The 60,948-nt window shown below is 35.2% G+C and overlaps 3 protein-coding genes across 5 annotated transcripts; 2 read left to right on the top strand and 1 right to left on the bottom strand.

Moving 5' to 3' along the window:
• Positions 1 to 6,006: 6,006 nt before the first annotated feature.
• Positions 6,007 to 12,288, bottom strand: LOC116120537. Its single transcript, XM_031406491.1, has 4 exons — positions 11,271 to 12,288; positions 7,480 to 7,586; positions 7,135 to 7,401; positions 6,007 to 6,492 (listed from the first exon to the last, which is right to left on the bottom strand). Exons 1-4 carry the CDS (start codon positions 12,286 to 12,288, stop codon positions 6,007 to 6,009), a joined length of 1,878 nt encoding a protein of 625 aa, XP_031262351.1.
• Positions 12,289 to 29,162: 16,874 nt separating this feature from the next.
• On the top strand, positions 29,163 to 37,062 carry LOC116120504 (molybdopterin synthase sulfur carrier subunit-like). Of its 3 annotated transcripts, none has more exons than XR_004126562.1 (3): positions 29,163 to 29,279; positions 35,810 to 35,838; positions 36,539 to 37,062. XR_004126562.1 is itself a non-coding variant. In XM_031406449.1 (3 exons), the coding sequence occupies exons 1-3, from the start codon at positions 29,238 to 29,240 to the stop codon at positions 36,787 to 36,789; spliced, it is 315 nt and encodes a 104-aa protein (XP_031262309.1). In that variant the 5' UTR covers positions 29,163 to 29,237; the 3' UTR covers positions 36,790 to 37,062. The 3 variants fall into 3 exon arrangements, 1 of the variants encoding a protein (XP_031262309.1); XM_031406449.1 differs by having other exon boundaries at positions 29,163 to 29,272; XR_004126563.1 differs by lacking the exon at positions 35,810 to 35,838.
• Positions 37,063 to 45,245: 8,183 nt separating this feature from the next.
• LOC116120536 (disease resistance-like protein DSC1) lies at positions 45,246 to 50,255 on the top strand. Its single transcript, XM_031406490.1, has 8 exons — positions 45,246 to 45,259; positions 45,841 to 46,386; positions 47,077 to 47,178; positions 47,813 to 48,215; positions 48,327 to 48,668; positions 48,763 to 49,245; positions 49,276 to 49,854; positions 49,926 to 50,255. The coding sequence occupies exons 1-8, from the start codon at positions 45,246 to 45,248 to the stop codon at positions 50,253 to 50,255; spliced, it is 2,799 nt and encodes a 932-aa protein (XP_031262350.1).
• The last annotated feature ends 10,693 nt before the right edge of the window (positions 50,256 to 60,948 follow it).

Here is a 60,948-nt window from a genome sequence, read left to right as displayed (position 1 = left end):
ACATTGATTTGTCGATATGGGCATCTAATTGATGCTTATATATGTTTAAACTCTATTAAAAATAATTTACATTGAGTAAGTTTTATTTTCTCATTTTTAAAATATTGTTTTCAACAAACAATCCGTTTTCATTTTCTAAATATATATAGTCACTTTTAAAATATTTTCATAAAACACAACATGAATTTAAAAAGGAAGAGACCCCAACCCCAATAGCACTCTGTTTTTTAATTCTTGAAATCTCACATGTTCCTCCTTCTTGCTAAACCGAGTAATGAAGTAGGAAGATTAATCTTCACCATTAGTGCATATGAATCAAGATTTTTGAGGGTCAAAATTTTTCTAATGTCTCCTTATAATTGCTCTTCATACCCAACAATAGTAGACGTTTATTGTTTCAAAATTCCTTAGACTATAATTAAAATATCTAAGATGCTTCAATTTATCCATTGAATTCAATAACTTAAATTGCAATATTTACAAACAATTAAATGCACATCTTAAAATATGTTCCCATTACAAAATTGTAAATAGTATTTACTTCTTCAAGCCATTAACAAATTAAATTAGGCAAAAAGGNCAAACAATTAGTTTTCATTTTCTAAGCACACATAGCATAAATTATCACTTTTAAAATATTTTCATAAAACACAACTCGACTTTAAAAACGAAGAGAACCCAACCCAACAATTCACAAACACTATGTTTTTGTTATTATTGAAATCTCACCTATTCCTCATTCCTGCTAAAACGAGTAATAAAGTAGGAAGAATCAAGAATTTTCAATAATAAATTTAAGGGTCAAAATTTTCTAATGTCTCCTAATAATTCTCTTTATGCCCAACAATAGTAGACGTTTATTGTTTCAAAACTCCTTAGACTAGAATGCTCTATGGAGAATAATAATTAAAATATGTTAGATGCTTCAATTTATCAATTGAATTCAATAACTTAAATTGCAATATTTACAAAAATTAAATGCACATCTTAAAATATGTTGATCCAATGACAAAATTGTATATATTATTTACTTCTTCAAGCCATTAACAATTTAAATTAGGCAAGAAGGTTTCATTGCTTCTATGATGCAACAAAGGAAGCCTCAAGTGGTGGAAGGTATTGAGATGATCTCAATTAAACAGTTAACGAACTACTCCTGAGTTCCCTTGGAGCTCATCCCCCGTGTACATTATGATCACCTGCATTTTTTATTCTCTATTATATCAATAACAATTAGAAATTTTATGTAGAGATATTAAAATAATTTAGCGATATGATTTGAAAGTGTTTAATCGATTATTAAACATAGCGGCATGGGTTAGAATGTGTTTTTAATGCCTTGAAATGATGATCAATCAACACCTAAGCAATATCAAGCATCTAAAAAAACATAATGTAAAGCACACCAAAGATTTTTACGTGGTTCGGCTAAAAACAATTTTAGCCTACATCCATGGGACCAAGTCCAACTCAATCAAATCCACTAGCAACAAAAGTCAATACAAAGTTGAAATCAAATACATTAAAAAGTAAACACTCCATGTTTACAAAAATTTAATTCCACATTCAGATAGAACCATTGCCCAACTACGATCTGATTTCATGCAAGCAACCACTTGGATAGCTCGAGCTCCACTCAAACTTGGAATGTCGAAAGATACCTTCAAACTCACGAGCTTGAACTTCCTTCAAGCTTTAACAAGGAACCAAATTCCTTAACACTCAATAACAAGATATTAGGTCATCTAAGAAATGGGCAATCTACATAAAGGAACCTGACAAAAAAAGCTCTGTAAAATTTCAGAGAACAAAACAGTGGAATATTCAGGTTCAAAGGAGCAAGGAAGAAGATGACAATATATATTCTTGCTCAAACAAATCTCAACAATACACGTTTCATACAGTTTTTAACAACCTTTGTTGGACCACACTTGAAAAGAATGACACCTATAAAGTAAACTTATCATGCAAGTTTCATGAAGAATATAAGATAAAATATCTTCAAATATAACAAGAGTGAGACACCTGTACTGTGAAAAACTAATGATAAAATGTTTGTACATAAGAAGAAATGTACCCCTTTTTTTTTAATACGATCCTATGAACAAGACAATGTGTACACATACAACAATATGTTATAATATGTGCAAACAATAAAACAAACACAATTGTGCTTAATCAAGCGAAGTGCATACGTCAAATATAATATGCACATATACTTCATAAGTTGACAAACAACACTTACAATATCCATATTTTATTTTATTTTTTTGAAATTCAAACAAGGGTTCTTGATGACAAGAATGCACTAGTAGACAAAATTAAAGTCAAATTTCTTGTAGCATAGATATAAAGTTTTTTGCCCTTTAGTGTATTACTAACATTGGCAATACAGATTTGGGTTCAAAGAAAATTGAAATGTTACCTCTTTTCTTGTGATCGGATGACAAACTCTTTAGCTATTGGGATTAGTTATACTCAAGAATCTTGTGTTCGAGTCTACCTAGATCCATTGGATTTGTAGAGTATTCCATGGCCTTGAAAATTAGGCGGGTTCAATTGGCAATTGTGCTCAGAAATTGAAGTGTATAGGAGAAAATGATTGTTTAATACATAAAATTTAATGCCTATGTAAAGGTGGATTCATCTTCATAAGCACTAACTACTAGAAAAAAATCCTATTAAATTGGTTATAAAAGGCTCTTAAAGGAGAGTGGTTGTCAGGAGTATCAAACCTTTTCCATGAAAACATATCAGCTTGGAGTAGATTCCAAATGTCAGGTCCAAAAGTTTGAACAAACTAAAAGAGTAATTGAATAAATTAAAGAAATGCTCATTTATGTAATTACTCCTTTGGCTAATTAAAATACCACCTTCCATTTACAGTTGTTTTTATTCTGGAAGCATTGCTTCAATGCTTTGGGCCCTGCTGCAATTCCCAATTAAGATAAGTTAAAAAAAAAAAAAAAAAAAAAACATTTTACTTTTGTTAATTTAACCATAAATATTATATTTTGTTAAAACTACACCCAAAACACACCCGATAATAAAAGCAGAAAAGTAAAGAAGACACATGATTTATCCTGATTTATTTCAATAAATGAACTATGTCCAACATTTAAATAGAGTATTTTTATTGAGTATCAAAAAACTATAGCAAATACAATGTAAATGAAGGTAGTTTACTCTTGCTCCCTATTCTTTCACTCTAGGTTTTCAACTACTACAAAATACATATAATAGAAAACCTAACTTCATATGGGTTTACCTGATCTAAGTCGACCCAGGTCCAAATATTAAGCAAATTAATTATGAACTCAATTACTAATTGGGCTTATCGTGAAGGGGGCACTGTCGAATGAGTCTGTGTAAGCCGATAATTCATCAAAGCTAAGAGAAGTATAAACCATATTTAATATTTTTATACATTTTTTTTAAATTTTTTCATCTTAGTAAACACAAGAATTACAAGACTAAAAAGGAGGGAAAAAAACAAAAGAATCCGAAATATTACCCCAATAGGTGATATTTATTTGTAATAGAGCATAAATTTATTTACTGTGGAGGAAACTGAAACTATGTTTATCAGATCAAAGTGCTTTGTTGCTGTATGACTTGAAACTTCTAAATTTCTAATATACCCAAATGAGAAGAAGGTTGATGTTGCATTGCAAACAACACAACTTAAATCAAGATTTTTTTTTTTTTTCCTCTCAAAAGTGGTATCAAAACAGATTGACGTGACATTTTATGTTAGATGACGGCAGAAGTGGAAGAATAAAAAGAAACAAATCAAAGGGGACAGATAAGTACCATCCAATTAACTACAAATTTCAAAACGTTTGCCCCCCACCATTCCGTCCATGCTCTGCATTACAAAGGTAAGAATTCCAGAACCCGTAAGAAATCAGTAACGATATAGCGAAAGACAATTATTTACTCAAGTAATTAAGAAATAAGTCATACATAATCAGAAAAGAATTTTCAATTATAAATTTAAGGGTCAAAATTTTCTAATGCCTCCTAATAATTCTCTTTATGCCCAACAATAGTAGACGTTTAACGTTTCAAAATTCCTTAGACTAGAATGCTCTATGGACTATAATAATTAAAATATGTTAGATGCTTCAATTTATCAATTGAATTCAATAACTTAAATTGCAATATTTACAAAAATTAAGTGCACATCTTAAAATATGTTCCAATGAAAGAATTGTATATAGTATTTACTTCTTCAAGCCATTAACGATTTAAATTAGGCAAGAAGGTTTCATTGCTTCTATGATGCAACAAACGAAGCCTCAAGTGGTGGAAGGTATTGAGATGATCTCAATTAAACAGTTAATGAACTATTCCTGAGTTTCCTTGGAGCTCATCCCCCGTGTACATTTTGATCACCTGCATTTTTCATTCTCTATTATATCAATAACAATTAGAAATTTTACGTACACATATGTAGAGATATCAAAATAATTTAGCGATATGAAAAATTTTAAGTGTTGATATTTGAAACTGTTCCATTTGATCAGTAAGTCTTGGACATGACAAAATTTTCAAATCCACTAAAGAAGTGAGCTTTTGCATCATTTCAATTGATAGAGATTCTATATCGGGAATTTTAAATATATGCATAGACTTTAAATTGGAGAGAGTGGCAGAAACTCTATTCATCAACATCATTGTCTGCTGCAGTGGTTTTGAACTCGTCTCACTCAACTTTAGTTCTTCTAGAGATGGATACAGCGGCATAAACGTCAAATTGGGGCAAGTTTGGATATCTAATTTGGAAAGACAAGGAAATGAAGGCAACTTTGCTCCATTATCAGCATCTCTCCTCCACCATCCATTTAATCTAGGACAATGATAGATTGCAGTTCCTTAAGTGATGGGAAGAATGTTGAATAACTAGTACTTGCTTCCTCCGAAATGTATTCCACCACATCTAGATATGCAAGAGACAAACTCCTCAAATGAGGTAATTGATCCAACGGTGGGATACATTGGCATCTCTTACATTCTTTTATGCTAATTGAAGTTAGCTTTGTGAGAGAGGATAGCCAATTACATAGCTTCACACCTGTAAATAAACTTATATTAAATTTTTTAAGATTTGGGTGTGGCTTTAGAGCTTCTAACACATTTTCATCAGTCTTTTGAACCTCTCCATTATCACTTCTCCCCCAATCCAATATTAGAGACCAAAGATATGGTTTCCTTTCCAAGTTGGCCAACTTGCCATCTTCCTCGTACTTTAAATTTTTAGTTTTCCTCTTAATTTGTTTAACCCCTTTAATTCTTCTATCCCACTATGTTTGCTATTTCTTTGACTTGCTACAAATATTTGTTATAACCACACGCACAAAAACAACCAACCACAATCAACACGATAAAGAATCACAAACCACACACACACAAGAACACCAAGAATTTACCGTGGTTCACTTGGTCAATCTGAGCAAGCTACGTCCACGTTGAGCTCGGAAAATAATCAAGTTCGCAGCACTAAACGCTGTCAAGATTACAGTTCAAATTACACACAGTGAAGAAAAACCCTTCTAATCACTTCCACAATCTGTAACTCACCCTAGAGACTCTATCCTTCGAATCCCTAATGATTGCGTAAACAAATACACCCAGAATGACCTGAACCAGTCACTCAATCACAAAGTTGCAAGATTCAACCACCAAAATTGTAAACCCTAACAAACTCGATTTTGCTCTAAAGAAGAGAGAGTTTTTCACGAAAACACTGTAAACTTAAATCTGCCCAAAAGTTCTGCTTTTATATGGTTGACTGAAGAGTTAATTTCAGCCTTCGGATCTTCTCTCCATCAACGCTCAGGATCTGTTATTTGGGTCTACTCAAAACTGCGTCGTCTCACTTAAACCATAAAACGTCAAAGTTTCAAGCCATCACCCTAACAATCTCCACCTTGATGGGTTGAAGCCTCAGTACCAGTGCAGCTTGCCTAATATGAATCCTTCCTTGCTCTTTGTTACCATTGCCTACTTAATGAATAGTAGGTCCAAGCAATGCTTGAACTTTGCAAGGGTAACAATCTTCATGCCCATGTTAGCTGGGTTATGTTCTATAGGAACCTTGTTTAAAGCTATTTCCTCTCTGGTGACCAGGTCCTTCACAAAATGGTAGCGTACATCTATGTGTTTGGTCCATTCATGATACACCGAATTTTTGCTTAGGTGGATTGTGCTTTGACTATCTGAGAATATTGTTGGATTTTGGTCTGTCAGATTAGCTTCACTTAGGATCCCTTTAAGCCAGATTGCCTCTTTAAATACATCAACTACAGCCACGTATTCAGCTTCGGTTGATGACAGTGCAACAATGGGCTGCAGCTGTGACTTCCAATTGATGCAGTTTCCACCTAGGGTGAAGTAGTATGCTGTAGTTGACTTTCTAGTATCCCTGTCACTTGCAAAGTCTAAATCTACAAAACCAGCCAACTCAAGTGAAGTAGTCCTTTTACAATACTCCAATCCAACATTCAATGAACCATTAACATATTTAAGCACTCATTTCAGGGCTGTCCAGTGTTCCATACCAGGATTGGACATGTATCTACTTAGCAAAGATATCACAAATGATAAATCTGGCCTAGTACTAATCATAGCATACATCAAGGACCCAATTACACTTGCATAGGGTATGGACTCCATTTTAATCAACTCAGCATCAGTATTAGGGCATTGGACTTTACTCAATGTGAAATGACTAGCTAAAGGCATTGAAACAGTTTTAGTCCTTGCCATTCCAAACTTTTCCACTAACTTATGCAGGTATGAACACTAATGGATTCTCAATTCACATTTGCTCATATTCCTATCAATTTGCATGCCTAAGATCTTCTTCGCATCCCTTAGGTCTTTCATTTCAAATTCAGCATTGAGTTTATTCTTTAACTCACATATTAGAGGCTTTGATTTACTTATCAGTAACATGTCATCTACATACAACAATAAGTAAATAGGCATATTATTCGTAATAGCAAAGTAGAAACAGTTGTCGTACCTACTCCTATTGAACCCTATACTTATAGTAAAGGTGTCAAACCTCTTATACCATTGCCTAGGGGATTACTTTAGGCCATATAGGGATTTAAGTAGTAAACAGACCTTGTTGGGAGCCTTTTGATCTATGAATCCTACTGGTTGGCTCATGTAGATCTCTTCCTCAAGGTCTCCATGTAAGAAAGTAGTTGTGACATCAAACTGTTCAAGCTCTAAATCTTGGTGGGCTACTATGGACAACATTAATCTTTTAGTTTTGTACTTAACTACTAGGGAAAAGACTTCATTGAAGTCTATTCCCTCCCTTTGGGTAAGGCCCTTAGCTACTAACCCAGCCTTGTACCTAGGAGGTTCCTTGGCAGTGATAACTTCCTTTAATTTGAAAAACCATTTACATTGTATTACCTTTTGATCCTTTGGCTTTGGTACAAGTTTCTAGGTTTTGTTTACCTCTAAGGATTTCATTTTTGCTTCCATGGCAGCTTTCCAATTGTTCCTTTCCCTTGAATTCATGGCTTCCTCATAGGTTTCAGGCTCTGTTCTTTGCACTTCAGTACCTGCAAGAAGAGTAGTGTAGATTAGATCAGCATATGAATACCTTGTGGGTGCCCTTACCTGTCTTCTGGTTCTATCTGTTGCAAGCTGGTAGTCTTGCAAGTTTTTAGACTGAGTTTCAATGTCTTCTACTGTTTCTGTCTCATCCTCATGTTCTAGATCAGATTGTCTAGTTTCTCCTCCAAGTTTAGTAACAGCTTCAATTTCTTAGATGGTTTCAGTTTCTTGAGGTTCTTGGGATTGAGCAGGGAGCTCCACCTCAATTGGTGTAACCCTAGGATGAGTAAAGGCCTCTTTTGGGCTTGAAGTAGAATCTACATTAGTGTTAATGTCCTTACAAGGAAAAACTCCCTCATTGCATATCACATCTCTGCTCACAATAATTCTAACTTCTGAAGGTTCCCTATCCCAAGGTCTGTAGCCCTTAGTCCCTTCTTGATACCCTAAAAAGATGCATTTGGTTTATTTGGGTTCAAGTTTTCCTCCACTGGTGTGTGCATAGGCTGCATAGCTAAAGACTCTTAGGTGGCTAAGGTCAAGTCTTCTCCCAGTCTACATTTCTTCTGGACACTTTAGGTTTATGGCTGTAGATGGGCTCCTGTTTACCAAATATGCTGCAGCGGTAAGTGTTTCTCCCCAAAAGGAGGTGGGGAGTTTGGAGGTAACTAATAGGCACCTGACCTTATCAATGAGGGTTCTATTCATCTGTTCTGCCACTCCATTCTGTTGTGGGGTGTGTTTTACTGTCCTATGTCTCAAAACCCCTTGATCACTATAGAATTTGTCAAATTCTTGGTTGCAGAATTCCAACCCATTGACGGTTCTAAGAACCTTCACCTTTTTGTTCATTTGGTTCTCTATAAGAGTTTCCAGTCTCTAAACCTAGCTAGGGCTTGATTTTTGGATTTAAATAGATACACCCACACCTTACGACTGTAATCATCCACCAGAGACATGAAATAGCTATTATTCCCATGAGATTTCACTTTCCGAGGTCCCCATAGGTTAGAGTGGATATATTCTAGTTGGCTAGTGGCTAGTGGCTAGATATGTCCCCTTAGTGAAACTGTTCCTATGTTGTTTGCCTAAGATGCAATTCTCATAGAACTCTAGTGATGAAACATTGTCCTTACCAAACTGCCCTTTATGCTTCAGGATGTCCATACCTCTTTGACTCATGTGGCCTAATCTAAGGTGTCATTTCTCTGTATTGGACAAGTTAGAAGATACAAGCACAAAATTAAAACAATTTTGGGAATGGTTCCCACTGAGTATAGAAAGACCATTTCTTTTCTCTCCTTTCAATATCAGGTTTTTATTTATGTAAATGTGCAAACATCCATTTTCTACTCTATAATAGCATCCTGATTCATCTAAGGTACCTAGAGATATCAGGTTTCTTTTAAGTTCAGGGATATACCTGACCCTAGTTAATTTTACCAATTTCCAGTGTTAACCTTTAGTGTCACTGTGCCTATCCCTCTTACCCTACATCCATAGTTATTTCCCATGTAAACAGTTTCATTATCAGTATTTTCAAACTCCTGGAACCAATCCTTATTTGGACTTATGTGAAACGAGCACCCTGAATCCAGTACCCACTCTTCCCTAGTGTCATACATTGACACAGTAAGAACTTTAGGTTCCTCTAATAGGTTTTTAGTGGTGGCTAAGTTACTCTCTGTATCCCCTGTTTTTGCTTTTAATCCACTCAAAATAGTTCTTTTTAATATGGCTAGTTTTATTGCAGAAGAAGCATTTTCTAGATTCTGTTCTGTTCTTGTTATTGCCCTTCCATTTTTTTCTTATTTCTAGTCCCTTAATTTGTCTGATTTCCCTTCCCAGTCTGACTAGACTCAACTTTTCTCTTAACAAACAGGTTTGTGCCATTCCGTTTCTAGGTTTTTAGTTCTAGTTCTCTGGCCTTAAGCCCTGCTGTTATTAGGTCACGATTTGGTACAGTACCAGAGTACTGTAGGGCATTTTTGACTACTTGGTAGTCATCAATCAGGGAGTTTAATAGAATCATGGCTAGACTAGTTTCTCCTAATGCTTAGTCTGTCCCTTTCAGGATCAAGGTCATTTTTAGAAATTCGTTTAGGTTTTCATCTATACTCGTAGAACTGTCCATTTTGTCAAAAAATAAAGCCCCCTTTAAAAAGGCTATGTTAGAGGCAGATTGCAAAGCATACAAGGAGTTGAGTTTACCCTATAATTCAATTGGTGATTCGATTCTGTCTACCTTTCGGAGGACGTTGTCGGACAGATTCATGACTATCAGGTTGTATGCCTATTCATTGATCTCCTCCTTCTTCTTCAACTTCTCCTCTAGCCACTTCTTGGAGTCTCCTTCTAGTGCAATGGCCACTTCTTGGAGTCTCCTTCCAGTGCAATGGCCACCTTGTTATGAGAAAGCAGCACTTTCATCTTTTTCTTCCAACTTCTGAAGTCAATCTTCCCATCATATTGGGAGATTTCCATTCAGGTGGTGGTATTTGACATGGTGAAGTGTTTGATTGATTTTCGAGATAGCAAGATCAAGAACTATACTCTGTTCTTGAACTTTAAGAAACGGGAATACCCTAGATTTATACTCTTAATGAGATCTATGCTAATTCGCTCAGAATAACACTCTTCTGATTCCCAATTTGATTTCTAAACCCTAAATTTGAGAAAGCCCCAATTTTAATGACTACCTGAAAGACCCTAGAAATCTCATATTGGAATTGAGACCCGATATCTTCCCTAATTTCCTATAACCTAACGCTCTGATACCACTGTTATAACCACATGCACAAAATCAACCAACCACAATCAACACGATAAAGAATCACAAACCACACACACACAAGAACACCTAGAATATACCATGGTTCACTTGCTCAATCTGAGCAAGCTACGTCCATGCTGAGCTCGGGAAACAATCAAGCTCGCTGCACTAAACATTGTCAAGATTATAGTTCAGATTACACACAGTGAAGAAAAACCCTTCTAATCCTTTCCATAATCTGTAACTCACCCTAGAGACTCTACCCTTCGAATCCCTAATGATCGCGTAAACAAATACACCCAGAATGACCTGAACCAGTCACTCAATCACAAAGTTACAAGATTCAACCACCAAAATTGTAAACCCTAACAGACTCGATTTTACTCTAAAGAAGAGAAAGTTTTTCGCGAAAACACTGTAACCCTAAATCTGCCCAAAAGTTCTGCTTTTATATGGTTGACCGAAGAGTTAATTTCAGCCTTCGGATCTTCTCTCCATCAATGCTCAGGATCTGTTCTTTGGGTCTACTCAAAACTGCGTCGTCTCACTTAAACCATAAAATGTCAATGTTTCAAGCCATCACACTAACAATATTGATAGAGTCTGAAGATTAGTCAGACATCCTATTCCACAAGGCATTCCACATAAAGAATCACATTTTTTATTTATAAGATGCCTAAGGTTCATCATTTTTCTAATATCTCTTGGTAGTTCCTTATGCTTGTCACAATGAGAGAGGTCTAATGTTTCCAAATTCCATAGTCTCAATATTGAATCAGAAAGTTTTTCAATTTGCATATAAGAAAAATTAAGATATCGTAAATGCCTAAATTCACTAAATAAACTCTTTAGCTTTCCATTTGAATGCAACAACTTCTTAAACTTTAACTGTCCAAAATCTAATGCTCGCAAGTACCTATAACTTGAAAAAATTTCATAACCACCATCCAAGTCAAATCTCCAATTTGATCGATAAAATAAAGTAAACTTCTTATATTTTTGGCACTATATAATGCAATTGGAAATTTCCATGAACTTTTTACGTCCCCACAATCAAGTGACACATGACGACATTTATCATCCACACTTTGAACCGTGCCTATAGTTGTGAAGGTGCATTCAGTTCTTGCAACTAATTTTGCAAGTTCATGCAAAAGATCATGCATCTTACATGCAACTACATTGTCCCATTCATCATATTTTGGGTCTTGGAAAAATGACATCAAAAGTAAAGTCGTAAAATACTTATTACCAACTTCTTCAAGACATTCATTCTTATCTAATGCTTGAAGAAACCCTTGTGCCATCCAAAGATAAATCAACTTTTGCTTCTTAATCTTATAATCTTTGGGAAACAATGCACAAGAAGCGAGACACTGTTTCAAATGCGAGGGGAGATAATCATAACTAAGCTTGAGTATTGGTAAAATATCACTTTCTTTTTCAATCACCTTTGACATTTCATTGTCCTTGAAATGCAACCAATCATCTTCCTCATTAATGCCATGAAGTAAGTGTCCTACTATCATTATAACAAGTGGAACTCCTCCACACTTTGCCACAATCTCTTTTCCAAACTCTACTAGTTTTGAATCTTTTGGCTTTATCCCATCTACAAAGGCTATCTGCGTAAACAAAGACCAAGACTTGTTTTCATCTAGCACTTTCAAGGGATAGACATAAGAGTTAAGTGTGCTAGTAATCCTAGCAACCTGCTCACTACGTGTAGTTACCAATATCTTACTTCCTCTTTCACCATCCATTAATAAAGTTTTTAATTTGTCCCACATAATGGAATTTTCATTCCATATATCATCCAAAACTAGGAAATATTTTTTCCCATTAATTATTTCTTTGCGTAGGCATTCTTTCAATTGATCTATATCAAGTCCTTCAGTTTTCTTACCAATTGCAGATTTGATGATATTTTCCATAGTTATTTTCTCATTAAAGTTATTAGATACACACACCCACATCCTTAATTGAAAATAGTTTATAACATGCTCATCATTGTATACAAGTTGAGCAAGTGCAGTCTTTCCTAATCCTCCAAATCCAAATATGGAGATGACTAAAACCTTCTCATTAACGTCTGAGTCCAATAGAAGTTGTATAACTTTTTTTTATCATCATCTCTCCTTACAACCTTTTCAGCACGTACAAAAGAGTGTGTTTCCCTTTCTATATCCATGACTCTTTTTTCATCAAGACTCTTAATAAGTTGGAACTTCTGATCTTTTTCAATCACATCTAGTTTCTCCCTAATAGTCTTAATCTTATGAGCTATATTAAGACTATATATAATCTGATTAGATTTGGAGAAAAAGATGCATACCTCCATTGCCAATTTATTTCTAGTCATTACCTCTCACCTTTGAAGGTAAGTAGAGAAATCGTCCAGCAAGTCATCAGCTTCATAAAATGCATCTTTGAGCCTTTGAGCCTTTGAATCCAATATGTCACCGTATAGTTCTTTCTGCTGTGTTGCTCCTTAGCATCAAGAAGCACAAGTCTAATAGTGTGGACAGTGGTACTAAGTTTTTGAATCTCATCTTTAACACCCTATGCCAATTTGCCTTCTCGGACAACCAAGGACCCCAACATTTTGAAGATTTTCCCTGCAATGCCAAATATAATTCCTTTTGCCATTTGTTCTTGGTTTCAGTAATAAAAATTGATTTTAAGAGGGTGAAGTTAGAAGGGTAGCTGTAAAATTGATTGTAAGATCATGTTACTCATATTTATAGACAAAAGTAATTCCATTCTTGATCAACACAAAAATTTAAAATATGAAAAATGATACTTGACTTAATGATGGAAATTAATCCCAATTAAGCTAGAGGAAAGGTAATATATACTTGGCGTAATGATATGAAAAGTAAAGCAACTATCAGCACAAGATCTTGCTTTGCTTTGGTACTAATCAAACATTAATACATTTTTAAGTTTTAACATATTAGCACCCATTTATCTTATATAATTATTTACTCAAAAGCCAAGAAAACAATTTTCACTATAATTTTGAGATTGCCTTCCAAATACCTAAAATTTTACTATTTTAGTCCCTTTGATGGTTAAATTTTGAGTAGTTTATGACTTTTTATAAGTGACTTTAAGGATTACGTTATTACAAAAATAAGATTAAAACTTACTGTTTATTGTTTTTCAAAAAACTTTGTAGAAAATGCGTTTTCTGTAATTTTAATTCAGGCTTCCTATTTTTAGAAATTAATGACATCAAATCTGTTCCTAAATTTTGAAATTACAAAATTCAATTTTTTTAATTTTTTTTTTTCCTCTAAACAATTTTGAAAATTAACATCAACATATATAATTTAACTTTTCTGATTAGATATTTTAGAGAGGTTGATGGGAAGGAACAAAATAGTTTCTTGAAAAATGTAAATCATAAAATTTCATTCTTGATATTTACATATCTTTATGATTTACATTTTTATAAGATCAAATTTCATTTAATTTCATTAAAATTCCTTCTTCTTTTTCTAATTTTAAAAATACACATATGATTTTTGAAAGTTTTCACTTGATTTTCATAGATGTTAAAACACCCCCTTAAAAAATTTAAAGTATCAAAGACTAAAGAGACTATTTAATTCATGGAAAAACACGCATTTCAAGTTTATATTTCACTTTTTACATCTCAAACGATGTTGCAGTAACCAACTATTCCAAAATGGTGGAATGCTATTTCTCTAAGGCCAAGAGTAGAAATACTATTGAAATTCTTTTTTGCCCCTCTTTTAATTTTTTTTCCCAATTTTTCTTTGAAACAGTTGATTTAGAATTTAATTATTTTATAATATAATAATTATTATATTATTATATTAATAATTAAAATATTATGGAACTTAAATTATTGTTTAAACCTTATCACCATAACCTCTACCACTGCCAACAACACTACCATGTCATTGTCACTGGTTGTTGATTGTCATTGGAAACACCCTATCAGCATCATCACCGGCAAGTGCAGAACCTACTAGGCATGGTAATGTTCCTTAGGATTTTAGGGACCCGTCCCACCTCGCCCTAGCCATGGTTTTTTTGGGGATAGGGGCGGGGGTGGGAGGTGTTTTAATCCCTGTCCTTGGGGATGGGGCAAGGGTGGGTGATGCCTTTCCCCCGCCCCGCCCCGCCTTGTATATAATATATAAAATTAAAAATTATATATATATATATATATATTTACTTTTCACTAATACTCTTATATTTTACCTAATTACATAACTATCCTACCTATATAAACTCATATTTTCCTAATTTCCCTCACCCTAAACAATTGAACAAGAACAAACCTTGACCCATATTTATGTATAATTAATTATGTTTAAATGATTAATTTAAGTGTTTTTCATGTAGACAAGAATTAACTATTGTGTTTGGTAGTGCTCAAATTAATTTATGTTTATATAAAATTAACGGGGTGGGGACGGGCCTCCAACATTCCCCTTTGGGGTAGGGAAGGGGAATTCTTGTTATCCCCATAACGGGGATGGGGTGGGGGTGGGGGTGGGGAGTGATTTTGAGGGTGGGGATAGGTATGGTGAATGAGATCCCCGCCCCATTGCCATGCCTAGAACCTACATTTGATAGTCTGGGTAGGTTCCAATAGCCATAGACACCATAGGTGACATCATGTGTGGCAACATGAATAATATGTCATTGCATGTGATGTCACTTCGTTGATCTTCAACGGCCTAAATTTTCGTAGATTGATAGATTATCAGACACCAATTCTGCACGTGTTAGCAGTGATGTCAAAATGTGAAGAAATGTTGTTGGGCTAGCACTATTGACCGATGATTGACCGTTGTCAAAATTTAATTTTTTAGAGTTTTTATTTAAATAAAAAATAATATTTTCAGTTTATTAAATAAAATAAACAACAATACTACCCTGTCCAAACTAGACCTGGCAAGCGGGCAGGCCAGGCGAGTATGGGTTGGGTAACTACAGGTAACAAGTAAAACGGGCTCGGGTGAACGGGTATATTTTTGGAACGGATAAAAATATGCATCACGTGTACCAGCCCGTACGGGTATGGATGGACCCGCAGGTCACTTGCAAAAAGAACCCAAACAAAGTTACAAAACCCCAAAAGATCAAAGATAGAACTCTCTTGGTAACTGCGCATATTTGTATTTTTACTTGGGCTCTCATTTCTAATCTTGTCTTCCTCCTCTTATTTCTTCTTACAATAAGATTTTGAATCAAACAAAGCTCACCACCACACTCATGCTTACCCATTCTTAGTACAATAATACTAGGTTTACACCACCTTCTCACATCACTCTCTCACATCATGATGTGGCAAATGACGTGGCAATGCCACATCGTCTGCCACATCAACAAAGTGCCATGTAATTTCCCCCCAAATTCACCCTAAACCCAAAATTTCAATTCTCAATTTACCTAAAACAAACCCCAAATCGATTTCAGTTTCTCCAAAATACAAACACTAAAATCTCATCCAAAATTTCAGCTCGCAATGTACCTAAAACAAACCCCAAATCGAATCTCAGTTTCTCCAAAATGCAAACACTAAAATCTCTCTCCAATTTTCCTTTAAAGATAAGTGAACTTGATTCTTTTTTAAGCCCACCACCGTTTCCGTCTCTTCATTTCCTCCAATTGCGTCCCCAATGAGCGCTGCACCTGTAAAGTGATTATTTCCCACTTGCTAGGTTCCAAAATGTCGCACCTGTAAGGTTAGGCGTTGTTTATATGATTTTAAGCCTAAGTTTGTGCCTTCTTAGGGGAATTAGAACTGTAAGTCTGGAACGAATTAGGATACTTAGTAATACATATTTACATATATTTTTTTCTCTTTTGTTAGTAAAAGGAAGATTATGATGCAATCTTTCATGGGTTTATTTTCTGGTCCATAGTGTATATATTCTGTTGCAAGAAGATTGATTGCTTGTTCCAAGAGAACTAAAGGAGCATATTGTTGTTTCTTACTACAACATTCAACAAGAAGTAGCTAAATCAAATACCTTTCATTCATATACAACTTTGAGTACTCTACTGAGCATTCTCTCTAAGTCCCAATATAATTTGTTATAGTTGTTGTTTGTAGACTATATTTTTCTGGTTTTTATTTTTATATTGTCTAAATGTTGGGGTCTAGGATCATTAATGTTTGCTAGGAAGCGACATCGTTTGGTGGTGATGTCTAGATGTACTTAATGTGATGAGCACATTAGGCCTGAAGTCCTTTTTCTTGTTTGGGACTGGATTTGCATTCATAAGTGGAGAAGTTGATATTTATCATATGGCAAGTTTAACTTTTGACTTACATTTTAGCCCTTGAAATTGTTTGTTTTTATTGCAGGCAGTAGCAAGACTTCAAATCTTAGAAACTATTACTCGAAGTGATGTGGATGAGGCACTTAGGTTAAAGCAGATTTGAAGTTCTCTTTGTATTGTAATTATTGTCAGAGATCTGGTCTAGATGCTATCTCTGATATCTATTCAATTTTGCAAGATGAGGCTGCAACGATAAACAAGTTAGATGTGAGCAATCCCCAGGCATTCAACTGGATTTTGAGAAAGGTCTTGACTCAATTTGAGAATGGATTATTTTATTTTTTATCTCATGGAATTGACTTATTGTTTATGTCATGTTTGATTCCCCTTTGTACATGCCTGCCTAAAGTTTGAAGATCAATGCAATATATGAAGTCTCTTTTGTTTAGATTGGTGTCTCAATTTGGCCTTGCATTTAATAGAAGTAGTTGATTATCTTTGCCTAGCACATCACTAACTTTAGTGGGAATCAACCATTAACCATTAAAAGGGAATTCCAATACCTTGAGATAATGACTTTAATTTTATTAAAGTTTTTCCCTTTTCCTTGCGTAAATTTGGTCAAAGTTTTTTGTTTTTTTAGTTAAAATAGTTGATTTTTGATATGTGGGTATGCAGAACGGATTTCTTCACTGTGATGCAAGGATTCAAACTTTTTCAGCCTGCCCAAAACTCAAGTTCAGCTGCTCTCCCCTAAGGTATTCTTAAAACCAATTGTATCATTTTAGTTGTTATCTATATCCGACGTTAAGAGTAACTTTCCTCAATGTAGTGAAAGTATGCATTCATTTTTCGATGGGTATGTAAATTCGAAAACCACATTAAAACAATTTGTGGAACAATATGAGAACGCATTGCATGATAAAGTGGAAAAAGAAAATGAAGCTGATTTCAAGTCATTCAAATCATGGATCCTTTGCATAACTTGTCCGATGGAGAAACAATTTCAAGATGCATACACTACTGCAAAATTCAAAGAGTTTCAAAAAGAGCTTAATGCTAAACTCTATTGTCAGATTCATTCTTTCAAAGAGACTGATATCAATGTCAAATATGCAGTCGAGGAAGATGTATTGGTTGGAGAGAGCTACCGTCATGTTCCTTTTGTAGTTTGCTTTGATGAACATGTTTTTGAGGTTCATTGCAATTGTCAATTGTTTGAGTTTAGAGGGATTTTATGTCGACATGCAATTGCAGTGTTGATTCATAAAAAAAATTATCTTATATCGGAAAAATACATTTTAAGGCGGTGGAGGAAAAATGTATATAGATGTCACACAAAAGTTAGGATAAGTTATAATAGTTGGAGCACAACTCTTGAAGGACAACGATTTGATCAGTTGTCTAATTCATTATATGAGGTGGCAGATTTGGCATCAAGCAATGATGATGATTGTAATGTAGTCATGCAAATTATTAGTGACATAAAGAACAAATTAGTATCGAATGTTGGTGTTGGCGGGATTGGTAGCTGCCTAAACATGTCATCTAAAGGTCTCCGAGACCGCAATAGTGTTCACTCTACTTCCATAGAGGGTAGAAATAACATTCTGACTCTAGGAGCTGATTGTATGAAAGGTCGACCTCCATTCAAAAGAAAGCAATCAAAGGTCGAGCAGATTGTACGTAAATTTAAAGGGAAGAAATTGCTTAACCAAGTGAGTGTCACATCTAATTTTATATAACGTTTAAAATATGTTAATAAATGTTATGTACTTATAAGTTTAATTTGATTGCAGGCTAAGAGTTCCCAAGAATCAAAAGAATCAACTGAAGCTGCTGCATATGCGAGTAATGTCCACCCACGTGAAGCAGGAGTCCCTGTATTAAGTCAGGTATGAATCCTTTAGGTTAAACTGTGTTTTAGGCTATAATATTAATGTTGTTGTCTTTTCACTGCCCAGGGTTATAGTGAACTGTCTATCACTTACAGGCCATCACCTGCAAATGGAAATTATTGATTGAAGTATGGTCTCGTAATATACAGTTGGTAGTACTTCACTTTACTTCTATCACACTCTCTCTATTCTTTCACTTTACATATATATGAAGTATGGTTTAGCAATATGCAGTTGGTGTGGTTAGGGGTGGTCACTTTAAGCATGATTTTTTAATTGTTCTTTTACTTTTCTTTTTGGTGTCTGGAATTTTATAAATTTAGTGTTAATTCTATCATGCTTGTTTTGTTTGTCTGTTTTTTTTTAAGATCTGGCTTCGTTGAAGTCTTGTGCTTAGGCTTCCTTGTTTGTTGTCTTGTATACATTATTGTTGGTCATATATGTTGACATATTATGTGTTTTGGACTCTTGCTTCAGTTTGCTTGACAATTAAAAGGATGACAAGAAAATGGAATGATACTGATTCTGATCAAAACAGCAAGTTCATCGGAGGAGAGTACTGATGCTGATCAAAACAACCAACTCATCACTTTATTTTCTTGCTGCTGTAATGTATGTTGTGTTCACGTTTTTATAATATATGTTGTAATGTATGTTGTGTACAAAGTTTTATAATGCAACATTGAGGTTCTATTTCATTATTGGATAAATTTTTCTCTTGAATGTACTTTTTATTTTAAGTTTCATGACAAAAAAATCCAGCAAGTAATTGAAGTCTTATTATGGTGGAAATAAGAGATTATGAATGCATCATTTGAAGTTTGTAACACTTGTTTTGAATCATCTCTAACTCTCCTATGAATGATCACTTACTATCTTGAGTTAAAAAATCTGCATAAATTTATGACAAGTTACTAAGTGCTTTTGTTTATTGCAAATCAAACCACAAAACAGAATATAGTAGGTATTACCACAATTTCAGAAAATTATTTGCATAATTTAGCTTATTTTATGCATTTAGGAGGGCCTAAAGTCGTTTCAGAATTTTCTTTATGATGCTCAAAACAAATTGTCTTTAAATATGCTTCAAAACATGGAAGAAACCTTGCTTCAAAGTTCAAACCACTCAATCAAGCAACAAAATTGAGATAAAAAGGTAAAGAATAAAGAGCATCAATTTATTTTCAAATAAAAAAAATAAATTCATTGATAAAGGTCCCTTTAATCTGTAAAAAGACAGGCGACACTTCTGAAATAAAGAAAGAATAACTTAAGTACAATATACAAAGATACATTTTTTATTCTCTGCTTAACACAAGAAAACAAAAGGAAGTTTTTTGTAACAATCAAAATTCACTCCTTCAAATCATGCACTTGGAGGCTTGTACAATTTCTCAACCATCTTCCTATACTCTGCGCACGACCCTAAACAAGCAAGGGACGCCGCCTAACAAAAGAAAGCAAAGGAGCCAAAATGTACACCCTTTACACACCCCTTAAACAGCCAAAAGAAACCATCTAGGGATGGAAAACCAAAAAAGTCTTTACACAGCCAAGAGAACAGCAGTAGCCATAACACAAGACCCCAAAAAACACCTGGAGCAGGAGCATAAAACTACCCATAAAACAGTAGCAAAAAATCAACTGGAGAAGTGAATCAGCCATAGCCCCACGCTACAAACCACAGCAGCAACATCCCAGCAACAACACAGTAGCAAGAATGGATAGCCAACAGCAAAAAAGCAGCCAGAACAGCCCCCTACTGGTAAAAAAAATTGCAGCAGTAGGGGAGAAAAGGAGTCTATAGCAACGCACAAAGACCCCAGCGTGATGCCCAATCCACAACCCAACTCTTTTATTTTAAACTATGAATGCCAAAATTAAATTATCTAAGTAAAGCTACCTTTCACTGTGATGCAAGCTAGCTTTACTTAGATAATTTAATTTTAGCATTCCTTTTACGAATATAACCGTTCTTGTGAACCAATCACTTGAACAATGTTATGTCACTATCTCAGATTACACAATTTCTCAAATCTGTTATACGACTGTTAAGTTTTTTACCCCATAAACAAATCCAGGCAGCAAGTCTCAATCCATCTAGGCTAATATAAAATGGTGGAATATGCAAATAAAGTATAAAACTGCCTTACTGGACAAAAAGATTAATACCAAATGTTTCCTCAGGATATTCATTTATAAACATAAGAATTTACATAATTCAAAAATGTATTAAGAACTCATCTCCTTCAAGACTATTCAGCAGTTCAAATAAAAAGCTACTAAAACCAATCAGCAATGTATCTGTTACGCAAGCCCACTAGCATTCTTTTCTGAATTACAAGCCTTTACCTAAAGTAAAAAAATTATCTTCCATGATCACTATTAGTAGTTGCTTTGGCTAGCAGCGCCACATACATTTCACAAAAGTCTTAAAAAATCAATTGCTCTGACATGATTGGCACCACAGCATTTCATGGCACCACAGCATTTCATGGCAAACAATTTACTTCAAAGATCCTTTTCATCAATTAATATTAGCAAAAAGCTAACCAAAAACTAGTCTTCTGGGAGTTAGAATACTCATTTGCAACTCATTTTCAATCCTCTCCAACCAAGTCAAATACGATGATTAGTTTGAAAACCATAACTGCAATCAACTTCAAACTTTAATATCTTCAAAGTAAGAAACAGGTATCTCTGGAGAAGAAGGCAAGGTTGCCACACATTTGAACTGTTTCAAGAAAGTAAAAAACACAAATAAGATTACTATTTTAACCATGTGACAACTGGAAACATAACCATTAATATAGTTGACAAAATATGTACCTTATGCTGCTTGTATTTTTCTCTTACAGTTTGTAAACTACCTCCCCTTCTGCTCAAATACAAATCATGTATGATAAGAACACAGGTGTATTGTTGCAAACTAGAACTCTGCAGAACACAAATGATCGAGTCAATAGAGGTCCTTTGTGGATAAAAGTAAAAATCAGATACTTAAGTAATTAGCTTACCCAAGGATGCCTTTTTCCACGAATTATGAATCGTGCGAGAAATATAACAGACTTTAGGCCTAATGTGCTCATCACATTAAGTACATCTAGACATTACCACCAAACGATGTCCCTCCCTGGCAAACATTAATGATCCTAGACCCCAACATTTAGACAATATAAAAATAAAAACCAGAAAATACAGTCTACAAAGAACAACTATGACAAATTATATTGGGACTTAGACAGAATGCTCAGTAGAGCGCTCAAAGTTGTAAATGAATGAAGGGTATTTGATTTAGCTACTTCTTGCTGAATGCTGCAGTAAGAAACAACAATATGCTCCTTCAGTTCCCTTGGAACAAGCAATCGATCTTCTTTGTTAAATAGTTGTTATAACTGGAGAGAATCGGTTACTGTATCAGTTTAGTTTACAGTTCAATTAGTTAGTGGTTTGCTTGAGTTAGTTACAACCTGAGTTAGTTAACTAGTTAGTTGAGTTAACTTATTTAAATGTAATATAAATGCATTTGTATAGTAAAGAGATGAGTAAGTTGGTTAAATCAATAAAGCAATATTTTTCCCCAAATTTCTCTTTGTTCACCGAGACTGAAACTCTTCAACATGGTATCAGAGCAACAATTTTCCGCAATCTAACTTGAAAATTAGCTGAATCAAGCTTCCAATTTGATATTTGCTAAGCTCGATAGAGCTTAAAATTTCTCAGTCTCTTCATTTCTAGCTTGATTTGTTGAGAGTTCAACATCGACGATGACATCCTCCATTGAAGAATCAGTTGCTCCTTCGATTGATTCAAACTCCCCTCTCTATGTTCATCCTTCTGATACACCAGGTACTATTCTTGTTTCTAAACAGCTTATAAGAACAGAAAACTATGGGTTATGGAGTAGAGCTATGACTGTTTCTCTATGTGCAAAGAACAAATTAGGTTTCGTTAATGGAACATGCACAAAATCATCAACTCATACTCAATTAGTGCCACAATGGGAAAGATGCAATTCTTTAGTGTTGTCTTGGATTTTTAATTCAGTATCAAAAGAAATTTTTAACGGAATTGTATATTCTACTGATGCTTACCAAGTTTGGTAAGATTTAAAAGAACAATTCCATAAAGTCAATGGGACTAGGATTTTTGGTATCCACAGAGAAATTGTTAATTTTACACAGGGAACAAACACTGTAGCAGTGTATTACAACAAACTCAAGTCTCTACGGGATGAGTTAGATTCGTTAGGAAGTTTACCTACACCAGATAGTGAATCAACAAAGGCATTCCTTGAACACCTAAATCAACAGAAATTGTTACAATTTCTGATAGGATTGAATCCCTTGTATTCTATGGTTATAAGTCAGATCTTGTTGATGAATCCATTGCCAAGTGTTAAACAAGCCCATTCTGTAGTACATCAGGATGAAAGCTAGAGAATTCTTGCTGGCATGAATGTTAATTCAAAGGTCACAACTGCACTTTATGCTCAGAACAACAGTGAGCATCAGAATCCAGGCCAAAAATATAAGGGTAAAAGACCATATATTGAGTGTGAGTACTGCCATTTACGTAGTCACAAACGAGAGAGTTGCTACAAACTAAATGGGTATCCTGCTGATTATCAGTTCACAAAAGGAAGAACAAATTCTAAGGGCAAGGTTTCTGCTAATCAAGCTTAGATGCAGAACATGGTCCTAGAGTCATCAGATGCTGGAACTGCAAAGGCTTATGAAAATATTAATGCTCAAGTTGGTCCTGTTTTAACAATTGACCAATATAAATCCTTTAGCTCTTGGGAAAGGAAAATGTCAATACTCCAGCTACCGATCTTGTAGGTACCTTCACTGATTCTGCTACTGCTTTCTTTTCTTGCTTGAATAATGCCACTTGGATCATAGATACAGGAGCTACAGATCACATGACTAGCAATTATTCAGTTTTGCAATCACCTATAGCTATAGAACCTACCACACAATCTCTTGTACGATTACCGAATGGAACCAAAACACGTATTAGACATATAGGTTCTGTAGACTTAGATAATGGTTTTCACCTATCAAAAGTTCTGCACATCCCAGACTTTAAACATAGTTTGCCGTTAGTCTCTAAATTTACCATTTCCAATAACTGTGCTATTACATTTTATCCTGATTTTTGCCTCATTCAGGATCTTTGCAGTGGCAAGTTGAGGAGGATTGGTAAGCATGACCAAGGCTTATATCTTCTTGATCCTATGTTCAAATGTTTGCCAACTTTGTTAGATTTAAAGATTTTAAATAAGACTGCTTCAAATGTTTTGTATTCAAAAGATACTATTTCCAATGTTTTTCATTTGAATAATCATGTACCATCAATTTTACCATTGAATAAAAATGTTAATTCATATATGTCTCTTTTATCTACAACTTTGCCTACTGCACCTGAGTTATGGCATCAAAGGCTAGGACATATCCCTTACAAGACTTTACATCTTATGCAACATAAGCTGAATATGAATATTTCTACACATTTTCACTGTGATATTTGTCCATTAGCCAAACAAACTAGAATTCCTTTTCATCATAGTGCTTCATATTCTAGCTGCATTTTTGATTTGTTACACATGGATGTTTGGGGTCCATATAAGACACCAACTCATGGTAATGCAAGATACTTTCTCACTGTTGTAGATGATTATTCTAGAGTTACATGGATATATCTTATGCAATTCAAATCTGAGACTTTTCTTACAATCAAATATTTTCTTAAAATGGTCCAAAATCAGTATCAATTTACTCCTAAATGCATTAGAACTGATAATGGCCTTGAGTTTTTTAATAAAAATTGTCATGACTTGTTTCTTCAACACGGTATTACACATCAAAGCTCATGTGCATATTCCCCTCAACAAAATGGAGTTATTGAGAGGAAACATAGGCATATTCTAAAGGTCGCAAGGGCACTGACATTTCAGGCACATATACCAAACCATCTTTGGGGATACTGTGTCCAAACTACAGTGTATTTGATCAATAGGTTTCCCTCATCTATTCTTCATGGTTTATCTCCTTTTGAAATTTTTTTGGCAAGCCTCCCTCATTGGATCATATCAAGGTATTTGGCTCTTTGGTTTATGCTACAATTCTTACTCATAAAGACAAATTATCCCCTAGATCAGCCCCCTGTGTTTTCTTAGGTTATTCATTAACTCAGAAAGGTTATTTCCTCTATAACCTTTCCTTTCATTCAGTTTCAGTTTCAAGGGATGTCACTTTCTATGAACATATTTTCCTTTTTTCTTGGTCCATTTCTTCACAAAATCCCTTTCCTCCTACATTTGATTTTCTTGAAACAGAATCAGCACCTTCCATTGTCACTTCCCTATCTAATACTACAATGCCATTTGTCCAGTCTACAGAACCATCTTCTCCTTCCACTAATTTGCCACCTGACCAACACATTATTTCTCCTCCTATTACTTTACCTTCACAGCCTGTTATTCATCCTCTTAGGAAATCCAATAGAACTACCAGGCCTCCTATTTGGACTTCAGATTTCATTTATCCTACTCTTACACCTAATTCCTCAGCCAATGCTACTCCTTACCCTATTTCCAATTTTGTCACATATAACCATATTTCTCCTTCTTGCAAGGCTTTTCTATCCAATCTTCATTTCGTTAAGCCTTCCTCTTTTTCTTTAGCTTCTAAAGATCCAAATTGGGTGAGTGTAATGCAGAAAGAAATACAAGCTTTAGAACACAATAAGACCTGGACTTTAGTCCCTTTAGCCCCTGGCAAGGTTCCTATTAGGTGTAAATGGGTATATAAGTTGAAATATAAGGCTGATGGTTCTTTAGAAAGGTATAAGGCCAAGTTGGTGGGTAAGGGATATACTCAACAGGTTGGGGTGGATTATGTAGAAACATTTTCTCCTGTAGTGAAAATGGTTACTGTCAGAACCATTTTGTCTTTGGCTGCCATGAATGGTTGGCCTCTTTATCAATTGGACGTGGATAATGCTTTCCTGCAAGGTGATTTGCAAGAGGAGATATACATGAGTTTGCCTCAGGGTTTTGTTAAGCAGAGGGGGCAGAATATGGTTTGTAGTCTTCACAAATCCCTTTATAGATTAAAACAGGTTTCTAAGGCTTGGAACTATAAACTTACACAAGCCTTAATCACTAGTGGTTTCTGTCAATCTAAATCAGATTACTCCCTTTTTATCAAAAGGTTTGGTTCACACATTGTTGTACTTTTGGTGTATGTGGATGACATAGTGATTACAGGAAGTAGTTCTGAAATGATTCAGCAAACCAAATAACTCTTGCATTCTAATTTCAAGCTTAAGGACTTGGGATTACTAAGGTACTTCTTAGGTTTTGAAGTAGCTCGATCAGCTAAAGGGATTATTTTGTGTCAAAGGAAGTATGCATTAGAATTGATTTCAGAATATGGATTATCTGGTTCCAAACCCTCCACAATTCCAATGGATTCCACTTTGAAATTGGCATCTGTTGAATATGATGAAATGTTTCCTTCAGCCAATGATCCATTACTTTCGGACCCAAGTGTATATCAAAGGTTAGTAGGTAAGTTGTTATATTTCTGTATGACTTGACCAGACTTGAGTTTTTCAGTCAATTTATTTAGTCAATTCATGCACAAGCCTAAGGAATCACATCTGAAGGCAGCTCTCAAGATAGTTAAGTATGTCAAGACATCACCTGGATTAGGCCTATTTTTTCCAGCAGAAAACTATATGACTCTGTCAGCCTATTGCGACTCAGATTGGGCATCTTGTCTTATGACTAGAAAATCTGTGATAGGCTACTATGTTTTCCTTGGTAAGTCTTTAATATCCTGGAAATCCAAGAGGCAAGAAACCATTTCCAAATCCTCATCTGAGGCAGAATACAGAGCAATGTCTGATATTGTGTGTGAGCTTCTTTGGTTGGTACAACTCCTCACAAAGCTTGATGTTTCAAAGTCTCAACTACTGCATATTCCCCTACAATGTGATAATCAGGCTGCAAACCATATAGCTTCTAATCCCATGTTTCATGAGAGGACAAAACACATTGATCTTGACTGCCATATGGTTAGAGATCAGCTCAAACTTGGTCTCATACAAACTGCCTATATTCCTATTGCAGAGCAACCATCTGACTTATTGACTGAAGCACTCGGAGGTCACATTCATTCCAAGCTATTACACAAGTTGGGGGTTCTTGATCTCTACCACCCTCCAACTTGAGAAGGGGTGTTAAATAGTTGTTATAACTGTAGAGAATCAGTTATTGTATCAGTTTAGTTTACAGTTCAATTAGTTAGTGGTTTACTTGAGTTAGTTACAACCTGAATTAGTTAACTAGTTAGTTGAGTTAACTTATTTAAATGTAATATAAATGCATTTGTACAGTAACGAGATGAGTGAGTTGGTTGAATCAATAAAGCAATATTTTTCCCCATATTTCTCTTTGTTCACCAAGACTGAAACTCTTCAACATTCTTGTAGCAGAAATATATGCACTACAGACTAGAAAATAAACCCATGAAAGATTGCATCGGCATCTTCCTTTTACCAACAAAAGAGAAAAAAAAAATGTAAATATGTATTAATAAATATCCTAAATCGTTCCAGACTTACAGTTCTAATTCCCTTGAGAAGGCACACACTCGGGCTTAAAATCATATAAACAACGCCTAACCTTACAAGTGCGACGTTATGGAACCTAGCAAATGGGAAATAATCACTTTACAAGTGCGGCGCTCATTGGGGACGCAATTGGAGGAAACGAAGAGAAGGAAACGGTGGTGGGCTTAGAAAAGAATCAAATTCACTAATCTTTAAAGGAAAATTGGAGAGAGATTTTAGTGTTTGTATTTTGGAGAAACTAAGATTCGATTTGTGGTTTGTTTTAGGTATATTGAGAGCTGAAATTTTGGTGAGATTTTAGTTTTTGTATTTTGGAGAAACTGAGATCGATTTGGGGTTTGTTTTAGGTAAGTTGAGAATTGAAATTTTGGGTTTAGGGTGAATTTGGGGGGAAATTACATGGCACTTTGTTGATGTGAGAGAATGATGTGAGAAGGTGGTGTAAACCTAGTATTAAGACTCCACCCAATGCCACTTGCTTGTTTTTATTTTTTTGTTTAAGCATTATTCATGGCTGTAATGGAGAAAATAGAAAACTAAGATCAAAAGTTGCAACCACAGCAGAGGAAGAAGAAGCAGACAGTGGAGATAAGAACAATGGCTCCCACAAAACAAATCTTCTTTGTTGTCGTTGCCTCTGCCATCAACAACACATATCTAAAACTCTTTCTCTCGACTATGCTTTCTCTTTGTCAATCTTCTTCTCTTTGCTTTTGTAGCTTCTTTATTATATATTATGAACTGTGAATATCAAGGGTTTAGATTCATGAGAATGAGTGACAAAATGAGACCCTAAATCTCTAATTCCTATCGCATTATTCCTATTTCAATTTGTTTTAAATTCTGCAGGTACTCGCGGGTATCACCCGACCCACTCGTAAATTTTACGGGCGGGTCGGGCACAAGTAACTTTGGAACGGATAAATATTATAAACATCCGTAACCGTCTATTTTACTCGGATACCTATATACCCGCGGATATGGGTCAAAGATTGTCAAGTCTAGTCTGTACTCTTATCTGAAAAATAGTATCCCAAATGATGTGACAAACTGGCGGCCACTTCCACATCATTAATCAACTTAAATATATAAAAAATTATAATTAAATCCCTATAAACTTTAATTTTATACATTAAACCACCATCACTATCATATTAATCTTTTATTCTCAAAAACAGTTAGACTTTTATTTCGACATACCTCTTCTATTTCATACGCAAGAAATTAAAAATCTAATCAAATTTGTGCAACTTCAATTGCCTGTATTACATTCTTCAAATTAAAAATCTAAACAATTTTAAAGGCAACTTCAATCGGCCATATTTCTCTATTCCTCTTTTATTTCTTATACAAATAAATTAAAAAAAAAAAAAGGCTAATCAAATTTGGGGCAACTCCAAGCAGTCATACACTCACACTTGAGTTTTAAATTTTCAATGTGTTCAAATACCCGATTAGGAAATATAGAAATAAGTACTTGAACTGTGACGAGAAACACTTTGTTAATTAGTGATTCTTTTCTTGTTCTTGGTGACCTCAAAAAAAAAAAAAAATAATAATAAATTAAAAAAAAAAGATACTTAATGCAAATTCGAAGAACTTCTACTCGTTAGAATAGAATTAAAAGAAATTACTTATGAATCTTAATTTCTAGGCTTATAATCCTTTAACACATTAACTTAATATCAATAATATATGGAATGGAAATTTCAAAGCTTTAAAAACAAGTTTATATATAAAAGAAAATTTTAAATCTTATTATTGTTTATATCCTTCTGAATTGATTTTATATGTTATATTCTAATACACAAATTTTGCTCTGTACTAGCCAAGTAACATTACTAAATAAAAGGAAAAAATAATAGTTAGAATTACTTAGAATTCATATAACAATATTTAAATAAAATATAAAATATATATTACATGGTTATTTACCTCATCCCATCCCATCCCACCATAGCGGCATAGCCTTTCACATAAAATAACATAATAATATTTAATTCTGAAAATAAATTCCACAAATCATTCTTATTTCAATTTTGTCGCTTCATTTTCGTCTTCCTCTTCTCTCAATGCTCCACCGTCTCCCCCACGACCTTCTCTTCAGGTTCCCGGTAACTCTCCTTTACAATAGCTTTTTATTCTTTGAATTTGTTTGCTGGGTTTTGGTTTAAATTTGGTTCTATACTTCTGTATATTAATATAATCCTGATTCATTGCTCCTAACTATTCAATTTACTGATTCATGAATAATTATTATTTTTCTGTTTTAATTTTTTTTTTTTTGGTTTTTTTTTTTTTTTTTTTTTTTTTTTTTTTTTTTTATGTTTTTTTTTTTCCTTTTTGTGGGAGCTGAAATATTTAAGGTTTTGCTGTTTTTGAATGCTGGTTGTGCTAATTGAGAGCCAAAATGATAGTGTGTGTTGGACTTGAGAGTGCTTTGGGAGCTGCCAGAAGTGCTTTTAAATGTTCAAAAGTGGCTTTATGTTAATTTTGTGGAGCTGGGTTTAAAAGTGATTTTGAAGGAAGCGTTTTGTTAGTAGAAGTGCTTTTCATAAAAGCACTTAAGTGTACCTTTCTGAAAATGTTTATTAAGTGTTTTTTTAAAACTCACTTTACTCTTTAAGAGCTGTTTGTTGCCACAAGATAAATAGAGAATTATCTAGTGCTTCTCCCAAAAGCACTTTTTTAAAAGCATTTTTGTTGGTTTCAGCTAGACACTACAGTAGAGCTTACAGCTTTTATCTTTTAACTATTTGACAACATTTTCCAGAGGCACTTCCCAAACTCCCTATGATTATCTGGAAAAATTGTGGCTATTTTTAGTTGATGTTTCACTACTTTCTTATTTTGAATTGCAGTTAAAAAAAGATTTCACTCAGTTAATTTCTGATATTTGAGTTGTGTTGCAAAAGGGCAAAAGCATATCGTTGATGTTAGGGGAGATTATATTGCCGTCCTGAATGGTTTCTTGAATAGAATGTTAGGTTCTTTTTGTTTCCCGAAGTAAGCTAAACCTTTTTATACAATACAGTGATACACATTAATAGAGCGGTCTTCAACTTGTTTCTTGATAGTTTCATACACATATCAGTAGTAACATTCTGAGTTTATGATGAACACCCGACCTGCAAATCCACAAACAAACCAACAATCTATCCACTACACAGCCAACACGCACACTCAAATGAGAAAATATCCTGTTATATTACCAATCACATAGTACATTACATCCAGAGAATATTCACTTAGTAGCAATGTCTTATCAATACTCAAATGGCAAATAACAGAGAGAAAATAACAAGTACACTAAGGAAATGGTAAACATAAGACTGACTTTAAGGGTCAGCCACCTCCACATTTACTGACTTCGAGGGTCAGTAGCCTGCCTTCCAAAATGGCTTAATAATTCTCAAACCTTCTCTCTCGCTCCTGCCCTTTTTATTCTGTCTTGACACCTTTTTATTTCTAACAGAATTTCTCTCTCTCCAATCCTCACAAACCACCTGTCCCCTTATAACAAATTCTAACCTCCTGCCTAACAAATATTCTCCTGCTTCTTCCCACTCTTCTTCCTACGGTAGACCATACCCCTTGGTTGCTCATCATTACCCTCCCCAAGGAGAGCCACCTTGTCCTCAAGGTAGAAAGAAGGAAACTGATGGTGGATAGTTTCAAAGTCTTCCCAAGTATTTTCAAATGGGGGAAGGCCCTTCCATTGAATGAGCACTTCCCACTGTCCATTAAGGAGTTTCCTTTTCTTGAGTACTGCTTCCGGTTCAAGTTGTAATATGAGATCTTCATTGAGAGCTGGCGGTGGAGGTTGACTATTGGGAATTGGAAAAGTTGTCTTTTTCAATTGTGAAACATGAAAAACATCATGAATATGAGCTGAGGGTGGAAGTGCCAACCGGTAAGCAACTGCCCCAATTCTGTCCGTGATGACAAATGGACCATAAAACCGCGGGCTAAGTTTCTCATTAAGTCGACGAGCGATAGATCTCAATCTGTATGGCTGCAGCTTTAAATAAACAGAGTCCCCAACCTCAAACATAACTTCTCGGCGATGGTGATCAGCATAAGACTTCATGCGGTGTTGAGCCTTGAGGAGATGCTCTTTTAACTCATCTAAAATATAGTTGCGTTGTTGAAGTTGCTAGTCCACTTCTTCGACTGAAGAGGTGTGGTCCGAATAGTGCAGAACTGTGGGGGGATCACGGCCATAAAGTGCCTTAAAGGGACACATTCCTGTGGAGCGGTTATAAGTAGTGTTGTACCAAAATTCCGCCCATGGAATCCATTTGGGCCATAACTGTGGCTGTTCACTGACAAAGCATCTGAGATAAGTCTCTAGGCCACGGTTTACGACCTTTGTCTGACCATCTGTCTGCGGATGGTATGCGGAACTCATGTGTAATTGGGTGCCTGATTGTTTAAATAATTCGCTCCAAAAGTTGCTCATGAAAACCCTATCTCGATTGGAAACAATGGTACGAGGAAACCCATGCAAGCGAACCACCTCTTTGATAAACAGATCCGCAACCACTTTCGCTGTGTACGGATGCTTGAGAGTAAAAAATGGCTATATTTAGTCAGACGATCCACAACTACTAGAATTGTATCGACCCATTTTGTTTTCGGAAGGCCCGTGATGAAGTCCATAGAAATGTCTTCCCACATTTGGTGAGGGATGGGTAACGGTTGAAGCAACCCCGCTGGACTCATGGCGTCATATTTATTCTGTTGGTAAACAGGGCAAGCAGCCACAAATTCTTTGATGTCGTGTTTCATCCCCTCCCAAAACACCACATTTGTGAGACGCTTATACGTCCGAAAGAACCTCGAATGGCCCCCAATGGGCGATGCATGAAATTCCTGTAGAATTTTCTGGGTGTGAGGCCTGGATTTAGGTAGCACCAATCTGTTATGGTATAGCAAATGGCGGCCCACCAATCTGAAAGGATAATTACTGTTGGGGTTGATTAGGAGCTGTTGCATGATCCCACATAATCTATCATCACTCTGACTGGCATCTTCCAAACTGTCCAGTCCAGAAAAACAGCCCACTGAGATAGCTTGAAGGTCAACCACGTTTGGCATCCTAGAAAGAGCATTTGTTGCCCTGTTCTGTGGTCCTGGGTTATACTTAATTATGAAGTCCAACCCCAGCAACTTGATAACCCATTTTTGCTGATTTTCACTCAATAATTTCTTATCAGTGAGAAAATGAAGACTGCACTGATCTGTTCGAATAACAAAACGTCTACCCAACAAGCAATGGCGCCACTTTTGCACTGCCAGAACTACAGCCATTAATTCCCTTTCATAAACTGACTTCAACTTTGAATTAAGGGACAAACCTTTGCTAGGAAAAGCAATCGGTCGTCCTTCTTGCGTTAGCACCGCACCCAAGCCACGTCCGGAAGCATCGGTTTCTATGACAAACTCTTGAGTGAAGTTAGGCATTTGGAGAACTGGAACGCTGGTCATGATCTGTTTCGGTTCGTCAAAAGCCCTTTGAGCTGCTGCATTCCACACAAACGAATCTTTCTTTAACAGGGCAGTGAGTGGAAGGGCGATTTTTCCGTAATCGCGAACAAATCGGCGATAGTATCCTGTTAACCCCAGAAACCCTCTTAGTGCCCTGATGTCTCTCGGTGTTGGCCATTTGATAATACTCTCAATCTTTGAAGGGTCAACAGACACCCCTTCAGCTGAAACCACATGCCCTGAATATTCCAAATGTGACTGCCCAAATTTACATTTTTTTTATTGACCACCAACTGATTGTCTAAGAGCGCCTGCAAGGTAATGCGTAGATGCTTTACATGCTCGTCCATCTCCTTACTATAGATCAATATATCGTCAAAGAAAACCAACAAAAATTTCCTTAGATAAGGCCTGAAAACGTCATTCATGACTGCTTGAAAGGTGGCCGGTGCATTGGTGAGGCCGAAGAGCATTACCACAAACTCATAGTGCCCTTCGTGTGTTCGGAAGGCTGTTTTAAGGGTGTCCTCTGGTTTCACTCGGATTTGGTGATCGCCCGATTTCAAATCAAGCTTAGAAAATACCGTCTCGCCGTCTAACTCATCAAATAGTTTGTCGATGGCTGGAATCGGAAACTTATCCGGAGAATCGTCACTTTGTTAACTGCCATATAATTAACACAGAATCTCCACCCCCCATCCTTTTTTTTCACCAACAAAACTGGACTTGAGAATGGACTGATGCTGGGTTTTATTATTCTTGAGGCTAGCATTTCCTTGACAATATGCTCTATTTCATTTTTCTGGTAGTAAGGGTATCTATAAGGTCAGAGATTTGGTGGTTGAGTCCCCAGCACTAACTGAATGGCATGGTCTCTAGTTCTGGCGGGTGGTAATCCAGGGAGTGGATCAAAAACTCTACTAAATTTCTGCAATACTTCCAATAACCGATCATCGACATCCTCACTGTTATCACTTTGTTTTTGAATCTGTCCAAACTCTACCAAACACCCCCTGTCCCTCACTCTGCAATGCCTTGATCATAGCCTTGAGTGAAGCCATGGTTTTGCTGAAAGATGGGTCCCCGCGCAAACACACAATCTAGTCTCCCAGTTTAAACCTCACGGTTTGCTTCCTCCAGTCTGTGGTTGTCTCACCTAAAGTCTCCAGCCATGTAATTCCCAGAACAACGTCAGCACTGCTCATATCAAATGGAAAGAAATTTTGGATAATCGTCACCCCTTGTAGCTCCATGCAAACCTCTCTACATTCTCCCTCACATCTCACACTATACCCATCACCCACTCTGACCCCAAAGGACTGAGTTTTCACCACAGTAATACCCAAACACTCCACTACCTTTGAGCTAATAAAATTGTGGGAAGCCCCACTATCAATCAATACAATCAGCTCCTTACCACGGATTCTGCCCTTAAGCTTCATGGTCTTTGGACTGTGAATCCCTACCACTGAGCTAAGAGAAAGCTCAACCTGTTCCTACTGTGGCTCCATTCCAGATTCAATAGACTCCTCCACCAATTGGGTCTGGATCATCCTCCATTTCATCGATTAAGATAATCTGAAACTGCTTTTCCCCACATTTGTGACCCAATGAAAACTTACCATCACATCTGAAGCAAAGACCTTTCTCCTTTTTCTTTTGGATTTCCGCATCTGTCATTCGTCGGAATGGGAACTCGCGTCGTTGGAAGTTTGGTCGATCGTAGGGTCAAAAGGATGTCGGTGGTTGGTCGCGACTGGAGGAGTTGGTCGACGAGCCATGAGTTGATATTTCTGGCGATTGTCGATGGAAATGGGAATTAGGATTTGATCTTAGGGATTCTGCGTTATTTGGGAATTTTGGGTCGAGTCAAGTTTCTGGATCCATAGGAATATCCAAGCCCATTAACACGCGAATGTCTAATTGCTCCCACTTGGGCTTCTTCAATCACGTTATTTCTCTCCTCAATGCGTTGGGCCAGATCAATTATTTGAGTTAAAGATGTGGGCTAGGCTAAACGGACTTCAGCTCTCATTTCAAGTTTCAGCCCATTGATAAAAGCTGCTTGTAAAATCTCCTCCTTCTCCCCTACCAAAAGTGCAGCGACGGCTTCAAATTGACGTCGAAACTCCATTACTGACCCAGTTTGCTTCATGGCCATTAACGACTCATATGGGTTGAGTTCCTGGGACCCACTAAACCTGTGAAGAAGTGCCAGCTTAAACATGGCCCACGACGTCGCCAGAGTTGTGGATTCCGTCCATTGGAACCAATTTATGGCTTCACCCTCCATACAAACAGCTGCTACTGTTAATTTCCCTTCTTCAATTATTCCATTGAGGTGAAAGTAGGGCTCAACTCTAAAGATCCATCCATAAGGGTCTTCGCCGGAAAATATCGGCATCTCCAACTTTCTACCACTCATTTCACTGTGACTTTGGCTACTGGTGCCAGACCCACTCGCCCCATTTGGATTTTCTTCCTGGTGAGATCGGACATTTTCAGACAATCGCATCTCAGTTCTACCAGCTTCTTCTTCATCCTTCCTTTGTACCCAGGACTGTAATTCCACCAGACATTCTCGAATAGTGCCCATCTCAACTCCCAACTTCGTAACCTCTTTTTCCACATTATCCAGTCTAGAGTCCATTCTTGTCACAACCATAACCCAGAACGCAATGCTCTGATACCAATTGATGAACACCTGACCTGCAAATCCACAAACAAACCAACAATCTATCCACAACACAGCCAACACCCACACTCAAATGAGAAAATATCCTATTATATTACCAATCACACAGTACATTACATCCAGAGAATATTCACTCAGTAGCAATGTCCTATCAGTACTCGACTGACTTTGAGGGTCAGCCACCTCCACATTTACTGACTTCGAGGGTCAGTAGCCTCCCTTCCAAAATGGCTTAATAATTCTCAAACCTTCTCTCTCGCTCCTGCCCTTTTTATTCTCTCTTGAGACCTTTTTATTTCTAACAGAATTTCTCCTCTCCAATCCTCACAAGCCACCTGTCCCCTTATAACAAATTCTAACCTCCTGCCTAACAATTATTCCCCTGCTTCTTCCCATTCTTCTTCCTATGGTATACCATACCCCTTGGTTGCTCATCAGTTTAACTTTGAATTTATGCAGGTTTCATTCACCTCAACATGATGGAAAAGGTATACATTATTTGAGACAAGGACTGTAAGTGTTTGAGATAGGGGTCAATTTTGAATGATGTAAAATGAAGTAAATGGAGGTCCAAAGCTTAGGAAATGAAATAAGTATGGTTATATGTTTTAATTGACACCATGTAATCTTTTATCTGAGGCATAAGATGGCTCTGCCACTGGGAACTTATGCTCAAATTTACATATTTGCTCTATTTGCTGGGAAAGGCATAGCCTAACATCCACTGATGAGATTTTATGATTACAATGCTAGTACCAATCTTTCTTGTTAGGTCTTTAGGGTGAGATTACCTACTTAGATTCTAGTTTATCAAGGGGAATAAGTTCTACTAGCAGGCATGTTACAGTGATTTTATCTTCTAGGATTTGAAACATTTTTTAGTTGGGCTTTGTTTGGCAATTTAAAAATCAACCACTGTAAGAATAGTTTATAAACTTGACTTCGATGAATCTCTGAATGCCTTCTACTTGTGAGTTGTGGGACAATGTTGGATTGATTTGGTTACTTTCGTTTACGAATGATTTTCATCTGGACTATTTGTTCAGAGAACTTAGATTCTTGTTCTCTCTGATGTAACTCTTGGCCATTATGTCACTTCTTGATATTGATTTTTATCACTGTTTAGAATTTGACATTGTTGCAGTGAGAAGTTCCATTTTAATTGACACATTTCTATATCTACTATAGATGCTACAGAAAGAGAAACCAAGCCTTGGAATTCAGATTGTATATCTATAGAGAACAACAAATCATCGGTTCAAATAAAGGTATCGTTCTTTGCCAGAGCTCAAGATTTAACCGGTTTAAGTGATTTACCTCTGGAAGTATCATATGGTAGTACAACTGAATATTGCTTGAACAAGCTTGTTGCAAAGTTTCCAAGCTTGGAAGAGATCTGGCTGCATGGTTCTTGCTTTAAACGAGGAATATGCAAATGACTCAATTATTGCTAAAGACAAAGATGAATTGGCCATTATCCCTCCTCTAAGTGGTGGCTAATTATTTGCGTTCATAAGGAAAATAGAAGAAAACGAAGTTGATGACTATATATATTTATTTTATATTCAGAAGAAAAACAAATTAGTGCTAATTTTAGTAGTTTAATTCAATTCACATAATGTCTATTAGACTCTTATTTTATGTTAGTATTTTAACTTTTAAATTTTTTAGGTTTCTATATAGGATTAATATTTTCTTACCTTATCGATTAAAGTCCCTATTGTTCTACAGTTAATAGAATTAAGTTTCTCATATATTGATTTTCTAGAGCTAGAATAATATTAAGCCTAGTTTTACTTTGTATTAAGTTATTATGTATGATGCGTAACATTTGTACCGAGAATTTGTGCAATCAATCAAGTTTTTGGGAAGAGGACACTAAAATTAGGAATGTCATGATGACTACTTTGATCATGCTGTCACAAGTAGAAGTTTAAGTTGTAGATCTGATGAAGAAATAGTGATTGTTTAGAAATTATTGTCACTAAAAGCTTATAGTGTTTAGAAATTGTTCTCAATGAGTAATATTAGTATTCTATTTTTTTATCTTTGACTGTTGAATATAAGGTATTGCCTGTGTTTATAATTGCAGAAACACAGTTCAGCTCTCTGGTTATTCTTTTTTCCATTAAGAAATATTAAAACTAGAGACCTTCTATGATAAGGTTTATTTAATTCGCATGTTATGATAGGTTGATTGCTATGAGAACAAGTAATACATTTTAGAAGCTTATATTGTTTGAAATTTTACCTTCGCTTTCATCAAATAGTGTTTTCCATTTACTTATTTAATCAACAACATTTCCATTTCATGCAACACACAAGCTTTTGTGTAAAGCACTATAATGCTTTTGTTGTGTTCCTGCATTTCAAACTGAGTACTAGTTATACCGATGGACTTTTCAGCTTCAGGTAATATGCATTGTGATTGGCTTAGTATCAAAATTTAAAGTTTTTCTTAAATGCTTAATTCTGAGGCTGGCATTCAGTTAATTATGTTTATATTTGATACATTGCCTGAGTTCTATGGTTCATGGGGAAATTACTGCTTTTATAATTTGTTGCTGTATTCTGTACGTTTTCCCTGCCTAATACTAAATTACTGGTTGGTTCGATATGATAGAACTTTGCTCGTTTTGATACACTCCTTTTAATTTTTTGAAGTGCAGAGTTTTTTGTGAAACACTTGATTCAACTGACCTATGCATGATGCTTGGGGGAATTGAGCTCATTCTTTGTTCTAATTAATTTCTTCAAATATGCATGTTTTTGTTGAAGTAAATGCACATCATTACACCTTGTTTTAGGAGGTTAAGCCCCCAGCTAGAGTAATAAGTTATTATACTGTTTTTCTATTTTGAATTTACTATGTAATGCTATTCTATTGAATTTTTACATTGAAGCTGCTATGTCATAGATGGGTGAGGGAATGAATTTAAACAGTAAATGGAACTTTATATCATCTTTGTTTGATAATTTTCAGAGCATATTTACAATTGGTTCAATTTTTTTTTTTTTTTTTAAAAAAACTTACAAAACACTATCATTTGTTTTAGAATACTCATCAGTTTATTAATTGTGATGTCAAGGTGGTAAATTTTTTCAATTAAATAATTTTAAGTCCTTGGCATTCGGAGAAGTGTAAAATTATTGAATTTATTCTATCAAATCATTTGAAGATGCAACACCTATTCCAATGTTTTCTTATTCTTGTTATTTGTTATTTATAAATAAAAACACTATTGAGCCTTTTTCTTCCCAACTGAGGCTTAAACTATTAGTGATAGCATATGATGATTAGAGCAAGGATATTTCTCCAACAACAGCATTCTAGTTTTCCCTTCCTGAGAATCGAAAAACCCACACTTGCCAAAGCTATTTCTAATCTTACTACTGCATCATTCATTAGAGTGGTTGGCTCAGGATTTGTTCATAAGTATGACGGGCAAATTCACAGCTTCTTATGTCTTTCACTACGTTGGATGAAATTTGTGCTATAATTTGATAGGTAATCCTTAACATTCTACAATTCTTGTGTGCTTGCTGGATAACTGCAAAGCTTGTATCGTTAGTGGAAAGGAGTAAGAACTACTTTTATAGATTTTCATGGGAACTGATTGAGCACAATAATGATTTGGGTTTATGGAAAATTTATCATGAAATAATTCGAAACTAGTTTGTTTTGTAGACAATTCTTACTAATTTTAGTCTTATAATTAAATGTTATTCTGGATGGATGTGTTTGATCACACAACTAGTTAAGCTATCGCAGAAGGCTTGTCCAAAGAAATAAATTCCCTGTGGCCCAATATGCGGCTCTTCCTGAAGTTTGTTCCCTTCCAAATTTATGCTGCTTATTCTAGAATCAAATTTTAGTTTCTATAGATTTTACAAGAGAAGTTGTGTGTCCAAAATGTTTAGGTAAGTTTGGTTTACTGATTAAAAATCTTTTTGAGTTATATTGAATGCTTGACCTATGCTTTGACTCGGGCAGTTCAATAATTTTCTTGTTGCTAAAACTGCTGAAGTACAATGTTGCGAAACTTGAGAGTAAAAAGTTAACTCTGGTGAACGAAAATTTAACATGATGTGGGGGATGTCTATTTTTTGTTTTAAGAATGATTATAAAACATTTCTCCAACGTAATTAGACCTGATCTGAATGAGTGAACGAGCATTTGTAAGAGATACAAATGAGCTGCTCTATTTTCTCCCCTGTTTTCTGTGGTTTTAGTAATGACTATTTTCAGTTATTTAAGTGGTTATTTGCTGAATCCACAGCCAAACAAAACAATTGCCCATCGGTTGTAGGAGAACAAATCAATGGATATATCATGTTTTCCAAAGACTTTTAGAAGGGTTATTGAACCAATGAGAAGAACACTGATACGGCTCTGAATTTTACAAATAAAGAGGGCTAGAAGTGCTCATGAATATCCTATTGTTTGTGTTTCTTGCAGAGGTATTCGGTTATGTTTGTTCATTTTCATATATTTGGCAGAACTCACTAATGGGATCTTGAAAGATTTGGTTGTAAAGTATGTCTAATCTTGTTAAGGGGGTATTTGTTTGAGCTTATAGTTTATAAGTTCTAAAATAGTTTATAAGTTCTAAAATCAAACTATTCTATTTGTTTGTAACTTTTTTAGGCTTATAAGTTAAAAAAAATTAAAAAAAAAGTCGGGAGAACTTTTTTTTTTTTTTTTCTGTGGGGTGGGGGTGTTTGAGGGATTTATAAATTACTTTGACCAAATATATTATCACATTATCCTATTTAACTTTAAAATTTCATCATATAATCTCATTTTTATATTTCAAACAACTCACGCTTTTAATAAAATATTTGTCTATAAAGTATTTGTTTATTTGATTCTAAAATTAAATTATATTGTAATATGATCGAAATATATTTTTTATAATATTATAGTAAAAAATTGAGTTAATATAATTTATTATTTGATAAAATAATGTAATACTCTTTTCAGTCATTTTAATAATAAAATGTATTTATAAGTCACATTTTACTAAACGCGTCAATTGCTTATCAGTCACTTATAAGTATTTTGATTGAACACATAATTGTTTAAATTTAAAATATTTATAAGCTCAAATTACTTTATACACATTAATTGTTTACAAACTAATTTTCATAAGCTTAGTCAAACAGGTTCTAAGTCCCATGTGGGTAAAACTAGTGTACTTATTTATACAAGGGTTAATGTCATATACACCCTTTCAAAGTAACTTACTTGTGGAGAATTTTTAAAATACTTGCCGAAAACTTTAAGGATCTTTTTTGAAAAAGATTTTGTATTAACTTGATTTTATCCATTAATCTTATCTCTTCTTTTAATCAAATTAAATATGTAATGGATTTATTTTGTAGTGATGAGAATGGTAGAAGCAATAGAGATGAAGATTTGTGTGTGAATGTGTGATCCAACTTAATTTCTACCTTAATTATGAGCAATACTATGCTTATAGTTTAGTCATACAATTAGGCAAAAACACAAGGGATAAAGTAGTTATTTTACATGAATTTTATGCAGTTTTGATCTGGTTGTATGATTCAGTTATATGACTCAATTGTAAGCAAAACAGTATTACTTAATTATTTAGAGGAACTTGAATAGATGTATAAATTTGATCAGATGTGGAAGTTAATAACTTATACAATCTAAAAGGCTTGAAATGATACATGACTTAGCCTGAAGTAATGATAAAAATTGTTCTAAACGTAAATCTCTTAATTTTCTACAAATTTTAATATTCAAAATGGCCTTTAAAATAATATATTAAACTACTGATCTTAGGGTGAGTTTGGGATTGTTGTAGTTTTTTCATAATCACTTATTTTATAATCGATAATCGAAAAGTAATTGATAAATTAATTTAAAAAGTGATTATATAACCGACTATGAAATAATATGTTTTATAAAAGGAATCTAGAAGTAAGTTTTTGTAACTTTATAATTGAAAAGTTGTTTTTGATATGGTTAATCATTAAAACACCCTAAGGTTAACTTAAATTCTATTTTTTTTTCTATAAATGATTTTTTAATTAAATAAAATTACAATAAAATAATATCAAAATTAAGAAAATTGTACAATTACGAGAGGGTCGTTGGACGACAACCATTGACAATGGTTAGACACCGTCATTGGAGGTGCTTTTGGGCTTCGACAACACCTCGAGCTTCATTGGATAGATCGTCAGCGATCTACCCAATGGGGCAATCAAAAAGTCTGTTGGCTAAGACGTTTTGTTGAAGTAGGCTTGAAAATGTTTGACCGACATTTTTTTATATGCTACAACGACATGTCATAGTGTGCGACGTCTTTGATCACTTCATTGGGTAGATCAGGCAGCGATCTACCAAATGGAGCAAGCAGTGTCTTTGGATGCATCTCTAGTGACAGCATCCGGCCATCATCAACAACTACCGTCCAATGACTCTCCAACCAATTGTACAGTGTTCTCAATTTTTTTATTTAAAAAAATAATTTTAATATATTTTAAAAATTAAAAAATACTTATTTGAAAAAAAAAACCACTATTTTAGTCATTTTACATTTATCACATATCATTTTTCAAAAGTAAAAGCAATTTATAAATTTCACAAAACAAACACTTAAAAGCTTTTATCAAAAGCCGATTATTCGAAAGGCCCAATGATTAAAGAAAAAGCTAAAGCGATCTCAAGCTTAACCTAAGTAAATAAAAAGGTCTTTTCAATATGCATTCTGTCATTTGTTTTGTACTACGATCGATTTGTGTATAAAACTTTGTATGCAAAATTCCTATGTATGTTTTTGTGTGAGAATATAATTTAGCTAAAATATTATATCACTATATTGTGTGTGAATTTGCATCACAAAAGATTGGATCTGATTCAATAGTTACTATATATGTTTTCGTGTGAGAATTATGTGTACGTCTTTTATAACCCTTAAAAGTTTAAGCAACATAAAAGAAGGTGAATTTAACTACTCCTGGGTGGTCGGGTGGGACGATAAAGACTCTTGGATGTATTACTTAAGAGGTCTTAAGTTTGATGTCTCTCGATTGTTTATAGGGGTGGCCACTTGAGGGTATACTTGATTGTTAATTTCAGCGTCTGAAGAGGTGCGCGCAAACTAACCTAGACATCTTTGATCACCGAAAAAAAAAAAAAAACTAGGAATTATATTAAATGACCCTGCTAGGTGTTTAAAGCAATTTTTTAATTATACCATTACCACCGTAAACGGTCATGAATCATATTGAATAACAAAAATGCATCCCTCTTTTAAACATTTTGTCAAATACCTTAGCATCGTCTCTCTACCATTGTTTTCCAACCAACTTGTTGATTATCTACTACTTAGAAACTATCCAGAAAAGTAACAGGTCTTCTTGATCTTCTCTTTGATCAATATTTATTCCTCTGACCGCGTTTTCTCCCTCAGCATCAACATTCCTCTCTCGTTGACTTTTGCTGTAAAACCCCATTAGATCATGAATTGTATTTAGTTAATTAATTCTTTTTTTTATTTGATTTTTGGTATTGTGGTAAGATAGGGGTATTTCTGTCAGTTTATAAAGTTGCGTTAAGGGGTGAAAATGAAGAAATAAATCCTGATGGGTTTGCATACAAGAGGGAAAAATTTGGACATTTTTGCTAGGAAAAGCTTATGTGGCGGGGTTAGATGAAATTTAGAAATTTTGGGACGTACATTTATAATTTCAGAAAATTGTATTAGTTTTAAAGAAGAAAAAAAACTGGGCAGTTCGCCCAAATGAAGAAGAAAACGACAGCAGAAGAAAGAAATAAGCGAGGAGAGAAAGGAGAAGAAAAAAAAAAAAAAAAGAAGAGAAGAAAGAGTGGGTTCGGCCGAGAGATAGAGTGAGAGAGGAAGAGAAGAAAAAGAAGAACAAAGAGAAAGGGAGAGGATAAATTAGTTTTTGAGTCTATGAACAGTGCATCATCAAATCGTGATCTGGAACTCGTTTGCCATCCGATCGTTCTATTTTTTGGATATGTTGTTCATAAGACACAACTCTATATTCTGAACGGTGGAGATCGAAATTCAAGCACTGTAATAGGCAGTCAATTATAGGATTAGAAGAGTGAGTGGCGAAAATCAAACCTTTTTCACAATATTTCCAAGCGTGCATGTGTTAATTATTGAGTTTTGTTTCTAAGATACAAAGGATTTTACATGCATGGAGGTACATTGCATCCAAATGCTTAAATTCATGTCTACATGTGTAAGTTGTGTTTTCCATTTTATTGTTTGAATGGGGTTTCTTTGGTTATGTGTTATCTGATACATGCAATGATGGCTTGGATTCTATGTGTTTATGAATTTTATGTCGGCCGAAATTACACATGTAGTGGTGGCTGGTTTTATATGCGTTTATGGGTTGCATTTTTGTTGAATAAAAACATGATTGGAGGCTGGAATTATATGGTTCTAGACTGCATTTTTGGCCAAATTATGCAGGTAAAGGTGGCTGGGATTATATATATATATGATGTGGTAAATAATCTTCTCGGTAAAAAGGGGAAATGGGGTGCTTTTCGTCAGTTTTGAAAGTATGTTTTAAAAACTTGCATTTTACCCCCTATTTTCCATGAAATCTCATATGTTGGCATGATTCATCCTTATATGAAATATTCTTATATTATTATTATTATTATTTTTGCTCTTGGGTTTAATTATCATTATAATGTGTTATATGAGTTTCGACTTTTAAAAGTGATATTTGCTTATGATTTGTATCGATTATATACTAAGATCATGTGATGTTGAAATAATTTTCAACCTGGGTTAAACCGTCAGTTTCTAAAACATGTTTAGAAAATTATAGTTTCATCCCTATATGTGATTTTTGAAAATTATGTCATATATGTATGATCTATAGGCACATACGTAATATACTCTTGACTTACATGTTACTTGAGATTATGCATGAGTATGTTGTGGTGCTAAAACCACCCTACGAAGTACCCATCCCCCAGAGATACAGATTTTTGGCTATGCCCGAGCGATGCAGGATTCCGCCGGGTATAACAGTTTCAGATTTTGACTTTGCACACGCGTATGACAGTTATCAGTGCTTTGCCTAGGCGTTGAGTGGTCGGCTAGGTATGATAGTTTTGAGGCTCTGCCCGCGCGATAATAGACCTTGCTGGGTATGACAGGTACGTCCCTCGCTCTACCTGCGTGTGGGACGCCCACCAGGTATGACAGATTTTCCCTAGGGTACTAGTTGTGGTGAGAGTTTTTAATAAAAAATGTTGAGGTTTTATACAGAATCCGATACATTTAAAGGAAGTAAGTCAGAGTACAGTTTTACTGAGTGCAGGATGGTTAGAAATAAATCACATATTGCATACATGAATGGGATGGTTGTTTCCATTGCATATATATAGAATTATATGGTCGTCAGGATTTGCTTAAGAATTGTTGTATGTTATTATTATTTCTTTTTTTTTAAGAACTTTTATAAACCTCCCCTTTCCCCCACTCACTGAGTATTTCAGCTCACCCCTTTTTAAATGTTTTCCCCCCTCATCAAGACCTTTCGGAGATCGTGCCAAGCAGTGAGCCTCTGTTGAGGGCTGTGCCACGCATCGACATGTTTTTATATGGGTTTTATATTTATTTTGCATTGTAATTTGGACTTTCGTTTCAAGAACTCATGTTTCCCATCATGGATTTCCTTTTGTTTCATGTTTTGTAATGTTTAGTATAAGTGGAAAACCTGATACCACAAGTTTCCCTAACTCTTTTCTTTTGTAAAACGAAAGATGATGCGTGTCCTTTGTTTTTTGAGATGTTGGAAATGGAAATACTATGATGTTATTCAAGAAAAGTAGGTTTTTTAACAGGTTTCACATTTTTTCTACATGGCACGTCTCAGGTATCCAAGTCTTGTGGGAGCGCTCGGATCCTACGAGATGAGGAGATTCGGGACGGGTCGTGTCAACTGCTCTCTTACATTTTGTTGTAATAGAAAGGTCCAAGAAAGTCATAAGAAGTCGCGTGGAAGGGAGCAGCATTTCCTTATGGTGAATTTTACTTCTTAAAATTGAGAACATCTTTGTCTGTTCACTAATTTCGCATCATACAATCTTGTATTTTCCGTTTATGGCTTCTTCATTATCATGGTTATCTTGTAATTCCTTTACCCTTCAAGCAAAATCGATGTTTTCCTTAGTTTCAGAGGCGAGGATACTCGTGATAACTTTACTAGTCATCTCTATGCCGCGATTGAAACCTTTATTGATGACAGTGGACTTCAAAGGGGAGATGAAATGTCACCTGTGCCTTTGAAAGCAATTGAATCATCCAAGATTTCAGTAGTCATTTTTTCAAAAGACAATGCATCTTCCTTTACCCTTCAAGCCAAATTCGATGTTTTCCTTAGTTTCAGAGGCGAGGTACTCACGATAACTTTACTAGTCATCTCTATGCCGCGATTGAATCCTTTATTGATGACAGTGGACTTCAAAGAGGAGATGAAATTTCACCTGTGCTTTTGAAAGCAATTGAATCATCCAAGATTGCAGTAGTCATTTTTTCAAAAGACTATGTGTCTTTTACCCTTCAAGCCAAATTCGATGTTTTCCTTAGTTTCAAAGGTGAGGATACTCGTGATAACTTTACTAGTCATCTCTATGCTGCGATTGGAACCTTTATTGATGACAGTGGACTTCAAAGAGGAGATGAAATTTCACCTGTGCTTTTGAAAGCAATTGAATCATCCAAGATTTCAATAGTCATTTTTTCAAAAGACTATGTGTCATCCCGATGGTGCTTGGATGAACTGGTACAAATTCTTGAATGTAAGAAATTGAATAACCAAATGGTTATACCGGTTTTCTTCCATGTAAATCCGTCGGACATTCGGAAGCAAACGGGAACTTTCGGGGAGGCGTTTGTGAAGCATGAAGAACGGTTCAAAATGATGGGAAACAAGGTTCTGAAATGGAGGAATGCTTTGACAGAAGCGGCCAATTTATCTGGATGGGATTCCTCTGTAACCAAGTAATTCAACTCTTCTCTAAAGTCTTTATAATTTTTTAACTAGTAATGCTATATGAGAACTTTTAAACTTTTAACAGAGTGAGTGTAAATGAAAATTAGCCTTTAGATGCCATTCATTCATTTTTTTTTTTTTTTTTTTAAATCTTCTATTTGATTGATGCTATGAGAGATGTGATTACATAATTTTTTTTTGGTTCCATTATTTATTTGTAATGTCCTTTGTTGTGAACTTGTTGTATCAAGCTTTATATTCAATACTAGTGACCTCTCTAACTTTTTTTGGATTTTATAATAACTACAGAATGAGTTTATTGAAAAGTTCTGGTATTACTTAAAACTAGTTTAACTCCCATTTGAGTTCTATAAGACATCTTATTTAAATGCATTTTTAAGAAATGATTGGATAAAGATTATATTGTAGTGTATTTTTTAATGAATGATTATTTATTAAATCTTGCCTTGTTAATTAGAGTCATAAAAAATATCCCAGGATAAGCCTTCTGATAAAATTAAGTTCTTTAGTACTATAGGACATAATCTTGTCAAAATTCTTTTATTTATGTGGACAAATTAAGGGGTATTCACAATTCTAGTCCTCTACTGGAAAAGCAAAAAACAAATTGCTTTATAATATTATGCTTATGTCATGGTACATTCCAACTCAGTACTATTTATCTTCACATTTGATAGGCCTGAGGCAACACTTGTAGACGAAATTGTTAAAGATATTTTAAAGAAATTGAAAAATATATCTATCTCTAGTGATTCTGAAGGCTTGGGACGAGACGTCACGCATTAAGCAAATCAAGTCATTGTTATGCATTGAGTTGTCAGAATTCCGAATTATAGAAATTTGGGGAATGGGTGGTATAGGTAAAACAACCATTGCGGGAGCTGTTTTTAACCAAATTTCTTGTGAATATGAAGGTTGTTACTTTTGTATTAATGTTAGAGAAGAATCAGAAAAATGTGGATTAATTCATCTAAGAGACCAAGTTCTTTCTCAAATATTAGAAGAAGAAAATCTCAAAATAGGTACTCCCATAATTCCTCAATAGATCCATGATAGACTTTGACGCAGAAAAGTTTTCATTGTTCCTGATGATATAAATGATTTTGAACAATTTAAACTCTTAACTGGAGGGCTTGACCAATTCGGTCCAGGAAGTAGAATTATTATAACTACTCGGGATAAACAAGTGTTCTATAGCTGTGGAGTGCAAAACCGTAACATATATGAGGTTGAGGAATTCAACCACAATGAAGCTCTTTTGTTGTTTTGTAATTACGCCTTTAAACAAAGCCGTCCCTCTAAAGATCTTTTGGAGCTCTCAAGTAGGGTAATTAATTATGTGAAAGGCAATCCATTAGCTCTTAAAGTGTTGGGTTCCTCCCTCTTTCAAAAGAGCAAATGTGAATGGTAAAGCGCATTGTATAACTTGAAAATGGTTTGTGATCCCAAAATTCATGATGTGTTAAAAGTTAGTTATGATAGACTTAACAGAGATGAGAAAGAGATATTTCTTAATATAGCATGTTTCTTTAAAGGAGAGGATGAAGATAATGTAGCTCAAATAATGCTAGATCGTTATCAATCTCTTAATTTTGGATTGGATAACCTCGTTAAGAAATCTCTCATCACAATATCAAATAACAAGTTGCAAATGCATGATTTATTGCAAGAAATGGGTTGGGAAATTGTTTTCCAAGAATCTACCAAGGAGCTTGCGAAACGTAGTAGGTTGTGGTATCACGGGGATGTCTACAACACATTGAAAAATAATAAGGTAAAGAGCCTAATGAATTTCATTTTATTTCTTATATTAAATGTCCAATAAACAACAATCAATCCATACAAATTTTATCTTTACCTGTTGTAAATTTTATGAAGCTTTTATGCATTTTATGCTCACTTATGTTTTGTTGTTTTTGATTATCAGGGCGCTGATTCAATTGAAGGCATATTCTTAGATATGTCAAAAATAAGAGACCTATGGTTAAGTTCTGGAGCCTTTGCAAATATGTCTAATCTTAGACTGCTGAAGTTTTATACTCCTAAACTTTACAAAGTGTTTGTGAAAATGTCTAAAGTACATCTCCAGTTTGAGGATTTTTCTAAAGTGCATCTTCCTCAGGGTCTGAAATATCTTCCTAATGAGTTGAGGTATTTCCATTGGGAGGGATTCCCTTTCAAAACATTGCCGTCAAAATTTGATATAGAGAACCTTGTTGAACTTAAATTGCCTTATAGCAAGGTGGAACAACTTTGGAAAGGAACTAAGGTATTATTTATTATTATATATGTGTTGTTTCATGTGTAAACTATGTGGTTCACTTATACTAATTTATTTTAATCATTTAATTATTTTTTTACAGCATGCTTCAAAGTTGAAATTGATTGATCTTCATGAGTCCAGATACTTGACTAGGATCCCAGACCTCTCAGATGCCCCAGTGCATGAGGTTATGAACCTCAGATATTGCAAAAGTCTTAGAATCTTTCCAAAGATTTCAGGTAGTATAAAACAATTAGATTTATCTGGGACCAGAATAGAAGAAATTCCTACAAGCATTTGTGAAATGAAATCTCTAGGTAGGCTTAAACTTTGGAATTGCTCAAAGCTTAAGAGTTTCCCAGAAATCTTAGAGAAAATAAAAAATTTACAATATCTTTCTGTAGCTAGAGCAACTAAAGTGAAAGAGCTGCCATCTTCTATTGAACATTTAAATGGGCATCATGAGTTGACATTGGTGGATCTCAAAAATCTTGAGACCATTCTAAGTAGTATTTGCAGCTTGACATCTCTATGCTCTATGTATCTTTCTGGTTGCTCAAAAGTCGATAGATTGCCAGATAACTTGGGGAATTTATAATTTTTGAGGACCCTCCATGCAAGAAGAACTGCTATTAGTGAATTACCATCCTCTATTGCTTGTTGTAAAGAACTTCAAGTTCTAGATTGTTCTCAATGTAGAAGTTTGGTATTGCCCTCGTTTTCAGTTTTAGGTTCCTTAACACAGTTGAATCTGTCTTATTGCTATCTAACTGAAATCCCTGAAGATCTTTGTTGTATGTCCTCTCTGGAAATATTAAATCTACAAGTGAACAATTTTGAGAGCTTACCTAGAAGCATCAAACGACTTTCTCAGCTAAAGCGTCTTTGGATAAGCAATTGCAAAATGATTAAATCATTGCCAGAGCTTCCGGTACGTCTACTACATTTAGATGCAAGGAATTGCAAGAAGCTCCAATCATTACTAGAGCTTCCATCACACCTAGAAGAATTAAATGCAGACGAACTGGAAATAGTATATGAGTGTTCTTGCCAATTTGCATATGCCAGAATCGAGTTCATATTTACAAACTGCATGCAACTGAATCAAAAAGCATGCAACAACGTTTTGGTGGATTCACAACAACGAATTCAACATATGGCAACTAAATTGTTAAGACTTTGTCATGAAAAGGTACCTTTTTGCTCTTTCTCTATCTCTATCTCTATGTTCTCAGGAATCATGAATTTTCATTTATATTTCAGGTATTTGAAAAAACACCTTCAACTAGTTTATGTCTACCAGGGAGTAAAATTCCTGATTGGTTTAGCTATCAAAGTTCAGGATCTTCGATAACTATTGTGCCACCTCAGCATTTGTGCAACAGAAAGTTCATTGGATTTGCTCTATGTGCCATTATTGCATTTGAGGGGAGTTATTGTGGTCGTGGTCTTTATGTTGGTTGTTCTTACCAATTTCAAAGCAGTGATAATTCTGGATTGAAAAAACTAAATGCTGATATGCAACGTTTATTTCATTTTTCTAGTGGCGAACGTTATTGTCTATCTCCTGTTTTCGTTTTTGTTATTTCATAGTTGCGTTTAAAGGTAGAAAAGTAACCCGTCAGGCTCGACCCGCGGCGGATTACGAACTTTGGCAGGCCGGGCCTAACCCGCCTGCCAACAAAGGCAGGCCCGGTTAGGCCTGCCATTTTGGGGGAAATGGTTGGCCCATCCCGGCCCGCCAATCCTAACCCGTTGGGTTAGGTGGCGGTCCAGGCCGGATTAGCCTGATTTTTTTATTTTTTTTGTTTTTTTATTTAACTTTTCAAATAAATAATTAACAATTTATAAATGAATCAATTATAAATGTAATTGTTTTTAATAAACTTTTCAAATATCAATAATTCAATTCAATTAATTTTTTTTTTTTTTTTTTTTTTTTTTTATTTCAAATATTAATTCAATTTTAATACAATAAAATTTTAATATAAGAAAAATTAGACTTATTCATTTATCAAAAAATAAAATANGGGTTATAACAAGCTGAATGAAGGCTTTAATGATTATTAAATTGAATTGGTTTTCCATATTTTTAGGTTTATGTGGATTTTTGTTTAACTTACATCCTTTTTGTACATTGTAAATATTTGGTTACATTTGATTCTGGAAATGCTCGAATTGGTTGGTTAGATCAATAATTTATCGATTTCTTTGATAATGAAAGAGAACTACTTTATTTTGTTTGGCGAAGGGATAATAACTCACCGCAAACAAGAGTATAGATTTTTTTATTTTTTTTTTTCCTGTTTATTGAGAAGTTTCCGTAGATTAATTTGAATTTAACTGGATAGAGAAGTGTTGATGGTGGCCTTATAGGGCCTTCTTTGGCCTCTTCTTTTAGGTTTAGGAAAATGACTTTTAGCCCCCATCTCCTCCTTTAAATGAGGGTATAATAGTAATAAAAATATTTCCTTGGTACTTTTATTTCAAAGTTTTGAATTTGTAGTTACAAAAAAGTAAAAAAATTTAGGTCAATTAGAATTCAAAATTTCACAAGTAAATTAAAGCTTATTGTATTAATTATTAAAATTATTTAATGTTCTTTTCTATTTTCAGATCTCATCTTTGTAGATTTAAAGAAAACAAAACCACCGCTTGATCTTCTTTTAGAAAGTTATTTATTATTTTATTTTTTCTTTTAATTTTTTGTTTTTCTATCATGAGTTTTATATTTTGAAGACCTGTTATGAATTACATTGTTTAAATAGAGTAGTGATCATACAACAAGAAATTACTAGAATTTGAATCAAACAATGTATTTTTATGTTAGTTTTTGGAGTGTTTTTAGAGTTGACAACTTCATAGAAACTATGTATATGAAAATTTTATATCTTAATCAAAACAGTAAATATGCATAACACCATTGTTAATTATTTTTCTAAGTATAATTATATACCCCTATTTAATATAGAAGATGGAGGTTAAAAATCATTTCCTCTAGTTTTAATCTCTTCTTGTCCAAACTTTCTTCGTGATTGAGCTTGGGCTCATTTCATTTAGCCCACATTATTCAAACCCACTTTCATTTCCTACATATTTATTATTTTCAATTTTTTTTTTCTAAACAATATTACCATTAATTTAATTATCTTGAAATCAAATTTGAATATGAGCAGGTATACAGATGAAATCTAATACTTCGTTATTATTGTAAATAAAAGAACAAAGTCTTTTGACAGCATTTCCATGAAGTTCTTTCTTTTAAATGGATTTGTAAGATTTAATTGAATTAATTTTGTATCTAATGAAGTTATTGCAATAAGAAAACTATTCTTCTTCTAATATTATATTCTGTAACTTGAAATCACCTCTATTTTATTTTATGTAAAATTGAATGATGGAGAACATGTTCTCTTATATGGGTTGATAGAGGACTAGTATTCGATAAACACTAACATTTTATCTCCTTCCATCAATTTTTTTTTTTTTTTTTTTTTAAATTTAAAAGAAAACTACCACTACTTCAATTGACCAATATGATTTTAGCATTATTTATTATATCATTATCAAAAATCAAATAATGACGATAATTATCACATAATAACAATGACGTGGGCCATATAAGTCTAACATTTAGAGGTGGGTAAAATCGGGTTTAGGTCTGTATAACTGAACTCGATTCGCTCATAAACCTTATGAACCCAATCAAATCAGGTCAGGTTAAACTGGGTGGGTGATTCACGTTCAGCTTGATGTTTAGGCCCAAATTTGTTCATTTTTATTACAACAAATGTAACTTTTATATATATATATATATATATATATCTCTTATTTATTCTACCGCCCGATCTTAAATCTCACCAAGTTGGGTTGGGTTAATTTGGTGTAGGTTAGGTTGGGCTAAAGCCTATATATATATATATATATATCCTATGGTTGTATGTATTTATGTTTTACTATTTATAATGAATTTAAATTTTAATAAATATATTAGTACAAATTAATTACTAATCTAATTAAAGCAATCAAATTTATATATAATGAATTAAAATTTTGAAAACTTAAATCAATCAATCTTCTATTATTTATATCCTTTCCATTGTCTCCCATTTACATCTTAAATTTTTGATACATATATTTCCACACATTTCTCAATAGAAAAAAAAATCATTCCTGGAACTGGTTGGGTAGTAGGTGGTGGGTACTTCGTTTGATTTCCATTTGATTAAGACTTCCAAAGTACCATTTAGAAGTTTCCGCGTATGTAAAACCTCCTCTGGTTCGACCCTTAAAACAAGATCTTCATCCAGCGCTGGTGGGAAAGGTTGGGTAGTAGGTGGTGGGTACTTCGTTTGATTTCCATTTGATTAAGACTTCCAAAGTACCATTTAGAAGTTTCCGCGTATGTAAAACCTCCTCTGGTTCGACCCTTAAAACAAGATCTTCATCCAGCGCTGGTGGGAAAGGTTGGGTAGTAGGTGGTGGGTACTTCGTTTTTTTGAGCTGTGACACATGGAAAACATCATGGATGTGTGCTCTGGGGGGTAGATTCAAACGATAAGCCACTGTTCCAATCTTTTCTTTAACTTCAAAAGGCCATAGAATCGAGGACTTAGTTTCTAATTGTATCGAAGAGCTAAAGAACGAAGATGGTAGGGTTGCAACTTAAGGTAAACTGAATCCCCCACTTCGAGTTGAACTTCCCTCCTTTTTGCATCGGCATAGCTTTTCATTCGGCCCTGAGCTTTGAGGAGATTCTCCTGTAACTCAGCTAAGATGACATTGCGAGCTTGCAATTGACAGTTCACTTCATCGATAGTTAACCCATGATCTGAAAACTTAAGAAGAGTTGGAGGATCGCGACTATAAAGTGCTTTAAAAGGGGTTATACCTGTGGAGCCATTGAATGTCGTATTAAACCAAACTCGGCCCAAAAGATCCAGTTAGGCCATTGACGAGGCTAACTACCCACAAAACAGCGTAGATATGTCTCTACACACTGATTCACCACTTCAGATTGGCCATCTGTTTGAGGTTGGTAGGCCGAACTCATTCGCAGTTGCGTTCCCGAATGTTTGAACAATTCTTTCCAAAAGTGACTGATGAATATCCGATCGCGATCGGAGACAATCGATCAGGGAAACCCATGTAGTCGAACAATCTCCTTAATGAAAAGGTTGGCAACATCCATGGCTGTGTAGGGATGTTTAAGAGTCAAGAAATGGTTTTACTTAGTCAATCGGTCAACCACCACCAAAATAGTGTTGACGCTATTTGCTTTCGGAAGTTTGATGATGAAGTCCATGGAGATGTCTTCCCACACCTTATTAGGGATAGATAAAGGCTACAGTAAGTCGACGGGACTCAGAGCTTGGTATTTATTTTGTTGACAAACCGAACAAGAGTCGACATACTCTTTAATATCCCGTTTCATGCCCTCCTAATACACCACACTAGTATTGAGCCTTTTAAAAGTTCGAAAGAAACCCGAGTGGCCCCCAACAGGTGAGAGTGAAACTCATGTAGGAGTAGTTGAATGTGAGCCCCTTTCTTTGGTAAAATTAGCCAGCCATTATACAAGAGATGGTGCCCAACTAATTTAAATGGTGGATGGCCATTGGGATCCAACAATAGCTTTTGGACAATCCTACGCAATTTGTCATCTTGTTGAATTGCACTCTCTAGTTCTTCAATCCCTGCAAAATAACTCACAAACAGCCCACTGAAATCAACCTGTTCATTTCTTTTGAATAATGCATCAGCTACTCGATTCTCTATCCTCGGTTTATACTAGATGATAAAGTTCAAGCCTATCAATTTAGTAACCCATTTCTGTTGATCTTCACTCAGTAGCCACTGATCTGTTAGGAAATGTAAGCTTCGTTGGTCGGTTCTAACGATGAATCGCCACCCCACTAAGTAATGTCGCCACTTCTGAACCGCCATTACAATAACCATTAATTCGCATTCATAAATTGATTTAAGCTTAGATTGTGCGGATAACCCTTTGCTCAAAAAAGCTAATGGTTTACCCTCCGCATCAGAACAACCTTTAACCCACTCCCTGAGGCATCCGTCTCAATGATAAATTCTTTTGCAAAATCTGGCATAGCCAACACTGGTACTGATGTCATGATTTGCTTAAGCTCATCAAAGGCTTTTTAGGCTTCAGGATTCCATTGAAATGCATCTTTCTTAAGTAAACATGTAAGAGGAATGACTATTTTCCCGTAATCTTTGACAAACCTTTGGTAGTATCCAGTCAAACCAAGAAACCCACGTAATGCCCTGATATCTTTAGGAACTGGCCACTGCAAAACACTGTTGATTTTGGAAGAATCATCTACCGAGATAACATGCCCCAAGTATTCTAATTTCCGTTGGCCGAAGAAACATTTCTTTTTGCTGGCAACCAATTGGTGTTCTTCAAGTGTGCTAAGGGTGATCTTCAAGTGCTGAATATGATCCTCTTTTGTATGGCTGTAAACCGATATATTGTCAAAGAAGACCAAAATGAACCATCGTAGGAAAGGTCAAAATATGTCATTCATCAAGGCTTGAAAAGTGACTGGGGCATTGGTCAAGTTGAAAGGCATGACTAAGAATTCATAATATCCTTCGTGTGTTCTAAATGCCATTTTATGGGTATCCTCATTCTGCACTCGAATTTGGTGGTAGTCTGACTTCAAATCCAGTTTAGAAAAAATTGAAGCTCCTCCCAACTTATCAAATAATTCATCCACTAGTGGAATGGGAAACTTATTCAGAATCGTTATCTTATTTAGGGCCCTATAGTCAACACAGACGCCGTCTTTCTTTTTCACCAATAACACTGGGCTGGAAAAAGGACTAAGGCTGGGTTTAATGATTCTGGAAACTACCATTTCACCCACCAGTTTTTCTATTTCATTTTTTTGGTAGTAGGGGTAGCGGTAAGGTCTAATGTTTGGGGGTTGGGATCCGGAAGTGAGGCTAATGGAATGATCTTGGGTTCTAGGTGGCGGTAATCCTGATAATGAAGTAAAGACTAATTGAAACCAACTCAGAACTGGTAAGATGCCACTGTCCTCCTCAAATTCTAACTCTACTTGCTTTTGTAAATTACCAAACTCAACAAAATACCCATGTCTTTCACGCTAAATCGTCCTAAGCATAGCCTTGAAAGAAATTAGGGTCTTGCTTAAGGCAAGATCACCCCAAATCTTCATAACTCCATCTCCTAACTTAAACTTCATCACTTGTGTTTTCCAATCGACTGTTGTCTCCCCCAACGTTTCCAACCAAGCAATACCCAAAACCACATCCGCACTGTTCATCTCAAATGGGAAATTTTTTGTATAATTGGAACTCCTTGGATATCCAGCTGCTCCTTTCTACATTCTCCCTCATATCGCACTCTATAACCGTCACTAACTCTCACCCAGAAAGTCTGCGTCTGCATCACTGATATCCCCAATTTTTCTATCACATCCTTGCTAATAAAATTGTGTGAGGCTCCACTATCAATCAACACTATCACTTCAGCCCCTCTGATTTTACCCTACACTTTCATAGTTTTTGGACCTGAAATACCCACAACAGAACTAATCGAGAGCTCTGCGTCATCTTGCAGTTGTTCTGCTACAGATTCACTCAACTCACCTCCATCATTGTTCATCTCATCCTAGTTATCCTCCTCATCAATCAGAATGATGTGCAATTGTTTGTCCCCACATCGATGGCCTAGAAAGAACTTCGCATCACACCGGAAACATACCCCACATGCTCTTTTTCTCTGAATCTCAAGTTCAGTCATTTGTTTGAAAGGAAACTCCCTTCTGAAATTCGAACTGGTCGGTGGTCGGTGGTCGTTGAATGGAGTTGCTGCTACCGCATTGGCTGTCGCTTGGAACAACATGGACATGTCGATCGTTCCAATTTCGTCCTATCTGCGCAATGAAATTTGGGTTTTGGTTTGCGTTTACATTTGCATTACCTGATGGTGTCATCGGGTTAGACACATATGAATTCCTTGACCCGTTTTCATGCTGCCCCAAACTACCCAGTCCACTATTATGAGTCCAAGCCATTCTACTAACTTCATTTACACCTCCAAGCCTTACACCCTTACTTAGCCCATTCTTCAATTCATCTAAGGCCCAATTTCTCTCTCTATTTTCTAGGCCAATTCAATTAGTTGGATTAAGGAATTGGGCTGACCCAATCTGACTTCAGCTTTAATTTCTCGCCTGAATCCATTTAGGAAAGCAGCCCACAATATGTCTTCTTTCTCATCTCTTAATGGCGCAGAGAGTGCTTCAAACTTGCGGCGGTAATCTTCCACAGAGCTAGTCTGTTGGATTACCATTAGTGCCTCATATGATCCTCCCTCTTGGGATCCACCAAACCGATGAAGTAAAGAGAGTTTAAACGCAGGCCATGATACGACTGGAGCATGGATTTTCATCCATTGAAACCAATTTATGGCGTCTCCCTCCATACACACAGCCACCGTGTTCAACCGTTCCTCCTCCACCACGTGATACACATTAAAGTATCATTTGATCCTAAATAACCACCCATAAGGATCCTCACCTACGAATACTGGCATTTTGATTTTTCGACCAGCACTTCGTCCAATCATTGTGTTTTCATCGTTCGTATTTGGGTTAGGTTCTTCATTCTCCTTCTCTGTGTTTGGAGTTGGGTTCATCGATATTTCTGTCGACCCACCCCTTTCAGCTCTCCTAGCTTCTTCCTAGTCTTTGCATCTAATCCAAGCTTGGATTTCCAGCAAACAGTCCCTCATCGTTCCCATGTCCTCGACAATATCTAATCTGTTTTCCATCTTTGTTCCAACCATACCCCGATCGTTACTACGCTCTGATACCACTTTGATAGAACCCTCCTGCTATCTCAACCTACAAAACCACACATGCACTACAAATACCTAGAATTCCCAGTCACCTCAACAATAAACGCAAGACAAATCCTCTCAACCAGACTTTATGAAATACCTCAACTGTATTACTATTAATATTCAAACAAACATCAGTTCAATCATCAACAAGGTACACAAAGTAAAATCCAGAAAATGAACAACAACTGACAATAAGCAAATTGACAAAAGAGAAAATAAAGGAAAAAAGATAACTAAGGGTACCCAACTGGCTTCGAGGGCCAGTACCTCCCCAACCCAAATTCCCTTTTACTTTTTAAATATCCCAAACATTCCCTGTCAACCCTTTTTATGCACAATTCCCACCCTAACATAATTTCTTTAAATCCAATATGTAGATGTCACATGTCCATTATTTAATGCACAGTAAAATGCCATTTATCCTCTATTCCCTCTCTTATTCTTTCTACTGAAGACGTGCACTAAAGGGGTCTCATCAGATACTATGTAATGGACCCTCAGAAAGCAGTTGCAATAGTAGATGAGAACACTATTTGTGTTGTTGCTATTCTTGGTTCCACTCTTAATGGAGAATTTGAAGATGTTAAGCTTTTGAATGATCTCTTGACTGAGAAGAACAAACAAACTGGGTAATTATTTATTATTAATATGTCAATTTACAATTATTCATTAACTAATTTTTATTAGTAATAGCTCACTTAAGAGCCAAAACAGTAGTCTGGATGGTAATTGATAATCATTCTGGAGAGAGATGCCACGTCCTACTGTGGAAGTGCTAGAAACATGAAGAAGAACTAATTTTAATTAATTTTCACGATTTTTAAATTTAAAAACAGCCTCCTTATATTGGGGCTGCTGTCCTATATAAGAGTATGCTCATAATGAAGAAGAAACTCACAAGTACAACATTCGGGATTTGTTCAAAGAAGAAATGTCGTCTTCTCAAGTTAAAGCTGTTCCAACTTCACCACCAAAAACTATTCGTCATACTGCTGATTTCCATCCCACAATATGGGGAGATCAATTCCTCAAAGATACTTCTGAAATCAAGGAAATTACACGTACACTCTCTATATGGGATTAAATTTCTAGATGCACCCACCCTATGCATGCACTTTACAGAAGGCTGGCTAAGATACAGTGTCTTTCAATAAAGATGCATGTTCTATATGCAAACATTTTTTGAGACATTATAAACACGTTATTTAAATTAAAAAAAAAAAAAAAAAAGCCTGGCTATAAGATACGATGCTTTGATATTTTTATTTTTATTTGTTGCCACTTAAATTTTGATATAAAACTGTTACACTTTTGGGGATCATATTGATCTTTCCAATTTATTTATCGCATACTGATTTAATATACATCATTGCTACATGCCTTAAATATTTTTAATTTCATAATAAATGTATTTAGCTGCTTTGTTTTTTTTTTTTAAATTCTATTTTTGCAGACAATTGATCCAACCACTCAAGAAGACTACGAGCAACTGAAACAAAAAGTAAGATGGATGATAATGGATAAATCAGAAACGCATGCTCAGAAATTACACTTGATTGATGCAATCCAACGTTTTGGTGTAGATTATCATTTTGCAAAAGAGATAGATGATGCTTTGGAGAAAATTTATAACGACAATGATGAATATAATGATCTCTACACTACTTCTGTCCATTTTCGACTTCTTCGACAGCAAGGAATTAAGATTGTTTGTAGTAAGTAATTCAAATCTTAAGTGTTGATGCTCGGTTTAAGCACCAACGAATTCTCACATGCGTAACGTTGATTGACCGTTAAATACACGTGAGAATGAAATATATAAAGCGAAACAAATGCAAAGGGAGTTTTTTAAGTGGTTCGGATGCTAAGGTAGCAAGTCCTACGTCCACTGATTTGTATTGATGTTAGTGTGGGTCAGGTCGCGACTGCAGGCTGACTTACATAAGTTGAAAAAGTAAAAATGTTTACAGGAGAGAGAGATTTTATAATGAATTTACATTTTAATAAATATATTAGTACAAATTAATTACTAATCTAATTAAAGCAATCAAATTTATATATAATGAATTAAAATTTTGAAAACTTAAATCAATCAATCTTCTATTGTATTTATATCCTTTACATTGTCTCCCATTTACATCTCAAATTTTTGATACGTATATTTCCACACATTTCTCAATAGAAAAAAAAATTCATTTCTGGAACTAGGGGTGTTCGGTTCCGAGTACCCTGCACTTTTTGAAAGAACCGGAACCGACGGTTCCTTGAAATTTGAAACCAGAACCGAAACCTACGGTTTCGGTTCCTAGGTACCCAGAACCAGAACCTGTAACAACGGTTCCGGTTTCGATTCTGGGTACCCTGTAAAATTTATGACCCCCCAAAAGTTTTTAAAATGGTAAAAAAACCCTTAAAAACTTACAAATACCCCCCCACCTGGCACTTGTTAACAAAAGTAAAATTACAAATTATAAATTCAAAATTACAAACTTCATTACTTTGTAAAGGTGGATTCTCAAAACTCAAACCAACTTACTTTAAATGTTATGAAATATAAATATAAATGTATTCACATTACTTTTTCTACAAAAGTTTATATTAACCCCCCTAATCTTTAATTTTATTTTATATTAGTCTCGGTTCCTGGTTCTGGTTCCGGTTCCAAAAATTTGGAACCGGAACCTACCCATTGACTACTGGTTCTAGGTAGGAACCGGAATCGGAACCAAACCCAGGGTATTCACCGGTACCAGTTCCAAACCGGTTTTTTTGAACACCCCTACCTGGAACTGGTTGGGTAGTAGGTGGTGGGTACTTCGTTTGATTTCCATTTGATTAAGACTTCCAAAGTACCATTTAGAAGTTTCAGAGTATGTAAAACTCCTCCGGTTCGACCCTCAAAACAAGATCTTCATCCAGCGTTGCTGGGAAAGGTTGGGTAGTAGGTGGTGAGTACTTCGTTTTCTTGAGTTGTGACACATGGAAAACATCATGGATGCGTGCTGTGGGGGGTAGATTCAAACGATAGGCCACTGTTCCAATCTTTGCTTTAACTTCAAAAAGGCCATAGAATCGGGGACTTAGTTTCTCATTATACCAAAGAGCTAAAGAACAAAGACGGTAGGGTTGCAACTTAAGGTAAACTGAATCCCCCACTTCAAGTTGAACTTCCCTCCTCTTTGCATTGACATAGCTTTTCATTTGGCCCCGAGCTTTGAGGAGATTCTCCAGTAACTCAGCTAAGATGACATTGCGAGCTTGCAATTGATAGTTCACTTCATCGATAGTTGACCCATGATCTGAACACTTAAGAAGAGTTGGAGGATCGCGACTATAAAGTGCTTTAAAAGGGGTCATACCTGTGGAGCCATTGAATGTCGTACTAAA

Source organism: Pistacia vera, unplaced genomic scaffold, assembly GCF_008641045.1.
Source record: "Pistacia vera cultivar Batoury unplaced genomic scaffold, PisVer_v2 Contig94, whole genome shotgun sequence".
NCBI lineage: Eukaryota > Viridiplantae > Streptophyta > Magnoliopsida > Sapindales > Anacardiaceae > Pistacia > Pistacia vera.
Note: the sequence above shows the minus strand (reverse complement) of the source record. Positions and strands in the feature narration are given on the sequence as shown.

Excerpts from the sequence above, each read along its gene's own strand:
- LOC116120537 (XM_031406491.1), bottom strand. The coding sequence starts at position 12,288 with ATGGAAAATATCATCAAATCTGCAATTGGTAAGAAAACTGAAGGACTT. Across the intron at positions 7,402-7,479 it reads CAAAAATGAAATCCTTAGAG|GAAGTTATCACTGCCAAGGA; the intron begins GTAAACAAAACC and ends TTCAAATTAAAG. Across the intron at positions 6,493-7,134 it reads ATCAAAAGGCTCCCAACAAG|TATTGTAAAAGGACTACTTC; the intron begins GTCTGTTTACTA and ends GTTGGATTGGAG.
- LOC116120504 (XM_031406449.1), top strand. The coding sequence starts at position 29,238 with ATGCTCCACCGTCTCCCCCACGACCTTCTCTTCAG. Across the intron at positions 29,273-35,809 it reads CCCCACGACCTTCTCTTCAG|GTTTCATTCACCTCAACATG; the intron begins GTTCCCGGTAAC and ends GAATTTATGCAG. Across the intron at positions 35,839-36,538 it reads ACCTCAACATGATGGAAAAG|ATGCTACAGAAAGAGAAACC; the intron begins GTATACATTATT and ends TATCTACTATAG.
- LOC116120536 (XM_031406490.1), top strand. Across the intron at positions 46,387-47,076 it reads TGGGATTCCTCTGTAACCAA|GCCTGAGGCAACACTTGTAG; the intron begins GTAATTCAACTC and ends CACATTTGATAG. Across the intron at positions 49,246-49,275 it reads TCGATAGATTGCCAGATAAC|CATGCAAGAAGAACTGCTAT; the intron begins TTGGGGAATTTA and ends TTGAGGACCCTC.